This window comes from Dendrobates tinctorius, unplaced genomic scaffold, assembly GCF_039654945.1.
Source record: "Dendrobates tinctorius isolate UK_male_01 unplaced genomic scaffold, ASM3965494v1 ptg000073l, whole genome shotgun sequence".
Lineage (NCBI taxonomy): Eukaryota > Metazoa > Chordata > Amphibia > Anura > Dendrobatidae > Dendrobates > Dendrobates tinctorius.
In genome coordinates, this window is record NW_027361741.1 from 5,930,616 (window position 1) to 6,002,704 (window position 72,089).

The window sequence follows — 72,089 nt, forward strand, 5'->3', positions numbered from 1 at the left end:
GGTCCGGGTCCGGCACCTCCTATCTTCTAGCGATGATGTCCTCCTCCTTGCTTCATGCCACGCTCCTGCACAGGCGTACTGATCTGCCCTGTTGAGGGCAAAGCAGAGAACTGCAGTGCGCAGGCCCCGGGAAGGGTCAGAGAAGTCCGGCGCCTGCGCACTGCAGTACTCTGGTCTGTCCTCAACAGGGCAGATCAGTACGCCTGCGCAGGAGCGCGGCATGAAGCAAGGAGAAGGACGTCATCGCTAGAAGATAGGAGGTGCCGGACCGTGATACCCATCGGACCCGGACCGCATCGGACCGCCCCCCCCTACAGTGAGTATAATCTAACTCGTTTTTCTTATCTTTCAGTTTACATCAGAGGCTTATCTACAGCATTACAGAATGCGCCCGCCGAGATCTGTTTGTATGTTCTTCCCGTGTTTGTGAGGGTTTCCTCCCACATTCCAAAGACATATTGATAGGGGATTTAGATTGTGAGCCCAATCGGGGAAAGTGACAATAATGTCTATAAAGCGCTGTGGATTTAATGGCGCTATTTAAATGAGTAAAATAAATACATACACTGTTTGCTAAACACTCGAACATAGCTTTCCTCCATACACAAAAAACTCATATGCAACACATACAGCTCCTCTATGTACACTCACTCAAATATATATATCAACACAACCACTGTATACATTACCACAATTTGAAATTCCTTTCAAGAATGTGATCACATGCTGTGAAAGGGCCTTCAGCTACACAGGACGTGCAGTGTCCCTGCAGGTCCCAGTTTCATTCTCTCCAGTACAGCACCGATCAGATAGATCAGTGGGGGGAAAGAACAGAGAAAACAGTTCTCTCAGTGATCAGGAAGGATGTTGTCAGCATTCTGCTGATTCAGAATAAGCTGCCTCTGGACTGTAACACACATACACTTTTTAGTAAGATTTTTCTTTGCTAAATATGCGTCTTATTGTCTAGTTGTGATACAGGAGTTAAAAAGTACAATTATTTACAAAGAATCAAAACCTAGAGTTTTAACATCCTGGGTTCTTTTGTGGTGCCTTTACCACTGATATGATGTCACATCCTTGCCTATAATTTTAATATTATTCCAGTAAGCTTTATATGCCTGATAGCCTCTTTATATGGCATACTGAGATGTAATTAAGTACTTGGGACCCGTTAAATGCCATTGATGGTGCCCATTTCAGGAGATGGATGGTGAAGGCCACCTCATTATATACTAATACCTACTGAACAATGAAGTAGTTTAGGTCAGGCATAGAGAAAATGGAAGTTTTGTAAATACATGTTAGGAGTCAGATTTCTGCCCTGGCTATGCAGAGATCTGGACCCTTACATCCTTCAGTCTCCTGCTATCCGTCCACGGCAGGAGAGATTGCAGAAGAGATTGCTTTTTAGCAACTCTCTCCGGAGGCTAAGTCCTTCACTCCATACTCTGAGCATGCTCCTGGGACAACCTCCCATTGGAGCTCAGGAGTCAGGTGCTCAGGTCCTACTCCTGATTCCATTGGTCCAGCTCAGGGTTATGGAGACTTCCGGAAGGTCCCGTACGCCATAAAAAGTGTGCATGGCTGTTCAGCCATGCGCTAGTATTTTCATACTGCTGCTGTGTGTATGTTAATGTATGCTTGGCCTGTTGGATGACTTATTATGAAACCCCTTCCCTCTGATATTACGATTGTGTGAGTGATTGGGCAGTCGCCAGTAGCAGCGCTAGCGCCAGCGCACTCCAGCCATACCTTGTGCAGCAGCTAAGCGTCCTGCATTGCGCCAGCGTCCTTGCAGCGCCTTGCTTGCGGCTCTGTTCACTCCGCGCTGCAGTTGTTACCACGGTAGATGTCGGACGTAGTGACGTTTTAACTACTCCGGTTTTTGCCTACCGCATGTGTGCCGCTGAGTCCTTGTGTTACTAACAGTCTCAGCGTTCCTTTTCTATTTTTCCTGTAGCAGTTCTGTGCACTTAACAGAGACTGCTTGATTGCAACTGGGTGATATAGAACCCCGTGCCCATTACCTCCACAGTGCTCTGTATCTTCTAGCTGCGGTTTTTCCATCTGCCGCACGGTGGACCCCGGGCGGCGAACACGTTTATTTATATTTTTTAAGCGTGTTCCGTCGCCGTAACAATACATATTACAACTAGTGTTTAATAGGCTGACCTCACATGTAGAGTTTCCATGACATAACTTCCAGCTACTTTATCTAAATTAGAAGCAAATTGTTTGAAGATTACTTCTACCTAAATGGCAGAAAGCGCACCTATCTTGGTGATGGATTGGACAGCTTGAGGGGATATGGAGGAGGCTGTTTTTTGATAGGTGTAATGTTAACATTTTGCTATTAATTTATGTAAAGTTTCAAAGTTTTCTAACTATTAGACACACCTTAATTTTAAACACACCCCCAGGTTCACTTAGTAAAAATATAGGATAAAAACTTTTGCAACCAATTAAAATTTCCCTCAGGTGTAAATTTGTAGGGGATTTGATAACACTAACTTTACTGCTGTAGGGAAGAATATAGTGGATAGAGATCTAATGTTACTATTTCTCTGCAGCATGTATATTATACATGTGTACCTTTGCCGCAGACCGTTTATATGCATTCTCTGGAGCACACACGTAACATCACTACTGCATGCACAGTATATGCACACTAAGCTCTGCTATGCATACACACATGTCTGCAACATACATACACACATTTCAGTTACACACAGCTGTCTTACATACACACACCTCTCCAACACACATACAGCTCAGCTACATATAAACACACAGCTCTCCTATGTTCACACACACACCTTTCCTATATAACACTCAGCTCTCACACGTACACATATACAGTTTTGCCACATTCACATACATCTCTTCTACTTACACAAACACAGCTACCCAAAAACAAACACGGCTTTGAAACATGCACACACACATATGTGCTAGTTGTAATATGTATTTACAAAACTTCCATTTTCTCTATGCCTGACCTAAAGTACTTTATTTTTCAGTAGGTATTAGTATATAATGAGGTGGCCTTCACCATCCATCTCCTGAAATGGGAAATATGGCATATTGAGATGTAATTAAGTACTTGGGACCCGTTAAATGCCATTGATGTTGCCCATTTCAGGAGATGGATGGTGAAGGCCACCTCATTATATACTAATACCTACTGAAAAATGAAGTAGTTTAGGTCAGGCATAGAGAAAATGGAAGTTTTGTAAATACATGTTAGGAGTCAGATTTCTGCCCTGGCTATGCAGAGATCTGGACCCTTACATCCTGCAGTCTCCTGCTATCCGTCCACAGCAGGAGAGATTGCAGAAGAGATTGCTTTTCAGCAACGCTCTCCGGAGGCTAAGTCCTTCACTCCATACTCTGAGCATGCTCCTGGGACAACCTCCCATTGGAGCTCAGGAGTCAGGTGCTCAGGTCCTGCTCCTGATTCCATTGGTCCAGCTCAGGGTTATGGAGACTTCCGGAAGGTCCCGTACGCTATAAAAAGTGTGCATGGCTGTTCAGCCATGCGCTAGTATTTTCATACTGCTGCTGTGTGTATGGTAATGTATGCTTGGACTGGTGGATGACTTATTATGAAACCCCTTCCCTCTGATATTACGATTGTGTGAGAGATTGGGCAGCCGCCAGTAGCAGCGCTAGCGCCAGTGCAATCCAGCCATACCTTGTGCAGCATCTAAGCGTCCTGCATTGCGCCAGCGTCCTTGCAGCGCCTTGCTTGCGGCTCTGTTCACGCCACGCTGCAGTTGCAGCATATTTTTGCGGTTGCGACGCCAGCACACTTGTTACCACGTTAGGTGTCGGACGTAGTGACGTTTTAACTACTCCGGTTTTTGCCTACCGCATGTGTGCCGCTGAGTCCCTGTGTTACTAACAGGCTCAGTGTTCCTTTTCTATTTTTCCTGTAGCAGCTCTGTGCACTTAACAGAGACTGCTTGATTGCACCTGTGTGATATAGAACCCCGTGCACATTACCGCCACAGTGCTCTGTGTCTTCTAGCTGCGGTTTTTCCATCTGCCGCACGGTGGACCCCGGGCGGCGAACACGTTTATTTATGTTTTTTTAAGCGTGTTCCGCCGCCGTAACAATACATATTGCAACTAGTGTTTAATAGGCTGACCTCACATGTAGAGTTTCCATGACATACCTTCCAGCTACTTTATCTAAATTAGAAGCAAATTGTTTGAAGATTACTTCTACTTAAATGGCAGAAAGCGCACCTATCTTGGTGATGGATAGGACAGCTTGAGGGGAAATGGAGGAGGCTGTTTTTTGATAGGTGTAATGTAAACATTTTGCTATTAATTTATGTAAAGTTTCAAAGTTTTCTATTAGACACACCTTAATTTTAAACGCACCACCAGGTTTACTTAGTAAAAATATAGAATAAAAACTTTTGCAACTATTTAACATTTCCCACAGGTGTAAATTTGTAGGGGATTTGATAACACTAACTTTACTGCTGTAGGGAAGAATATAGTGGATAGAGATCTAATGTTAGTATTTCTCTGCAGCATGTATATTATACATGTGTACCTTTGCCGCAGGCTGTTTATATGCATTCTCTGGAGCACATACGTAACATCACTACTGCATGCACAGTATATGCACACTAAGCTCTGCTATGCATACACACATGTCTGCATAAACATACACACATTTCAGTTACACACAGCTGTCTTACATACACACACCTCTCCAACACACACACAGCTCAGCTACATATAAACACACAGCTCTCCTATGTTCACACACACACCTTTCCTATATAACACTCAGCTCTCACACGTACACATATACAGTTTTGCCACATTCACATACAGCTCTTCTACTTACACAAACACAGCTACCCAAAAACAAACACGGCTTTGAAACATGCACACACACATATGTGCTACTTACATCGGCACGGTAGCTCAGTGGTTAGTCGTGCAACGATGGGGTCCTTAGTTCAAATCCTACAAAGGGCAACATCTGCAAGAAGTTTGTATATTCTCCCCGTATTTGAGTGAGTTTTCTCTCACATACCAAAGACATAATGATAGGAAATTTAAATTGTAAGCCCCATCGGGGACAGTGCCAATAATGTCTGTAAAACGCAGTGGAATTAATGGCGCTATATAAATGAGTAAGGTGTTTGTATGTTCTCCCCGTGTTTGCGTGGGTTTCCGTCCACATTCCAAAGACATACTGATAGGCAATTTAGATTGTGAGCCCCATCGGGGACAGTGACAATAATGTCTGTAAAGCGTTGTGGGATTAATGGCGCTATATAAATGAGTAAAATAAATACATACACTGTTTGCTAAACACACGCACATTGCTTTCCTCCATACTCAAAAGTCTCATATATGCAACACATACAGCTTCTCTATGTACACTCACACATATATATATATACACACAAACACATATACATCAGCGCAACCCCTGTATACATTACCACATTTTGAAATTCCTTTCAAGAATGTGACTGATCACATGCTTTGAATGGGCCTTCTGCTACACAGGACGTGCAGTGTCCCTGCAGGTCCCAGTTTCATTCTCTCCAGTACAGCACCGATCAGATAGATCAGTGTGGGGCAAGAACAGAGAAAACAGTTCTCTCAGTGATCAGGAAGGATGTTGTCAGCATTCTGCTCATTCAGAATAAGCTGCCTCTGGACTGTAACACACATACACATTTTAGTAAGATTTTTCTTGGCTAAATATGCATCTTATTGTCTAGTTGTGATACAGGAATTAAAAAGTACAATTGTTTACAAAGAGTCAAAACCTAGAGTTTTAACATCCTGGGTTCTTTTGTGGTGCCTTTACCACTGATAAGATGTCACATCCTTGCCTATAATTTTAATATTATTCCAGTAAGCTTTATATGCCTGATAGCCTCTTTATATGGCATATTGAGATGTAATTAAGTATTTGGGACCCGTTAAATGCCATTGATGGTGCCCATTTCAGGAGATGGATGGTGAAGGCCACCTCATTATATACTAATACCTACTGAAAAATGAAGTAGTTTAGGTCAGGAATAGAGAAAATGGAAGTTTTGTAAATACATGTTAGGAGTCAGATTTCTGCCCTGGCTATGCAGAGATCTGGACCGTTACATCCTGCAGTCTCCTGCTATCCGTCCACAGCAGGAGAGATTGCAGAAGAGATTGCTTTTCAGCAACTCTCTCCGGAGGCTAAGTCCTTCACTCCATACTCTGAGCATGCTCCTGGGACAACCTCCCATTGGAGCTCAGGAGTCAGGTGCTCAGGTCCTACTCCTGATTCCATTGGTCCAGCTCAGGGTTATGGAGACTTCCGGAAGGTCCCGTACGCTATAAAAAGTGTGCATGGCTGTTCAGCCATGCGCTAGTATTTTCATACTGCTGCTGTGTGTATGGTAATGTATGCTTGGACTGGTGGATGACTTATTATGAAACCCCTTCCCTCTGATATTACGATTGTGTGAGAGATTGGGCAGCCGCCAGTAGCAGCGCTAGCGCCAGTGCAATCCAGCCATAACTTGTGCAGCATCTAAGCGTCCTGCATTGCGCCAGCGTCCTTGCAGCGCCTTGCTTGCGGCTCTGTTCACGCCGCGCTGCAGTTGCAGCATATTTTTGCGGTTGCGACGCCAGCACACTTGTTACCACGTTAGGTGTCGGACGTAGTGACGTTTTAACTATTCCGGTTTTTGCCTACCGCATGTGTGCCGCTGAGTCCCTGTGTTACTAACAGTCTCAGCGTTCCTTTTCTATTTTTCCTGTAGCAGCTCTGTGCACTTAACAGAGACTGCTTGATTGCACCTGGGTGATATAGAACCCCGTGCACATTACCGCCACAGTGCTCTGTGTCTTCTAGCTGCGGTTTTTCCATCTGCCGCACGGTGGACCCCGGGCAGCGAACACGTTTATTTATATTTTTTAAGCGTGTTCCGTCGCCGTAACAATACATATTACAACTAGTGTTTAATAGGCTGACCTCACATGTAGAGTTTCCATGACATAACTTCCAGCTACTTTATCAAAATTAGAAGCAAATTGTTTGAAGATTACTTCTACCTAAATGGCAGAAAGCGCACCTATCTTGGTGATGGATAGGACAGCTTGAGGGGATATGGAGGAGGCTGTTTTTTGATAGGTGTAATGTAAACATTTTGCTATTAATTTATGTAAAGTTTCAAAGTTTTCTAACTATTAGACACACCTTAATTTTAAACACACTCCCAGGTTCACTTAGTAAAAATATAGGATAAAAACTTTTGCAACCAATTAAAATTTCCCACAGGTGTAAATTTGTAGGGGATTTGATAACACTAACTTTACTGCTGTAGGGAAGAATATAGTGGATAGAGATCTAATGTTACTATTTCTCTGCAGCATGTATATTATACATGTGTACCTTTGCCGCAGACAGTTTATATGCATTCTCTGGAGCACATACGTAACATCACTACTGCATGCACAGTATATGCACACTAAGCTCTGCTATGCATACACATGTCTGCAACATACATACACACATTTCAGTTACACACAGCTGTCTTACATACACACACCTCTCCAACACACACACAGCTCAGCTACATATAAACACACAGCTCTCCTATGTTCACACACACACCTTTCCTATATAACACTCAGCTCTCACACGTACACATATACAGTTTTGCCACATTCACATACATCTCTTCTACTTACACAAACACAGCTACCCAAAAACAAACACGGCTTTGAAACATGCACACACACATATGTGCTAGTTGTAATATGTATTTACAAAACTTCCATTTTCTCTATGCCTGACCTAAAGTACTTTATTTTTCAGTAGGTATTAGTATATAATGAGGTGGCCTTCACCATCCATCTCCTGAAATGGGAAATATGGCATATTGAGACGTAATTAAGTACTTGGGACCCGTTAAATGCCATTGATGTTGCCCATTTCAGGAGATGGATGGTGAAGGCCACCTCATTATATACTAATACCTACTGAAAAATGAAGTAGTTTAGGTCAGGCATAGAGAAAATGGAAGTTTTGTAAATACATGTTAGGAGTCAGATTTCTGCCCTGGCTACGCAGAGATCTGGACCCTTACATCCTGCAGTCTCCTGCTATCCATCCACAGCAGGAGAGATTGCAGAAGAGATTGCTTTTCAGCAACGCTCTCCGGAGGCTAAGTCCTTCACTCCATACTCTGAGCATGCTCCTGGGACAACCTCCCATTGGAGCTCAGGAGTCAGGTGCTCAGGTCCTGCTCCTGATTCCATTGGTCCAGCTCAGGGTTATGGAGACTTCCGGAAGGTCCCGTACGCTATAAAAAGTGTGCATGGCTGTTCAGCCATGCGCTAGTATTTTCATACTGCTGCTGTGTGTATGGTAATGTATGCTTGGACTGGTGGATGACTTATTATGAAACCCCTTCCCTCTGATATTACGATTGTGTGAGAGATTGGGCAGCCGCCAGTAGCAGCGCTAGCGCCAGTGCAATCCAGCCATACCTTGTGCAGCATCTAAGCGTCCTGCATTGCGCCAGCGTCCTTGCAGCACCTTGCTTGCGGCTCTGTTCACGCCGCGCTGCAGTTGCAGCATATTTTCTATTTTTCCTGTAGCAGCTCTGTGCACTTAACAGAGACTGCTTGATTGCACCTGGGTGATATAGAACCCCGTGCACATTACCGCCACAGTGCTCTGTGTCTTCTAGCTGCGGTTTTTCCATCTGCCGCACGGTGGACCCCGGGCAGCGAACACGTTTATTTATATTTTTTAAGCGTGTTCCGTCGCCGTAACAATACATATTACAACTAGTGTTTAATAGGCTGACCTCACATGTAAAGTTTCCATGACATAACTTCCAGCTACTTTATCAAAATTAGAAGCAAATTGTTTGAAGATTACTTCTACCTAAATGGCAGAAAGCGCACCTATCTTGGTGATGGATAGGACAGCTTGAGGGGATATGGAGGAGGCTGTTTTTTGATAGGTGTAATGTAAACATTTTGCTATTAATTTATGTAAAGTTTCAAAGTTTTCTAACTATTAGACACACCTTAATTTTAAACACACCCCCAGGTTCACTTAGTAAAAATATAGGATAAAAACTTTTGCAACCAATTAAAATTTCCCACAGGTGTAAATTTGTAGGGGATTTGATAACACTAACTTTACTGCTGTAGGGAAGACTATAGTGGATAGAGATCTAATGTTACTATTTCTCTGCAGCATGTATATTATACATGTGTACCTTTGCCGCAGACAGTTTATATGCATTCTCTGGAGCACATACGTAACATCACTACTGCATGCACAGTATATGCACACTAAGCTCTGCTATGCATACACACATGTCTGCAACATACATACACACATTTCAGTTACACACAGCTGTCTTACATACACACACCTCTCCAACACACACACAGCTCAGCTACATATAAACACACAGCTCTCCTATGTTCACACACACACCTTTCCTATATAACACTCAGCTCTCACACGTACACATATACAGTTTTGCCACATTCACATACATCTCTTCTACTTACACAAACACAGCTACCCAAAAACAAACACGGCTTGGAAACATGCACACACACATATGTGCTAGTTGTAATATGTATTTACAAAACTTCCATTTTCTCTATGCCTGACCTAAAGTACTTTATTTTTCAGTAGGTATTAGTATATAATGAGGTGGCCTTCACCATCCATCTCCTGAAATGGGAAATATGGCATATTGAGATGTAATTAAGTACTTGGGACCCGTTAAATGCCATTGATGTTGCCCATTTCAGGAGATGGATGGTGAAGGCCACCTCATTATATACTAATACCTACTGAAAAATGAAGTAGTTTAGGTCAGGCATAGAGAAAATGGAAGTTTTGTAAATACATGTTAGGAGTCAGATTTCTGCCCTGGCTATGCAGAGATCTGGACCCTTACATCCTGCAGTCTCCTGCTATCCGTCCACAGCAGGAGAGATTGCAGAAGAGATTGCTTTTCAGCAACGCTCTCCGGAGGCTAAGTCCTTCACTCCATACTCTGAGCATGCTCCTGGGACAACCTCCCATTGGAGCTCAGGAGTCAGGTGCTCAGGTCCTGCTCCTGATTCCATTGGTCCAGCTCAGGGTTATGGAGACTTCCGGAAGGTCCCGTACGCTATAAAAAGTGTGCATGGCTATTCAGCCATGCGCTAGTATTTTCATACTGCTGCTGTGTGTATGGTAATGTATGCTTGGACTGGTGGATGACTTATTATGAAACCCCTTCCCTCTGATATTACGATTGTGTGAGTGATTGGGCAGCCGCCAGTAGCAGCGCTAGCGCCAGCGCGCTCCAGCCATACCTTGTGCAGCAGCTAAGCGTCCTGCATTGCGCCAGCGTCCTTGCAGCGCCTTGCTTGCGGCTCTGTTCACTCCGCGCTGCAGTTGTTACCACGGTAGATGTCGGACGTAGTGACGTTTTAACTACTCCGGTTTTTGCCTACCGCATGTGTGCCGCTGAGTCCTTGTGTTACTAACAGTCTCAGCGTTCCTTTTCTATTTTTCCTGTAGCAGCTCTGTGCACTTAACAGAGACTGCTTGATTGCAACTGGGTGATATAGAACCCCGTGCACATTACCGCCACAGTGCTCTGTATCTTCTAGCTGCGGTTTTTCCATCTGCCGCACGGTGGACCCCGGGCGGCGAACACGTTTATTTATATTTTTTAAGCGTGTTCCGTCGCCGTAACAATACATATTACAACTAGTGTTTAATAGGCTGACCTCACATGTAGAGTTTCCATGACATAACTTCCAGCTACTTTATCTAAATTAGAAGCAAATTGTTTGAAGATTACTTCTACCTAAATGGCAGAAAGCGCACCTATCTTGGTGATGGATAGGACAGCTTGAGGGGATATGGAGGAGGCTGTTTTTTGATAGGTGTAATGTAAACATTTTGCTATTAATTTATGTAAAGTTTCAAAGTTTTCTAACTATTAGACACACCTTAATTTTAAACACACCCCCAGGTTCACTTAGTAAAAATATAGGATAAAAACTTTTGCAACCAATTAAAATTTCCCTCAGGTGTAAATTTGTAGGGGATTTGATAACACTAACTTTACTCCTGTAGGGAAGAATATAGTGGATAGAGATCTAATGTTACTATTTCTCTGCAGCATGTATATTATACATGTGTACCTTTGCCGCAGACAGTTTATATGCATTCTCTGGAGCACATACGTAACATCACTACTGCATGCACAGTATATGCACACTAAGCTCTGCTATGCATACACACATGTCTGCAACATACATACACACATTTCAGTTACACACAGCTGTCTTACATACACACACCTCTCCAACACACACACAGCTCAGCTACATATAAACACACAGCTCTCCTATGTTCACACACACCTTTCCTATATAACACTCAGCTCTCACACGTACACATATACAGTTTTGCCACATTCACATACATCTCTTCTACTTACACAAACACAGCTACCCAAAAACAAACACGGCTTGGAAACATGCACACACACATATGTGCTAGTTGTAATATGTATTTACAAAACTTCCATTTTCTCTATGCCTGACCTAAAGTACTTTATTTTTCAGTAGGTATTAGTATATAATGAGGTGGCCTTCACCATCCATCTCCTGAAATGGGAAATATGGCATATTGAGATGTAATTAAGTACTTGGGACCCGTTAAATGCCATTGATGTTGCCCATTTCAGGAGATGGATGGTGAAGGCCACCTCATTATATACTAATACCTACTGAAAAATGAAGTAGTTTAGGTCAGGCATAGAGAAAATGGAAGTTTTGTAAATACATGTTAGTAGTCAGATTTCTGCCCTGGCTATGCAGAGATCTGGACCCTTACATCCTGCAGTCTCCTGCTATCCGTCCACAGCAGGAGAGATTGCAGAAGAGATTGCTTTTCAGCAACGCTCTCCGGAGGCTAAGTCCTTCACTCCATACTCTGAGCATGCTCCTGGGACAACCTCCCATTGGAGCTCAGGAGTCAGGTGCTCAGGTCCTGCTCCTGATTCCATTGGTCCAGTTCAGGGTTATGGAGACTTCCGGAAGGTCCCGTACGCTATAAAAAGTGTGCATGGCTGTTCAGCCATGCGCTAGTATTTTCATACTGCTGCTGTGTGTATGGTAATGTATGCTTGGACTGGTGGATGACTTATTATGAAACCCCTTCCCTCTGATATTACGATTGTGTGAGTGATTGGGCAGCCGCCAGTAGCAGCGCTAGCGCCAGCGCGCTCCAGCCATACCTTGTGCAGCAGCTAAGCGTCCTGCATTGCGCCAGCGTCCTTGCAGCGCCTTGCTTGCGGCTCTGTTCACTCCGCGCTGCAGTTACCACGGTAGATGTCGGACGTAGTGACGTTTTAACTACTCCGGTTTTTGCCTACCGCATGTGTGCCGCTGAGTCCTTGTGTTACTAACAGTCTCAGCGTTCCTTTTCTATTTTTCCTGTAGCAGCTCTGTGCACTTAACAGAGACTGCTTGATTGCAACTGGGTGATATAGAACCCCGTGCACATTACCGCCACAGTGCTCTGTATCTTCTAGCTGCGGTTTTTCCATCTGCCGCACGGTGGACCCCGGGCGGCGAACACGTTTATTTATATTTTTTAAGCGTGTTCCGTCGCCGTAACAATACATATTACAACTAGTGTTTAATAGGCTGACCTCACATGTAGAGTTTCCATGACATAACTTCCAGCTACTTTATCTAAATTAGAAGCAAATTGTTTGAAGATTACTTCTACCTAAATGGCAGAAAGCGCACCTATCTTGGTGATGGATAGGACAGCTTGAGGGGATATGGAGGAGGCTGTTTTTTGATAGGTGTAATGTAAACATTTTGCTATTAATTTATGTAAAGTTTCAAAGTTTTCTAACTATTAGACACACCTTAATTTTAAACACACCCCCAGGTTCACTTAGTAAAAATATAGGATAAAAACTTTTGCAACCAATTAAAATTTCCCTCAGGTGTAAATTTGTAGGGGATTTGATAACACTAACTTTACTGCTGTAGGGAAGAATATAGTGGATAGAGATCTAATGTTACTATTTCTCTGCAGCATGTATATTATACATGTGTACCTTTGCCGCAGACAGTTTATATGCATTCTCTGGAGCAAATACGTAACATCACTACTGCATGCACAGTATATGCACACTAAGCTCTGCTATGCATACACACATGTCTGCAACATACATACACACATTTCAGTTACACACAGCTGTCTTACATACACACACCTCTCCAACACACACACAGCTCAGCTACATATAAACACACAGCTCTCCTATGTTCACACACACACCTTTCCTATATAACACTCAGCTCTCACACGTACACATATACAGTTTTGCCACATTCACATACATCTCTTCTACTTACACAAACACAGCTACCCAAAAACAAACACGGCTTTGAAACATGCACACACACATATGTGCTAGTTGTAATATGTATTTACAAAACTTCCATTTTCTCTATGCCTGACCTAAAGTACTTTATTTTTCAGTAGGTATTAGTATATAATGAGGTGGCCTTCACCATCCATCTCCTGAAATGGGAAATATGGCATATTGAGATGTAATTAAGTACTTGGGACCCGTTAAATGCCATTGATGTTGCCCATTTCAGGAGATGGATGGTGAAGGCCACCTCATTATATACTAATACCTACTGAAAAATGAAGTAGTTTAGGTCAGGCATAGAGAAAATGGAAGTTTTGTAAATACATGTTAGGAGTCAGATTTCTGCCCTGGCTATGCAGAGATCTGGACCCTTACATCCTGCAGTCTCCTGCTATCCGTCCACAGCAGGAGAGATTGCAGAAGAGATTGCTTTTCAGCAACGCTCTCCGGAGGCTAAGTCCTTCACTCCATACTCTGAGCATGCTCCTGGGACAACCTCCCATTGGAGCTCAGGAGTCAGGTGCTCAGGTCCTGCTCCTGATTCCATTGGTCCAGCTCAGGGTTATGGAGACTTCCGGAAGGTCCCGTACGCTATAAAAAGTGTGCATGGCTGTTCAGCCATGCGCTAGTATTTTCATACTGCTGCTGTGTGTATGGTAATGTATGCTTGGACTGGTGGATGACTTATTATGAAACCCCTTCCCTCTGATATTACGATTGTGTGAGAGATTGGGCAGCCGCCAGTAGCAGCGCTAGCGCCAGTGCAATCCAGCCATACCTTGTGCAGCATCTAAGCGTCCTGCATTGCGCCAGCGTCCTTGCAGCGCCTTGCTTGCGGATCTGTTCACGCCGCGCTGCAGTTGCAGCATATTTTTGCGGTTGCGACGCCAGCACACTTGTTACCACGTTAGGTGTCGGACGTAGTGACGTTTTAACTACTCCGGTTTTTGCCTACCGCATGTGTGCCGCTGAGTCCCTGTGTTACTAACAGGCTCAGCGTTCCTTTCCTATTTTTCCTGTAGCAGCTCTGTGCACTTAACAGAGACTGCTTGATTGCACCTGTGTGATATAGAACCCCGTGCACATTACCGCCACAGTGCTCTGTGTCTTCTAGCTGCGGTTTTTCCATCTGCCGCACGGTGGACCCCGGGCGGCGAACACGTTTATTTATGTTTTTTTAAGCGTGTTCCGCCGCCGTAACAATACATATTGCAACTAGTGTTTAATAGGCTGACCTCACATGTAGAGTTTCCATGACATACCTTCCAGCTACTTTATCTAAATTAGAAGCAAATTGTTTGAAGATTACTTCTACTTAAATGGCAGAAAGCGCACCTATCTTGGTGATGGATAGGACAGCTTGAGGGGAAATGGAGGAGGCTGTTTTTTGATAGGTGTAATGTAAACATTTTGCTATTAATTTATGTAAAGTTTCAAAGTTTTCTATTAGACACACCTTAATTTTAAACGCACCCCCAGGTTTACTTAGTAAAAATATAGAATAAAAACTTTTGCAACTATTTAACATTTCCCACAGGTGTAAATTTGTAGGGGATTTGATAACACTAACTTTACTGCTGTAGGGAAGAATATAGTGGATAGAGATCTAATGTTAGTATTTCTCTGCAGCATGTATATTATACATGTGTACCTTTGCCGCAGGCTGTTTATATGCATTCTCTGGAGCACATACGTAACATCACTACTGCATGCACAGTATATGCACACTAAGCTCTGCTATGCATACACACATGTCTGCAAAAACATACACACATTTCAGTTACACACAGCTGTCTTACATACACACACCTCTCCAACACACACACAGCTCAGCTACATATAAACACACAGCTCTCCTATGTTCACACACACACCTTTCCTATATAACACTCAGCTCTCACACATACACATATACAGTTTTGCCACATTCACATACAGCTCTTCTACTTACACAAACACAGCTACCCAAAAACAAACACGGCTTTGAAACATGCACACACACATATGTGCTACTTACATCGGCACGGTAGCTCAGTGGTTAGTCGTGCAACGATGGGGTCCTTAGTTCAAATCCTACAAAGGGCAACATCTGCAAGAAGTTTGTATATTCTCCCCATATTTGAGTGAGTTTTCTCTCACATACCAAAGACATAATGATAGGAAATTTAAATTGTAAGCCCCATCGGGGACAGTGCCAATAATGTCTGTAAAGCGCAGTGGAATTAATGGCGCTATATAAATGAGTAAGGTGTTTGTATGTTCTCCCCGTGTTTGCGTGGGTTTCCGTCCACATTCCAAAGACATACTGATAGGCAATTTAGATTGTGAGCCCCATCGGGGACAGTGACAATAATGTCTGTAAAGCGTTGTGGGATTAATGGCGCTATATAAATGAGTAAAATAAATACATACACTGTTTGCTAAACACACGCACATTGCTTTCCTCCATACTCAAAAGTCTCATATATGCAACACATACAGCTTCTCTATGTACACTCACACATATATATATATATACACACAAACACATATACATCAGCGCAACCCCTGTATACATTACCACATTTTGAAATTCCTTTCAAGAATGTGACTGATCACATGCTTTGAATGGGCCTTCAGCTACACAGGACGTGCAGTGTCCCTGCAGGTCCCAGTTTCATTCTCTCCAGTACAGCACCGATCAGATAGATCAGTGTGGGGCAAGAACAGAGAAAACAGTTCTCTCAGTGATCAGGAAGGATGTTGTCAGCATTCTGCTCATTCAGAATAAGCTGCCTCTGGACTGTAACACACATACACATTTTAGTAAGATGTTTCTTGGCTAAATATGCATCTTATTGTCTAGTTGTGATACAGGAATTAAAAAGTACAATTGTTTACAAAGAGTCAAAACCTAGAGTTTTAACATCCTGGGTTCTTTTGTGGTGCCTTTACCACTGATAAGATGTCACATCCTTGCCTATAATTTTAATATTATTCCAGTAAGCTTTATATGCCTGATAGCCTCTTTATATGGCATATTGAGATGTAATTAAGTATTTGGGACCCGTTAAATGCCATTGATGGTGACCATTTCAGGAGATGGATGGTGAAGGCCACCTCATTATATACTAATACCTACTGAAAAATGAAGTAGTTTAGGTCAGGCATAGAGAAAATGGAAGTTTTGTAAATACATGTTAGGAGTCAGATTTCTGCCCTGGCTATGCAGAGATCTGGACCCTTACATCCTGCAGTCTCCTGCTATCCGTCCACAGCAGGAGAGATTGCAGAAGAGATTGCTTTTCAGCAACTCTCTCCGGAGGCCAAGTCCTTCACTCCATACTCTGAGCATGCTCCTGGGACAACCTCCCATTGGAGCTCAGGAGTCAGGTGCTCAGGTCCTACTCCTGATTCCATTGGTCCAGCTCAGGGTTATGGAGACTTCCGGAAGGTCCCGTACGCTATAAAAAGTGTGCATGGCTGTTCAGCCATGCGCTAGTATTTTCATACTGCTGCTGTGTGTATGGTAATGTATGCTTGGACTGGTGGATGACTTATTATGAAACCCCTTCCCTCTGATATTACGATTGTGTGAGAGATTGGGCAGCCGCCAGTAGCAGCGCTAGCGCCAGTGCAATACAGCCATACCTTGTGCAGCATCTAAGCGTCCTGCATTGCGCCAGCGTCCTTGCAGCGCCTTGCTTGCGGCTCTGTTCACGCCGCGCTGCAGTTGCAGCATATTTTTGCGGTTGCGACGCCAGCACACTTGTTACCACGTTAGGTGTCGGACGTAGTGACGTTTTAACTACTCCGGTTTTTGCCTACCGCATGTGTGCCGCTGAGGCCCTGTGTTACTAACAGTCTCAGCGTTCCTTTTCTATTTTTCCTGTAGCAGCTCTGTGCACTTAACAGAGACTGCTTGATTGCACCTGGGTGATATAGAACCCAGTGCACATTACCGCCACAGTGCTCTGTGTCTTCTAGCTGCGGTTTTTCCATCTGCCGCACGGTGGACCCCGGGCAGCGAACACGTTTATTTATATTTTTTAAGCGTGTTCCGTCGCCGTAACAATACATATTACAACTAGTGTTTAATAGGCTGACCTCACATGTAGAGTTTCCATGACATAACTTCCAGCTACTTTATCAAAATTAGAAGCAAATTGTTTGAAGATTACTTCTACCTAAATGGCAGAAAGCTCACCTATCTTGGTGATGGATAGGGCAGCTTGAGGGGATATGTAGGAGGCTGTTTTTTGATAGGTGTAATGTAAACATTTTGCTATTAATTTATGTAAAGTTTCAAAGTTTTCTAACTATTAGACACACCTTAATTTTAAACACACCCCCAGGTTAGTAAAAATATAGGATAAAAACTTTTGCAACCAATTAAAATTTCCCACAGGTGTAAATTTGTAGGGGATTTGATAACACTAACTTTACTGCTGTAGGGAAGAATATAGTGGATAGAGATCTAATGTTACTATTTCTCTGCAGCATGTATATTATACATGTGTACCTTTGCCGCAGACAGTTTATATGCATTCTCTGGAGCACATACGTAACATCACTACTGCATGCACAGTATATGCACACTAAGCTCTGCTATGCATACACACATGTCTGCAACATACATACACACATTTCAGTTACACACAGCTGTCTTACATACACACACCTCTCCAACACACACTCAGCTCAGCTACATATAAACACACAGCTCTCCTATGTTCACACACACACCTTTCCTATATAACACTCAGCTCTCACACGTACACATATACAGTTTTGCCACATTCACATACATCTCTTCTACTTACACAAACACAGCTACCCAAAAACAAACACGGCTTTGAAACATGCACACACACATATGTGCTAGTTGTAATATGTATTTACAAAACTTCCATTTTCTCTATGCCTGACCTAAAGTACTTTATTTTTCAGTAGGTATTAGTATATAATGAGGTGGCCTTCACCATCCATCTCCTGAAATGGGAAATATGGCATATTGAGATGTAATTAAGTACTTGGGACCCGTTAAATGCCATTGATGTTGCCCATTTCAGGAGATGGATGGTGAAGGCCACCTCATTATATACTAATACCTACTGAAAAATGAAGTAGTTTAGGTCAGGCATAGAGAAAATGGAAGTTTTGTAAATACATGTTAGGAGTCAGATTTCTGCCCTGGCTATGCAGAGATCTGGACCCTTACATCCTGCAGTCTCCTGCTATCCATCCACAGCAGGAGAGGTTGCAGAAGAGATTGCTTTTCAGCAACGCTCTCCGGAGGCTAAGTCCTTCACTCCATACTCTTAGCATGCTCCTGGGACAACCTCCCATTGGAGCTCAGGAGTCAGGTGCTCAGGTCCTGCTCCTGATTCCATTGGTCCAGCTCAGGGTTATGGAGACTTCCGGAAGGTCCCGTACTCTATAAAAAGTGTGCATGGCTATTCAGCCATGCGCTAGTATTTTCATACTGCTGCTGTGTGTATGGTAATGTATGCTTGGACTGGTGGATGACTTATTATGAAACCCCTTCCCACTGATATTACGATTGTGTGAGAGATTGGGCAGCCGCCAGTAGCAGCGCTAGCGCCAGTGCAATCCAGCCATACCTTGTGCAGCATCTAAGCGTCCTGCATTGCGCCAGCGTCCTTGCAGCGCCTTGCTTGCGGCTCTGTTCACGCCGCGCTGCAGTTGCAGCATATTTTTGCGGTTGCGACGCCAGCACACTTGTTACCACGTTAGGTGTCGGACGTAGTGACGTTTTAACTACTCCGGTTTTTGCCTACCGCATGTGTGCCGCTGAGTCCCTGTGTTACTAACAGTCTCAGCGTTCCTTTTCTATTTTTCCTGTAGCAGCTCTGTGCACTTAACAGAGACTGCTTGATTGCACCTGGGTGATATAGAACCCCGTGCACATTACCGCCACAGTGCTCTGTGTCTTCTAGCTGCGGTTTTTCCATCTGCCGCACGGTGGACCCCGGGCAGCGAACACGTTTATTTATATTTTTTAAGCGTGTTCCGTCGCCGTAACAATACATATTACAACTAGTGTTTAATAGGCTGACCTCACATGTAAAGTTTCCATGACATAACTTCCAGCTACTTTATCAAAATTAGAAGCAAATTGTTTGAAGATTACTTCTACCTAAATGGCAGAAAGCGCACCTATCTTGGTGATGGATAGGACAGCTTGAGGGGATATGGAGGAGGCTGTTTTTTGATAGGTGTAATGTAAACATTTTGCTATTAATTTATGTAAAGTTTCAAAGTTTTCTAACTATTAGACACACCTTAATTTTAAACACACCCCCAGGTTCACTTAGTAAAAATATAGGATAAAAACTTTTGCAACCAATTAAAATTTCCCACAGGTGTAAATTTGTAGGGGATTTGATAACACTAACTTTACTGCTGTAGGGAAGAATATAGTGGATAGAGATCTAATGTTACTATTTCTCTGCAGCATGTATATTATACATGTGTACCTTTGCCGCAGACCGTTTATATGCATTCTCTGGAGCACATACGTAACATCACTACTGCATGCACAGTATATGCACACTAAGCTCTGCTATGCATACACATGTCTGCAACATACATACACACATTTCAGTTACACACAGCTGTCTTACATACACACACCTCTCCAACACACACACAGCTCAGCTACATATAAACACACAGCTCTCCTATATTCACACACACACCTTTCCTATATAACACTCAGCTCTCACACGTACACATATACAGTTTTGCCACATTCACATACATCTCTTCTACTTACACAAACACAGCTACCCAAAAACAAACACGGCTTTGAAACATGCACACACACATATGTGCTAGTTGTAATATGTATTTACAAAACTTCCATTTTCTCTATGCCTGACCTAAAGTACTTTATTTTTCAGTAGGTATTAGTATATAATGAGGTGGCCTTCACCATCCATCTCCTGAAATGGGAAATATGGCATATTGAGATGTAATTAAGTACTTGGGACCCGTTAAATGCCATTGATGTTGCCCATTTCAGGAGATGGATGGTGAAGGCCACCTCATTATATACTAATACCTACTGAAAAATGAAGTAGTTTAGGTCAGGCATAGAGAAAATGGAAGTTTTGTAAATACATGTTAGGAGTCAGATTTCTGCCCTGGCTATGCAGAGATCTGGACCCTTACATCCTGCAGTCTCCTGCTATCCGTCCACAGCAGGAGAGATTGCAGAAGAGATTGCTTTTCAGCAACGCTCTCCGGAGGCTAAGTCCTTCACTCCATACTCTGAGCATGCTCCTGGGACAACCTCCCATTGGAGCTCAGGAGTCAGGTGCTCAGGTCCTGCTCCTGATTCCATTGGTCCAGCTCAGGGTTATGGAGACTTCCGGAAGGTCCCGTATGCTATAAAAAGTGTGCATGGCTGTTCAGCCATGCTCTAGTATTTTCATACTGCTGCTGTGTGTATGGTAATGTATGCTTGGACTGGTGGATGACTTATTATGAAACCCCTTCCCTCTGATATTACGATTGTGTGAGAGATTGGGCAGCCGCCAGTAGCAGCGCTAGCGCCAGTGCAATCCAGCCATACCTTGTGCAGCATCTAAGCGTCCTGCATTGCGCCAGCGTCCTTGCAGCGCCTTGCTTGCGGCTCTGTTCACGCCACGCTGCAGTTGCAGCATATTTTTGCGGTTGCGACGCCAGCACACTTGTTACCACGTTAGGTGTCGGACGTAGTGACGTTTTAACTACTCCGGTTTTTGCCTACCGCATGTGTGCCGCTGAGTCCCTGTGTTACTAACAGGCTCAGCGTTCCTTTTCTATTTTTCCTGTAGCAGCTCTGTGCACTTAACAGAGACTGCTTGATTGCACCTGTGTGATATAGAACCCCGTGCACATTACCGCCACAGTGCTCTGTGTCTTCTAGCTGCGGTTTTTCCATCTGCCGCACGGTGGACCCCGGGCGGCGAACACGTTTATTTATGTTTTTTTAAGCGTGTTCCGCCGCCGTAACAATACATATTGCAACTAGTGTTTAATAGGCTGACCTCACATGTAGAGTTTCCATGACATACCTTCCAGCTACTTTATCTAAATTAGAAGCAAATTGTTTGAAGATTACTTCTACATAAATGGCAGAAAGCGCACCTATCTTGGTGATGGATAGGACAGCTTGAGGGGAAATGGAGGAGGCTGTTTTTTGATAGGTGTAATGTAAACATTTTGCTATTAATTTATGTAAAGTTTCAAAGTTTTCTATTAGACACACCTTAATTTTAAACGCACCCCCAGGTTTACTTAGTAAAAATATAGAATAAAAACTTTTGCAACTATTTAACATTTCCCACAGGTGTAAATTTGTAGGGGATTTGATAACACTAACTTTACTGCTGTAGGGAAGAATATAGTGGATAGAGATCTAATGTTAGTATTTCTCTGCAGCATGTATATTATACATGTGTACCTTTGCCGCAGGCTGTTTATATGCATTCTCTGGAGCACATACGTAACATCACTACTGCATGCACAGTATATGCACACTAAGCTCTGCTATGCATACACACATGTCTGCAACATACATACACACATTTCAGTTACACACAGCTGTCTTACATACACACACCTCTCCAACACACACACAGCTCAGCTACATATAAACACACAGCTCTCCTATGTTCACACACACACCTTTCCTATATAACACTCAGCTCTCACACGTACACATATACAGTTTTGCCACATTCACATACAGCTCTTCTACTTACACAAACACAGCTACCCAAAAACAAACACGGCTTTGAAACATGCACACACACATATGTGCTACTTACATCGGCACGGTAGCTCAGTGGTTAGTCGTGCAACGATGGGGTCCTTAGTTCAAATCCTACAAAGGGCAACATCTGCAAGAAGTTTGTATATTCTCCCCGTATTTGAGTGAGTTTTCTCTCACATACCAAAGACATAATGATAGGAAATTTAAATTGTAAGCCCCATCGGGGACAGTGCCAATAATGTCTGTAAAGCGCAGTGGAATTAATGGCGCTATATAAATGAGTAAGGTGTTTGTATGTTCTCCCCGTGTTTGCGTGGGTTTCCGTCCACATTCCAAAGACATACTGATAGGCAATTTAGATTGTGAGCCCCATCGGGGACAGTGACAATAATGTCTGTAAAGCGTTGTGGGATTAATGGCGCTATATAAATGAGTAAAATAAATACATACACTGTTTGCTAAACACACGCACATTGCTTTCCTCCATACTCAAAAGTCTCATATATGCAACACATACAGCTTCTCTATGTACACTCACACATATATATATATACACACAAACACATATACATCAGCGCAACCCCTGTATACATTACCACATTTTGAAATTCCTTTCAAGAATGTGACTGATCACATGCTTTGAATGGGCCTTCAGCTACACAGGACGTGCAGTGTCCCTGCAGGTCCCAGTTTCATTCTCTCCAGTACAGCACCAATCAGATAGATCAGTGTGGGGCAAGAACAGAGAAAACAGTTCTCTCAGTGATCAGGAAGGATGTTGTCAGCATTCTGCTCATTCAGAATAAGCTGCCTCTGGACTGTAACACACATACACATTTTAGTAAGATTTTTCTTGGCTAAATATGCATCTTATTGTCTAGTTGTGATACAGGAATTAAAAAGTACAATTGTTTACAAAGAGTCAAAACCTAGAGTTTTAACATCCTGGGTTCTTTTGTGGTGCCTTTACCACTGATAAGATGTCACATCCTTGCCTATAATTTTAATATTATTCCAGTAAGCTTTATATGCCTGATAGCCTCTTTATATGGCATATTGAGATGTAATTAAGTATTTGGGACCCGTTAAATGCCATTGATGGTGACCATTTCAGGAGATGGATGGTGAAGGCAACCTCATTATATACTAATACCTACTGAAAAATGAAGTAGTTTAGGTCAGGCATAGAGAAAATGGAAGTTTTGTAAATACATGTTAGGAGTCAGATTTCTGCCCTGGCTATGCAGAGATCTGGACCCTTACATCCTTCAGTCTCCTGCTATCCGTCCACGGCAGGAGAGATTGCAGAAGAGATTGCTTTTTAGCAACTCTCTCCGGAGGCTAAGTCCTTCACTCCATACTCTGAGCATGCTCCTGGGACAACCTCCCATTGGAGCTCAGGAGTCAGGTGCTCAGGTCCTACTCCTGATTCCATTGGTCCAGCTCAGGGTTATGGAGACTTCCGGAAGGTCCCGTACGCTATAAAAAGTGCGCATGGCCGTTCAGCCATGCGCTAGTATTTTCATACTGCTGCTGTGTGTATGGTAATGTATGCTTGGACTGGTGGATGACTTATTATGAAACCCCTTCCCTCTGATATTACGAATGTGTGAGTGATTGGGCAGCCGCCAGTAGCAGCGCTAGCGCCAGCGCGCTCCAGCCATACCTTGTGCAGCAGCTAAGCGTCCTGCATTGCGCCAGCGTCCTTGCAGCGCCTTGCTTGCGGCTCTGTTCACTCCGCGCTGCAGTTGTTACCACGGTAGATGTCGGACGTAGTGACGTTTTAACTACTCCGGTTTTTGCCTACCGCATGTGTGCCGCTGAGTCCTTGTGTTACTAACAGTCTCAGCGTTCCTTTTCTATTTTTCCTGTAGCAGCTCTGTGCACTTAACAGAGACTGCTTGATTGCACCTGGGTGATATAGAACCCCGTGCACATTACCGCCACAGTGCTCTGTATCTTCTAGCTGCGGTTTTTCCATCTGCCGCACGGTGGACCCCGGGCGGCGAACACGTTTATTTATATTTTTTAAGCGTGTTCCGTCGCCGTAACAATACATATTACAACTAGTGTTTAATAGGCTGACCTCACATGTAGAGTTTCCATGACATAACTTCCAGCTACTTTATCTAAATTAGAAGCAAATTGTTTGAAGATTACTTCTACCTAAATGGCAGAAAGAGCACCTATCTTGGTGATGGATAGGACAGCTTGAGGGGATATGGAGGAGGCTGTTTTTTGATAGGTGTAATGTAAACATTATGCTATTCATTTATGTAAAGTTTCAAAGTTTTCTAACTATTAGACACACCTTAATTTTAAACACACCCCCAGGTTCACTTAGTAAAAATATAGGATAAAAACTTTTGCAACCAATAAAAATTTCCCACAGGTGTAAATTTGTAGGGGATTTGATAACACTAACTTTACTGCTGTAGGGAAAAATATAGTGGATAGAGATCTAATGTTACTATTTCTCTGCAGCATGTATATTATACATGTGTACCTTTGCCGCAGACAGTTTATATGCATTCTCTGGAGCACATACGTAACATCACTACTGCATGCACAGTATATGCACACTAAGCTCTGCTATGCATACACACATGTCTGCAACATACATACACACATTTCAGTTACACACAGCTGTCTTACATACACACACCTCCAACACACACACAGCTCAGCTACATATAAACACACAGCTCTCCTATGTTCACACACACACCTTTCCTATATAACACTCAGCTCTCACACGTACACATATACAGTTTTGCCACATTCACATACATCTCTTCTACTTACACAAACACAGCTACCCAAAAACAAACACGGCTTTGAAACATGCACACACACATATGTGCTAGTTGTATTATGTATTTACAAAACTTCCATTTTCTCTATGCCTGACCTAAAGTACTTTATTTTTCAGTAGGTATTAGTATATAATGAGGTGGCCTTCACCATCCATCTCCTGAAATGGGAAATATGGCATATTGAGATGTAATTAAGTACTTGAGACCTGTTAAATGCCATTGATGTTGCCCATTTCAGGAGATGGATGGTGAAGGCCACCTCATTATATCCTAATACCTACTGAAAAATGAAGTAGTTTAGGTCAGGCATAGAGAAAATGGAAGTTTTGTAAATACATGTTAGGAGTCAGATTTCTGCCCTGGCTATGCAGAGATCTGGACCCTTACATCCTGCAGTCTCCTGCTATCCGTCCACAGCAGGAGAGATTGCAGAAGAGATTGCTTTTCAGCAACGCTCTCCGGAGGCTAAGTCCTTCACTCCATACTCTGAGCATGCTCCTGGGACAACCTCCCATTGGAGCTCAGGAGTCAGGTGCTCAGGTCCTGCTCCTGATTCCATTGGTCCAGCTCAGGGTTATGGAGACTTCCGGAAGGTCCCGTACGCTATAAAAAGTGTGCATGGCTGTTCAGCCATGCGCTAGTATTTTCATACTGCTGCTGTGTGTATGGTAATGTATGCTTGGACTGGTGGATGACTTATTATGAAACCCCTTCCCTCTGATATTACGATTGTGTGAGTGATTGGGCAGCCGCCAGTAGCAGCGCTAGCGCCAGCGCGCTCCAGCCATACCTTGTGCAGCAGCTAAGCGTCCTGCATTGCGCCAGCGTCCTTGCAGCGCCTTACTTGCGGCTCTGTTCACTCCGCGCTGCAGTGGTTACCACGGTAGATGTTGGACGTAGTGACGTTTTAACTACTCCGGTTTTTGCCTACCGCATGTGTTCCGCTGAGTCCTTGTGTTACTAACAGTCTCAGCGTTCCTTTTCTATTTTTCCTGTAGCAGCTCTGTGCACTTAACAGAGACTGCTTGATTGCAACTGGGTGATATAGAACCCCGTGCACATTACCGCCACAGTGCTCTGTATCTTCTAGCTGCGGTTTTTCCATCTGCCGCACGGTGGACCCCGGGCGGCGAACACGTTTATTTATATTTTTTAAGCGTGTTCCGTCGCCGTAACAATACATATTACAACTAGTGTTTAATAGGCTGACCTCACATGTAGAGTTTCCATGACATAACTTCCAGCTACTTTATCTAAATTAGAAGCAAATTGTTTGAAGATTACTTCTACCTAAATGGCAGAAAGCGCACCTATCTTGGTGATGGATAGGACAGCTTGAGGGGATATGGAGGAGGCTGTTTTATGATAGGTGTAATGTAAACATTTTGCTATTAATTTATGTAAAGTTTCAAAGTTTTCTAACTATTAGACACACCTTAATTTTAAACACACCCCCAGGTTCACTTAGTAAAAATATAGGATAAAAACTTTTGCAACCAATTAAAATTTCCCTCAGGTGTAAATTTGTAGGGGATTTGATAACACTAACTTTACTGCTGTAGGGAAGAATATAGTGGATAGAGATCTAATGTTACTATTTCTCTGCAGCACGTATATTATACATGTGTACCTTTGCCGCAGACAGTTTATATGCATTCTCTGGAGCACATACGTAACATCACTACTGCATGCACAGTATATGCACACTAAGCTCTGCTATGCATACACACATGTCTGCAACATACATACACACATTTCAGTTACACACAGCTGTCTTACATACACACACCTCTCCAACACACACAGCTCAGCTACATATAAACACACAGCTCTCCTATGTTCACACACACACCTTTCCTATATAACACTCAGCTCTCACACGTACACATATACAGTTTTGCCACATTCACATACATCTCTTCTACTTACACAAACAGCTACCCAAAAACAAACACGGCTTGGAAACATGCACACACACATATGTGCTAGTTGTAATATGTATTTACAAAACTTCCATTTTCTCTATGCCTGACCTAAAGTACTTTATTTTTCAGTAGGTATTAGTATATAATGAGGTGGCCTTCACCATCCATCTCCTGAAATGGGAAATATGGCATATTGAGATGTAATTAAGTACTTGGGACCCGTTAAATGCCATTGATGTTGCCCATTTCAGGAGATGGATGGTGAAGGCCACCTCATTATATACTAATACCTACTGAAAAATGAAGTAGTTTAGGTCAGGCATAGAGAAAATGGAAGTTTTGTAAATACATGTTAGGAGTCAGATTTCTGCCCTGGCTATGCAGAGATCTGGACCCTTACATCCTGCAGTCTCCTGCTATCCGTCCACAGCAGGAGAGATTGCAGAAGAGATTGCTTTTCAGCAACGCTCTCCGGAGGCTAAGTCCTTCACTCCATACTCTGAGCATGCTCCTGGGACAACCTCCCATTGGAGCTCAGGAGTCAGGTGCTCAAGTCCTGCTCCTGATTCCATTGGTCCAGCTCAGGGTTATGGAGACTTCCGGAAGGTCCCGTACGCTATAAAAAGTGTGCATGGCTGTTCAGCCATGCGCTAGTATTTTCATACTGCTGCTGTGTGTATGGTAATGTATGCTTGGACTGGTGGATGACTTATTATGAAACCCCTTCCCTCTGATATTACGATTGTGTGAGAGATTGGGCAGCCGCCAGTAGCAGCGCTAGCGCCAGTGCAATCCAGCCATACCTTGTGCAGCATCTAAGCGTCCTGCATTGCGCCAGCGTCCTTGCAGCGCCTTGCTTGCGGCTCTGTTCACGCCGCGCTGCAGTTGCAGCATATTTTTGCGGTTGCGACGCCAGCACACTTGTTACCACGTTAGGTGTCGGACGTAGTGACGTTTTAACTACTCCGGTTTTTGCCTACCGCATGTGTGCCGCTGAGTCCCTGTGTTACTAACAGGCTCAGCGTTCCTTTTCTATTTTTCCTGTAGCAGCTCTGTGCACTTAACAGAGACTGCTTGATTGCACCTGTGTGATATAGAACCCCGTGCACATTACCGCCACAGTGCTCTGTGTCTTCTAGCTGCGGTTTTTCCATCTGCCGCACGGTGGACCCCGGGCGGCAAACACGTTTATTTATGTTTTTTTAAGCGTGTTCCGCCGCCGTAACAATACATATTGCAACTAGTGTTTAATAGGCTGACCTCACATGTAGAGTTTCCATGACATACCTTCCAGCTACTTTATCTAAATTAGAAGCAAATTGTTTGAAGATTACTTCTACTTAAATGGCAGAAAGCGCACCTATCTTGGTGATGGATAGGACAGCTTGAGGGGAAATGGAGGAGGCTGTTTTTTGATAGGTGTAATGTAAACATTTTGCTATTAATTTATGTAAAGTTTCAAAGTTTTCTATTAGACACACCTTAATTTTAAACGCACCCCCAGGTTTACTTAGTAAAAATATAGAATAAAAACTTTTGCACCTATTTAACATTTCCCACAGGTGTAAATTTGTAGGGGATTTGATAACACTAACTTTACTGCTGTAGGGAAGAATATAGTGGATAGAGATCTAATGTTAGTATTTCTCTGCAGCATGTATATTATACATGTGTACCTTTGCCGCAGGCAGTTTATATGCATTCTCTGGAGCACATACGTAACATCACTACTGCATGCACAGTATATGCACACTAAGCTCTGCTATGCATACACACGTCTGCAACATACATACACACATTTCAGTTACACACAGCTGTCTTACATACACACACCTCTCCAACACACACACAGCTCAGCTACATATAAACACACAGCTCTCCTATGTTCACACACACACCTTTCCTATATAACACTCAGCTCTCACACGTACACATATACAGTTTTGCCACATTCACATACAGCTCTTCTACTTACACAAACACAGCTACCCAAAAACAAACACGGCTTTGAAACATGCACACACACATATGCGCTACTTACATCGGCACGGTAGCTCAGTGTTTAGTCGTGCAACGATGGGGTCCTTAGTTCAAATCCTACAAAGGGCAACATCTGCAAGAAGTTTGTATATTCTCCCCGTATTTGAGTGAGTTTTCTCTCACATACCAAAGACATAATGATAGGAAATTTAAATTGTAAGCCCCATCGGGGACAGTGCCAAAAGTGTCTGTAAAGCGCAGTGGAATTAGTGGCGCTATATAAATGAGTAAGGTGTTTGTATGTTCTCCCCGTGTTTGCGTGGGTTTCCGTCCACATTCCAAAGACATACTGATAGGCAATTTAGATTGTGAGCCCCATCGGGGACAGTGACAATAATGTCTGTAAAGCGTTGTGGGATTAATGGCGCTATATAAATGAGTAAAATAAATACATACACTGTTTGCTAAACACACGCACATTGCTTTCCTCCATACTCAAAAGTCTCATATATGCAACACATACAGCTTCTCTATGTACACTCACACATATATATATATATACACAAACACATATACATCAGCGCAACCCCTGTATACATTACCACATTTTGAAATTCCTTTCAAGAATGTGACTGATCACATGCTTTGAATGGGCCTTCAGCTACACAGGACGTGCAGTGTCCCTGCAGGTCCCAGTTTCATTCTCTCCAGTACAGCACCGATCAGATAGATCAGTGTGGGGCAAGAACAGAGAAAACAGTTCTCTCAGTGATCAGGAAGGATGTTGTCAGCATTCTGCTCATTCAGAATAAGCTGCCTCTGGACTGTAACACACATACACATTTTAGTAAGATTTTTCTTGGCTAAATATGCATCTTATTTTCTAGTTGTGATACAGGAATTAAAAAGTACAATTGTTTACAAAGAGTCAAAACCTAGAGTTTTAACATCCTGGGTTCTTTTGTGGTGCCTTTACCACTGATAAGATGTCACATCCTTGCCTATAATTTTAATATTATTCCAGTAAGCTTTATATGCCTGATAGCCTCTTTATATGGCATATTGAGATGTAATTAAGTATTTGGGACCCGTTAAATGCCATTGATGGTGCCCATTTCAGGAGATGGATGGTGAAGGCCACCTCATTATAAACTAATACCTACTGAAAAATGAAGTAGTTTAGGTCAGGCATAGAGAAAATGGAAGTTTTGTAAATACATGTTAGGAGTCAGATTTCTGCCCTGGCTATGCAGAGATCTGGACCCTTACATCCTTCAGTCTCCTGCTATCCGTCCACGGCAGGAGAGATTGCAGAAGAGATTGCTTTTCAGCAACTCTCTCCGGAGGCTAAGTCCTTCACTCCATACTCTGAGCATGCTCCTGGGACAACCTCCCATTGGAGCTCAGGAGTCAGGTGCTCAGGTCCTACTCCTGATTCCATTGGTCCAGCTCAGGGTTATGGAGACTTCCGGAAGGTCCCGTACGCTATAAAAAGTGCGCATGGCCGTTCAGCCATGCGCTAGTATTTTCATACTGCTGCTGTGTGTATGGTAATGTATGCTTGGACTGGTGGATGACTTATTATGAAACCCCTTCCCTCTGATATTACGATTGTGTGAGTGATTGGGCAGCCGCCAGTAGCAGCGCTAGCGCCAGCGCGCTCCAGCCATACCTTGTGCAGCAGCTAAGCGTCCTACATTGCACCAGCGTCCTTGCAGCGCCTTGCTTGCGGCTCTGTTCACTCCGCGCTGCAGTTGTTACCACGGTAGATGTCGGACGTAGTGACGTTTTAACTACTCCGGTTTTTGCCTACCGCATGTGTGCCGCTGAGTCCCTGTGTTACTAACAGGCTCAGCGTTCCTTTTCTATTTTTCCTGTAGCAGCTCTGTGCACTTAACAGAGACTGCTTGATTGCACCTGTGTGATATAGAACCCCGTGCACATTACCGCCACAGTGCTCTGTGTCTTCTAGCTGCGGTTTTTCCATCTGCCGCACGGTGGACCCCGGGCGGCGAACACGTTTATTTATGTTTTTTTAAGCGTGTTCCGCCGCCGTAACAATACATATTGCAACTAGTGTTTAATAGGCTGACCTCACATGTAGAGTTTCCATGACATACCTTCCAGCTACTTTATCTAAATTAGAAGCAAATTGTTTGAAGATTACTTCTACTTAAATGGCAGAAAGCGCACCTATCTTGGTGATGGATAGGACAGCTTGAGGGGATATGGAGGAGGCTGTTTTTTGATAGGTGTAATGTAAACATTTTGCTATTAATTTATGTAAAGTTTCAAAGTTTTCTAACTATTAGACACACCTTAATTTTAAACACACCCCCAGGTTCACTTAGTAAAAATATAGGATAAAAACTTTTGCAACCAATTAAAATTTCCCACAGGTGTAAATTTGTAGGGGATTTGATAACACTAACTTTACTGCTGTAGGGAAGAATATAGTGTATGGAGATCTAATGTTACTATTTCTCTGCAGCATGTATATTATACATGTGTACCTTTGCCGCAGACCGTTTATATGCATTCTCTGGAGCACATACGTAACATCACTACTGCATGCACAGTATATGCACACTAAGCTCTGCTATGCATACACACATGTCTGCAACATACATACACACATTTCAGTTACACGCAGCTGTCTTACATACACACACCTCTCCAACACACACACAGCTCAGCTACATATAAACACACAGCTCTCCTATGTTCACACACACACCTTTTCTATATAACACTCAGCTCTCACACGTACACATATACAGTTTTGCCACATTCACATACATCTCTTCTACTTACACAAACACAGCTACCCAAAAACAAACACGGCTTTGAAACATGCACACACACATATGTGCTAGTTGTAATATGTATTTACAAAACTTCCATTTTCTCTATGCCTGACCTAAAGTACTTTATTTTTCAGTAGGTATTAGTATATAATGAGGTGGCCTTCACCATCCATCTCCTGAAATGGGAAATATGGCATATTGAGATGTAATTAAGTACTTGGGACCCGTTAAATGCCATTGATGTTGCCCATTTCAGGAGATGGATGGTGAAGGCCACCTCATTATATACTAATACCTACTGAAAAATGAAGTAGTTTAGGTCAGGCATAGAGAAAATGGATGTTTTGTAAATACATGTTAGGAGTCAGATTTCTGCCCTGGCTATGCAGAGATCTGGACCCTTACATCCTGCAGTCTCCTGCTATCCGTCCACAGCAGGAGAGATTGCAGAAGAGATTGCTTTTCAGCAACGCTCTCCGGAGGCTAAGTCCTTCACTCCATACTCTGAGCATGCTCCTGGGACAACCTCCCATTGGAGCTCAGGAGTCAGGTGCTCAGGTCCTGCTCCTGATTCCATTGGTCCAGCTCAGGGTTATGGAGACTTCCGGAAGGTCCCGTACGCTATAAAAAGTGTGCATGGCTGTTCAGCCATGCGCTAGTATTTTCATACTGCTGCTGTGTGTATGGTAATGTATGCTTGGACTGGTGGATGACTTATTATGAAACCCCTTCCCTCTGATATTACGATTGTGTGAGAGATTGGGCAGCCGCCAGTAGCAGCGCTAGCGCCAGTGCAATCCAGCCATACCTTGTGCAGCATCTAAGCGTCCTGCATAGCGCCAGCGTCCTTGCAGCGCCTTGCTTGCGGCTCTGTTCACGCCACGCTGCAGTTGCAGCATATTTTTGCGGTTGCGACGCCAGCACACTTGTTACCACGTTAGGTGTCGGACGTAGTGACGTTTTAACTACTCCGGTTTTTGCCTACCGCATGTGTGCCGCTGAGTCCCTGTGTTACTAACAGGCTCAGCGTTCCTTTTCTATTTTTCCTGTAGCAGCTCTGTGCACTTAACAGAGACTGCTTGATTGCACCTGTGTGATATAGAACCCCGTGCACATTACCGCCACAGTGCTCTGTGTCTTCTAGCTGCGGTTTTTCCATCTGCCGCACGGTGGACCCCGGGCGGCGAACACGTTTATTTATGTTTTTTTAAGCGTGTTCCGCCGCCGTAACAATACATATTGCAACTAGTGTTTAATAGGCTGACCTCACATGTAGAGTTTCCATGACATACCTTCCAGCTACTTTATCTAAATTAGAAGCAAATTGTTTGAAGATTACTTCTACTTAAATGGCAGAAAGCGCACCTATCTTGGTGATGGATAGGACAGCTTGAGGGGAAATGGAGGAGGCTGTTTTTTGATAGGTGTAATGTAAACATTTTGCTATTAATTTATGTAAAGTTTCAAAGTTTTCTATTAGACACACCTTAATTTTAAACGCACCCCCAGGTTTACTTAGTAAAAATATAGAATAAAAACTTTTGCAACTATTTAACATTTCCCACAGGTGTAAATTTGTAGGGGATTTGATAACACTAACTTTACTGCTGTAGGGAAGAATATAGTGGATAGAGATCTAATGTTAGTATTTCTCTGCAGCATGTATATTATACATGTGTACCTTTGCCGCAGGCAGTTTATATGCATTCTCTGGAGCACATACGTAACATCACTACTGCATGCACAGTATATGCACACTAAGCTCTACTATGCATACACACGTCTGCAACATACATACACACATTTCAGTTACACACAGCTGTCTTACATACACACACCTCTCCAACACACACACAGCTCAGCTACATATAAACACACAGCTCTCCTATGTTCACACACACACCTTTCCTATATAACACTCAGCTCTCACACGTACACATATACAGTTTTGCCACATTCACATACAGCTCTTCTACTTACACAAACACAGCTACCCAAAAACAAACACGGCTTTGAAACATGCACACACACATATGCGCTACTTACATCGGCACGGTAGCTCAGTGGTTAGTCGTGCAACGATGGGGTCCTTAGTTCAAATCCTACAAAGGGCAACATCTGCAAGAAGTTTGTATATTCTCCCCGTATTTGAGTGAGTTTTCTCTCACATACCAAAGACATAATGATAGGAAATTTAAATTGTAAGCCCCATCGGGGACAGTGCCAATAATGTCTGTAAAGCGCAGTGGAATTAGTGGCGCTATATAAATGAGTAAGGTGTTTGTATGTTCTCCCCGTGTTTGTGTGGGTTTCTGTCCACATTCCAAAGACATACTGATAGGCAATTTAGATTGTGAGCCCCATCGGGGACAGTGACAATAATGTCTGTAAATCGTTGTGGGATTAATGGCGCTATATAAATGAGTAAAATAAATACATACACTGTTTGCTAAACACACGCACATTGCTTTCCTCCATACTCAAAAGTCTCATTTATGCAACACATACAGCTTCTCTATGTACACTCACACATATATATATACACACAAACACATATACATCAGCGCAACCCCTGTATACATTACCACATTTTGAAATTCCTTTCAAGAATGTGACTGATCACATGCTTTGAATGGGCCTTCAGCTACACAGGACGTGCAGTGTCCCTGCAGGTCCCAGTTTCATTCTCTCCAGTACAGCACCGATCAGATAGATCAGTGTGGGGCAAGAACAGAGAAAACAGTTCTCTCAGTGATCAGGAAGGATGTTGTCAGCATTCTGCTCATTCAGAATAAGCTGCCTCTGGACTGTAACACACATACACATTTTAGTAAGATTTTTCTTGGCTAAATATGCATCTTATTGTCTAGTTGTGATACAGGAATTAAAAAGTACAATTGTTTACAAAGAGTCAAAACCTAGAGTTTTAACATCCTGGGTTCTTTTGTGGTGCCTTTACCACTGATAAGATGTCACATCCTTGCCTATAATTTTAATATTATTCCAGTAAGCTTTATATGCCTGATAGCCTCTTTATATGGCATATTGAGATGTAATTAAGTATTTGGGACCCGTTAAATGCCATTGATGGTGCCCATTTCAGGAGATGGATGGTGAAGGCCACCTCATTATATACTAATACCTACTGAAAAATGAAGTAGTTTAGGTCAGGCATAGAGAAAATGGAAGTTTTGTAAATACATGTTAGGAGTCAGATTTCTGCCCTGGCTATGCAGAGATCTGGACCCTTACATCCTTCAGTCTCCTGCTATCCGTCCACGGCAGGAGAGATTGCAGAAGAGATTGCTTTTCAGCAACTCTCTCCGGAGGCTAAGTCCTTCACTCCATACTCTGAGCATGCTCCTGGGACAACCTCCCATTGGAGCTCAGGAGTCAGGTGCTCAGGTCCTACTCCTGATTCCATTGGTCCAGCTCAGGGTTATGGAGACTTCCGGAAGGTCCCGTACGCTATAAAAAGTGCGCATGGCCGTTCAGCCATGCGCTAGAATTTTCATACTGCTGCTGTGTGTATGGTAATGTATGCTTGGACTGGTGGATGACTTATTATGAAACCCCTTCCCTCTGATATTACGATTGTGTGAGTGATTGGGCAGCCGCCAGTAGCAGCGCTAGCGCCAGCGCGCTCCAGCCATACCTTGTGCAGCAGCTAAGCATCCTACATTGCGCCAGCGTCCTTGCAGCGCCTTGCTTGCGGCTCTGTTCACTCCGCGCTGCAGTTGTTACCACGGTAGATGTCGGACGTAGTGACGTTTTAACTACTCCGGTTTTTGCCTACCGCATGTGTGCCGCTGAGTCCTTGTGTTACTAACAGTCTCAGCGTTCCTTTTCTATTTTTCCTGTAGCAGCTCTGTGCACTTAACAGAGACTGCTTGATTGCACCTGGGTGATATAGAACCCCGTGCACATTACCGCCACAGTGCTCTGTGTCTTCTAGCTGCGGTTTTTCCATCTGCCGCACGGTGGACCCCGGGCAGCGAACACGTTTATTTATATTTTTTAAGCGTGTTCCGTCGCCGTAACAATACATATTACAACTAGTGTTTAATAGGCTGACCTCACATGTAGAGTTTCCATGACATAACTTCCAGCTACTTTATCAAAATTAGAAGCAAATTGTTTGAAGATTACTTCTACCTAAATGGCAGAAAGCGCACCTATCTTGGTGATGGATAGGACAGCTTGAGGGGATATGGAGGAGGCTGTTTTTTGATAGGTGTAATGTAAACATTTTGCTATTAATTTATGTAAAGTTTCAAAGTTTTCTAACTATTAGACACACCTTAATTTTAAACACACCCCCAGGTTCACTTAGTAAAAATATAGGATAAAAACTTTTGCAACCATTTAAAATTTCCCACAGGTGTAAATTTGTAGGGGATTTGATAACACTAACTTTACTGCTGTAGGGAAGAATATAGTGGATAGAGATCTAATGTTACTATTTCTCTGCAGCATGTATATTATACATGTGTACCTTTGCCGCAGACCGTTTATATGCATTCTCTGGAGCACATACGTAACATCACTACTGCATGCACAGTATATGCACACTAAGCTCTGCTATGCATACACACATGTCTGCAACATACATACACACATTTCAGTTACACACAGCTGTCTTACATACACACACCTCTCCAACACACACACAGCTCAGCTACATATAAACACACAGCTCTCCTATGTTCACACACACACCTTTCCTATATAACACTCAGCTCTCACACGTACACATATACAGTTTTGCCACATTCACATACATCTCTTCTACTTACACAAACACAGCTACCCAAAAACAAACACGGCTTTGAAACATGCACACACACATATGTGCTAGTTGTAATATGTATTTACAAAACTTCCATTTTCTCTATGCCTGACCTAAAGTACTTTATTTTTCAGTAGGTATTAGTATATAATGAGGTGGCCTTCACCATCCATCTCCTGAAATGGGAAATATGGCATATTGAGATGTAATTAAGTACTTGGGACCCGTTAAATGCCATTGATGTTGCCCATTTCAGGAGATGGATGGTGAAGGCCACCTCATTATATACTAATACCTACTGAAAAATGAAGTAGTTTAGGTCAGGCATAGAGAAAATGGAAGTTTTGTAAATACATGTTAGGAGTCAGATTTCTGCCCTGGCTATGCAGAGATCTGGACCCTTACATCCTTCAGTCTCCTGCTATCCGTCCACGGCAGGAGAGATTGCAGAAGAGATTGCTTTTCAGCAACTCTCTCCGGAGGCTAAGTCCTTCACTCCATACTGTGAGCATGCTCCTGGGACAACCTCCCATTGGAGCTCAGGAGTCAGGTGCTCAGGTCCTACTCCTGATTCCATTGGTCCAGCTCAGGGTTATGGAGACTTCCGGAAGGTCCCGTACGCTATAAAAAGTGCGCATGGCCGTTCAGCCATGCGCTAGTATTTTCATACTGCTGCTGTGTGTATGGTAATGTATGCTTTCACTGGTGGATGACTTATTATGAAACCCCTTCCCTCTGATATTACGATTGTGTGAGTGATTGGGCAGCCGCCAGTAGCAGCGCTAGCGCCAGCGCGCTCCAGCCATACCTTGTGCAGCAGCTAAGCGTCCTGCATTGCGCCAGCGTCCTTGCAGCGCCTTGCTTGCGGCTCTGTTCACTCCGCGCTGCAGTTGTTACCACGGTAGATGTCGGACGTAGTGACGTTTTAACTACTCCGGTTTTTGCCTACCGCATGTGTGCCGCTGAGTCCTTGTGTTACTAACAGTCTCAGCGTTCCTTTTCTATTTTTCCTGTAGCAGCTCTGTGCACTTAACAGAGACTGCTTGATTGCACCTGGGTGATATAGAACCCCGTGCACATTACCGCCACAGTGCTCTGTGTCTTCTAGCTGCGGTTTTTCCATCTGCCGCACGGTGGACCCCGGGCAGCGAACACGTTTATTTATATTTTTTAAGCGTGTTCCGTCGCCGTAACAATACATATTACAACTAGTGTTTAATAGGCTGACCTCACATGTAGAGTTTCCATGACATAACTTCCAGCTACTTTATCAAAATTAGAAGCAAATTGTTTGAAGATTACTTCTACCTAAATGGCAGAAAGCGCACCTATCTTGGTGATGGATAGGACAGCTTGAGGGGATATGGAGGAGGCTGTTTTTGATAGGTGTAATGTAAACATTTTGCTATTAATTTATGTAAAGTTTCAAAGTTTTCTAACGATTAGACACACCTTAATTTTAAACACACCCCCAGGTTCACTTAGTAAAAATATAGGAAAAAACTTTTGCAACCAATTAAAATTTCCCACAGGTGTAAATTTGTAGGGGATTTGATAACACTAACTTTACTGCTGTAGGGAAGAATATAGTGTATGGAGATCTAATGTTACTATTTCTCTGCAGCATGTATATTATACATGTGTACCTTTGCCGCAGACCGTTTATATGCATTCTCTGGAGCACATACGTAACATCACTACTGCATGCACAGTATATGCACACTAAGCTCTGCTATGCATACACACATGTCTGCAACATACATACACACATTTCAGTTACACGCAGCTGTCTTACATACACACACCTCTCCAACACACACACAGCTCAGCTACATATAAACACACAGCTCTCCTATGTTCACACACACACCTTTTCTATATAACACTCAGCTCTCACACGTACACATATACAGTTTTGCCACATTCACATACATCTCTTCTACTTACACAAACACAGCTACCCAAAAACAAACACGGCTTTGAAACATGCACACACACATATGTGCTAGTTGTAATATGTATTTACAAAACTTCCATTTTCTCTATGCCTGACCTAAAGTACTTTATTTTTCAGTAGGTATTAGTATATAATGAGGTGGCCTTCACCATCCATCTCCTGAAATGGGAAATATGGCATATTGAGATGTAATTAAGTACTTGGGACCCGTTAAATGCCATTGATGTTGCCCATTTCAGGAGATGGATGGTGAAGGCCACCTCATTATATACTAATACCTACTGAAAAATGAAGTAGTTTAGGTCAGGCATAGAGAAAATGGATGTTTTGTAAATACATGTTAGGAGTCAGATTTCTGCCCTGGCTATGCAGAGATCTGGACCCTTACATCCTGCAGTCTCCTGCTATCCGTCCACAGCAGGAGAGATTGCAGAAGAGATTGCTTTTCAGCAACGCTCTCCGGAGGCTAAGTCCTTCACTCCATACTCTGAGCATGCTCCTGGGACAACCTCCCATTGGAGCTCAGGAGTCAGGTGCTCAGGTCCTGCTCCTGATTCCATTGGTCCAGCTCAGGGTTATGGAGACTTCCGGAAGGTCCCGTACGCTATAAAAAGTGTGCATGGCTGTTCAGCCATGCGCTAGTATTTTCATACTGCTGCTGTGTGTATGGTAATGTATGCTTGGACTGGTGGATGACTTATTATGAAACCCCTTCCCTCTGATATTACGATTGTGTGAGAGATTGGGCAGCCGCCAGTAGCAGCGCTAGCGCCAGTGCAATCCAGCCATACCTTGTGCAGCATCTAAGCGTCCTGCATAGCGCCAGCGTCCTTGCAGCGCCTTGCTTGCGGCTCTGTTCACGCCGCGCTGCAGTTGCAGCATATTTTTGCGGTTGCGACGCCAGCACACTTGTTACCACGTTAGGTGTCGGACGTAGTGACGTTTTAACTACTCCGGTTTTTGCCTACCGCATGTGTGCCGCTGAGTCCCTGTGTTTCTAACAGGCTCAGCGTTCCTTTTCTATTTTTCCTGTAGCAGCTCTGTGCACTTAACAGAGACTGCTTGATTGCACCTGTGTGATATAGAACCCCGTGCACATTACCGCCACAGTGCTCTGTGTCTTCTAGCTGCGGTTTTTCCATCTGCCGCACGGTGGACCCCGGGCGGCGAACACGTTTATTTATGTTTTTTTAAGCGTGTTCCGCCGCCGTAACAATACATATTGCAACTAGTGTTTAATAGGCTGACCTCACATGTAGAGTTTCCATGACATACCTTCCAGCTACTTTATCTAAATTAGAAGCAAATTGTTTGAAGATTACTTCTACTTAAATGGCAGAAAGCGCACCTATCTTGGTGATGGATAGGACAGCTTGAGGGGAAATGGAGGAGGCTGTTTTTTGATAGGTGTAATGTAAACATTTTGCTATTAATTTATGTAAAGTTTCAAAGTTTTCTATTAGACACACCTTAATTTTAAACGCACCCCCAGGTTTACTTAGTAAAAATATAGAATAAAAACTTTTGCAACTATTTAACATTTCCCACAGGTGTAAATTTGTAGGGGATTTGATAACACTAACTTTACTGCTGTAGGGAAGAATATAGTGGATAGAGATCTAATGTTAGTATTTCTCTGCAGCATGTATATTATACATGTGTACCTTTGCCGCAGGCAGTTTATATGCATTCTCTGGAGCACATACGTAACATCACTACTGCATGCACAGTATATGCACACTAAGCTCTGCTATGCATACACACGTCTGCAACATACATACACACATTTCAGTTACACACAGCTGTCTTACATACACACACCTCTCCAACACACACACAGCTCAGCTACATATAAACACACAGCTCTCCTATGTTCACACACACACCTTTCCTATATAACACTCAGCTCTCACACGTACACATATACAGTTTTGCCACATTCACATACAGCTCTTCTACTTACACAAACACAGCTACCCAAAAACAAACACGGCTTTGAAACATGCACACACACATATGCGCTACTTACATCGGCACGGTAGCTCAGTGGTTAGTCGTGCAACGATGGGGTCCTTAGTTCAAATCCTACAAAGGGCAACATCTGCAAGAAGTTTGTATATTCTCCCCGTATTTGAGTGAGTTTTCTCTCACATACCAAAGACATAATGATAGAAAATTTAAATTGTAAGCCCCATCGGGGACAGTGCCAATAATGTCTGTAAAGCGCAGTGGAATTAGTGGCGCTATATAAATGAGTAAGGTGTTTGTATGTTCTCCCCGTGTTTGTGTGGGTTTCTGTCCACATTCCAAAGACATACTGATAGGCAATTTAGATTGTGAGCCCCATCGGGGACAGTGACAATAATGTCTGTAAAGCGTTGTGGGATTAATGGCGCTATATAAATGAGTAAAATAAATACATACACTGTTTGCTAAACACACGCACATTGCTTTCCTCCATACTCAAAAGTCTCATTTATGCAACACATACAGCTTCTCTATGTACACTCACACATATATATATACACACAAACACATATACATCAGCGCAACCCCTGTATACATTACCACATTTTGAAATTCCTTTCAAGAATGTGACTGATCACATGCTTTGAATGGGCCTTCAGCTACACAGGACGTGCAGTGTCCCTGCAGGTCCCAGTTTCATTCTCTCCAGTACAGCACCGATCAGATAGATCAGTGTGGGGCAAGAACAGAGAAAACAGTTCTCTCAGTGATCAGGAAGGATGTTGTCAGCATTCTGCTCATTCAGAATAAGCTGCCTCTGGACTGTAACACACATACACATTTTAGTAAGATTTTTCTTGGCTAAATATGCATCTTATTGTCTAGTTGTGATACAGGAATTAAAAAGTACAATTGTTTACAAAGAGTCAAAACCTAGAGTTTTAACATCCTGGGTTCTTTTGTGGTGCCTTTACCACTGATAAGATGTCACATCCTTGCCTATAATTTTAATATTATTCCAGTAAGCTTTATATGCCTGATAGCCTCTTTATATGGCATATTGAGATGTAATTAAGTATTTGGGACCCGTTAAATGCCATTGATGGTGCCCATTTCAGGAGATGGATGGTGAAGGCCACCTCATTATATACTAATACCTACTGAAAAATGAAGTAGTTTAGGTCAGGCATAGAGAAAATGGAAGTTTTGTAAATACATGTTAGGAGTCAGATTTCTGCCCTGGCTATGCAGAGATCTGGACCCTTACATCCTTCAGTCTCCTGCTATCCGTCCACGGCAGGAGAGATTGCAGAAGAGATTGCTTTTCAGCAACTCTCTCCGGAGGCTAAGTCCTTCACTCCATACTCTGAGCATGCTCCTGGGACAACCTCCCATTGGAGCTCAGGAGTCAGGTGCTCAGGTCCTACTCCTGATTCCATTGGTCCAGCTCAGGGTTATGGAGACTTCCGGAAGGTCCCGTACGCTATAAAAAGTGCGCATGGCCGTTCAGCCATGCGCTAGAATTTTCATACTGCTGCTGTGTGTATGGTAATGTATGCTTGGACTGGTGGATGACTTATTATGAAACCCCTTCCCTCTGATATTACGATTGTGTGAGTGATTGGGCAGCCGCCAGTAGCAGCGCTAGCGCCAGCGCGCTCCAGCCATACCTTGTGCAGCAGCTAAGCATCCTACATTGCGCCAGCGTCCTTGCAGCGCCTTGCTTGCGGCTCTGTTCACTCCGCGCTGCAGTTGTTACCACGGTAGATGTCGGACGTAGTGACGTTTTAACTACTCCGGTTTTTGCCTACCGCATGTGTGCCGCTGAGTCCTTGTGTTACTAACAGTCTCAGCGTTCCTTTTCTATTTTTCCTGTAGCAGCTCTGTGCACTTAACAGAGACTGCTTGATTGCACCTGGGTGATATAGAACCCCGTGCACATTACCGCCACAGTGCTCTGTGTCTTCTAGCTGCGGTTTTTCCATCTGCCGCACGGTGGACCCCGGGCAGCGAACACGTTTATTTATATTTTTTAAGCGTGTTCCGTCGCCGTAACAATACATATTACAACTAGTGTTTAATAGGCTGACCTCACATGTAGAGTTTCCATGACATAACTTCCAGCTACTTTATCAAAATTAGAAGCAAATTGTTTGAAGATTACTTCTACCTAAATGGCAGAAAGCGCACCTATCTTGGTGATGGATAGGACAGCTTGAGGGGATATGGAGGAGGCTGTTTTTTGATAGGTGTAATGTAAACATTTTGCTATTAATTTATGTAAAGTTTCAAAGTTTTCTAACTATTAGACACACCTTAATTTTAAACACACCCCCAGGTTCACTTAGTAAAAATATAGGATAAAAACTTTTGCAACCATTTAAAATTTCCCACAGGTGTAAATTTGTAGGGGATTTGATAACACTAACTTTACTGCTGTAGGGAAGAATATAGTGGATAGAGATCTAATGTTACTATTTCTCTGCAGCATGTATATTATACATGTGTACCTTTGCCGCAGACCGTTTATATGCATTCTCTGGAGCACATACGTAACATCACTACTGCATGCACAGTATATGCACACTAAGCTCTGCTATGCATACACACATGTCTGCAACATACATACACACATTTCAGTTACACACAGCTGTCTTACATACACACACCTCTCCAACACACACACAGCTCAGCTACATATAAACACACAGCTCTCCTATGTTCACACACACACCTTTCCTATATAACACTCAGCTCTCACACGTACACATATACAGTTTTGCCACATTCACATACATCTCTTCTACTTACACAAACACAGCTACCCAAAAACAAACACGGCTTTGAAACATGCACACACACATATGTGCTAGTTGTAATATGTATTTACAAAACTTCCATTTTCTCTATGCCTGACCTAAACTACTTCATTTTTCAGTAGGTATTAGTATATAATGAGGTGGCCTTCACCATCCATCTCCTGAAATGGGAAATATGGCATATTGAGATGTAATTAAGTACTTGGGACCCGTTAAATGCCATTGATGTTGCCCATTTCAGGAGATGGATGGTGAAGGCCACCTCATTATATACTAATACCTACTGAAAAATGAAGTAGTTTAGGTCAGGCATAGAGAAAATGGAAGTTTTGTAAATACATGTTAGGAGTCAGATTTCTGCCCTGGCTATGCAGAGATCTGGACCCTTACATCCTTCAGTCTCCTGCTATCCGTCCACGGCAGGAGAGATTGCAGAAGAGATTGCTTTTCAGCAACTCTCTCCGGAGGCTAAGTCCTTCACTCCATACTGTGAGCATGCTCCTGGGACAACCTCCCATTGGAGCTCAGGAGTCAGGTGCTCAGGTCCTACTCCTGATTCCATTGGTCCAGCTCAGGGTTATGGAGACTTCCGGAAGGTCCCGTACGCTATAAAAAGTGCGCATGGCCGTTCAGCCATGCGCTAGTATTTTCATACTGCTGCTGTGTGTATGGTAATGTATGCTTGGACTGGTGGATGACTTATTATGATACCCCTTCCCTCTGATATTACGATTGTGTGAGTGATTGGGCAGCCGCCAGTAGCAGCGCTAGCGCCAGCGCGCTCCAGCCATACCTTGTGCAGCAGCTAAGCGTCCTGCATTGCGCCAGCGTCCTTGCAGCGCCTTGCTTGCGGCTCTGTTCACTCCGCGCTGCAGTTGTTACCACGGTAGATGTCGGACGTAGTGACGTTTTAACTACTCCGGTTTTTGCCTACCGCATGTGTGCCGCTGAGTCCTTGTGTTACTAACAGTCTCAGCGTTCCTTTTCTATTTTTCCTGTAGCAGCTCTGTGCACTTAACAGAGACTGCTTGATTGCACCTGGGTGATATAGAACCCCGTGCACATTACCGCCACAGTGCTCTGTGTCTTCTAGCTGCGGTTTTTCCATCTGCCGCACGGTGGACCCCGGGCAGCGAACACGTTTATTTATATTTTTTAAGCGTGTTCCGTCGCCGTAACAATACATATTACAACTAGTGTTTAATAGGCTGACCTCACATGTAGAGTTTCCATGACATAACTTCCAGCTACTTTATCAAAATTAGAAGCAAATTGTTTGAAGATTACTTCTACCTAAATGGCAGAAAGCGCACCTATCTTGGTGATGGATAGGACAGCTTGAGGGGATATGGAGGAGGCTGTTTTTTTGATAGGTGTAATGTAAACATTTTGCTATTAATTTATGTAAAGTTTCAAAGTTTTCTAACGATTAGACACACCTTAATTTTAAACACACCCCCAGGTTCACTTAGTAAAAATATAGGATAAAAACTTTTGCAACCAATTAAAATTTCCCACAGGTGTAAATTTGTAGGGGATTTGATAACACTAACTTTACTGCTGTAGGGAAGAATATAGTGGATAGAGATCTAATGTTACTATTTCTCTGCAGCATGTATATTATACATGTGTACCTTTGCCGCAGACCGTTTATATGCATTCTCTGGAGCACATACGTAACATCACTACTGCATGCACAGTATATGCACTCTAAGCTTTGCTATGCATACACACATGTCTGCAACATACATACACACATTTCAGTTACACACAGCTGTCTTACATACACACACCTCTCCAACACACACACAGCTCAGCTACATATAAACACACAGCTCTCCTATGTTCACACACACACCTTTCCTATATAACACTCAGCTCTCACACGTACACATATACAGTTTTGCCACATTCACATACATCTCTTCTACTTACACAAACACAGCTACCCAAAAACAAACACGGCTTTGAAACATGCACACACACATATGTGCTAGTTGTAATATGTATTTACAAAACTTCCATTTTCTCTATGCCTGACCTAAAGTACTTTATTTCTCAGTAGGTATTAGTATATAATGAGGTGGCCTTCACCATCCATCTCCTGAAATGGGAAATATGGCATATTGAGATGTAATTAAGTACTTGGGACCCGTTAAATGCCATTGATGTTGCCCATTTCAGGAGATGGATGGTGAAGGCCACCTCATTATATACTAATACCTACTGAAAAATGAAGTAGTTTAGGTCAGGCATAGAGAAAATGGAAGTTTTGTAAATACATGTTAGGAGTCAGATTTCTGCCCTGGCTATGCAGAGATCTGGACCCTTACATCCTTCAGTCTCCTGCTATCTGTCCACGGCAGGAGAGATTGCAGAAGAGATTGCTTTTCAGCAACTCTCTCCGGAGGCTAAGTCCTTCACTCCATACTCTGAGCATGCTCCTGGGACAACCTCCCATTGGAGCTCAGGAGTCAGGTGCTCAGGTCCTACTCCTGATTCCATTGGTCCAGCTCAGGGTTATGGAGACTTCCGGAAGGTCCCGTACGCTATAAAAAGTGCGCATGGCCGTTCAGCCATGCGCTAGTATTTTCATACTGCTGCTGTGTGTATGGTAATGTATGCTTGGACTGGTGGATGACTTATTATGAAACCCCTTCCCTCTGATATTACGATTGTGTGAGTGATTGGGCAGCCGCCAGTAGCAGCGCTAGCGCCAGCGCGCTCCAGCCATACCTTGTGCAGCAGCTAAGCGTCCTACATTACACCAGCGTCCTTGCAGCGCCTTGCTTGCGGCTCTGTTCACTCCGCGCTGCAGTTGTTACCACGGTAGATGTCGGACGTAGTGACGTTTTAACTACTCCGGTTTTTGCCTACCGCATGTGTGCCGCTGAGTCCTTGTGTTACTAACAGTCTCAGCGTTCCTTTTCTATTTTTCCTGTAGCAGCTCTGTGCACTTAACAGAGACTGCTTGATTGCACCTGGGTGATATAGAACCCCGTGCACATTACCGCCACAGTGCTCTGTGTCTTCTAGCTGCGGTTTTTCCATCTGCCGCACGGTGGACCCCGGGCAGCGAACACGTTTATTTATATTTTTTAAGCGTGTTCCGTCACCGTAACAATACATATTACAACTAGTGTTTAATAGGCTGACCTCACATGTAGAGTTTCCATGACATAACTTCCAGCTACTTTATCAAAATTAGAAGCAAATTGTTTGAAGATTACTTCTACCTAAATGGCAGAAAGCGCACCTATCTTGGTGATGGATAGGACAGCTTGAGGGGATATGGAGGAGGCTGTTTTTGATAGGTGTAATGTAAACATTTTGCTATTAATTTATGTAAAGTTTCAAAGTTTTCTAACTATTAGACACACCTTAATTTTAAACACACCCCCAGGTTTGCTTAGTAAAAATATAGGATAAAAACTTTTGCAACCAATTAAAATTTCCCACAGGTAAATTTGTAGGGGATTTGATAACACTAACTTTACTGCTGTAGGGAAGAATATAGTGGATGGAGATCTATTGTTAGTATTTCTCTGCAGCATGTATATTATACATGTGTACCTTTGCCGCAGGCAGTTTATATGCATTCTCTGGAGCACATACGTAACATCACTACTGCATGCACAGTATATGCACACTAAGCTCTGCTATGCATACACACATGTCTGCAACATACATACACACATTTCAGTTACACGCAGCTGTCTTACATACACACACCTCTCCAACACACACACAGCTCGGCTACATATAAACACACAGCTCTTCTATGTTCACACACACACACCTTTCCTATATAACACTCAGCTCTCACACATACACATATACAGTTTTTGCACATTCAATTGCAGCTCTTCTACTTACACAAACACAGCTACCCAAAAACAAACACGGCTTTGAAACATGCACACACACATATGTGCTACTTACATCAGCACGATAGCTCAGTGGTTAGTCCTTCAGCGATGGGGTCCTTAGTTCAAATCCCACCAAGGACAACATCTGCAAGGAGTTTGTATATTCTCCCCGTATTTGCGTGGGTTTCCTCCTACATACCAAAGACATACTGATAGGAAAGTTAAATTGTAAGCCCCATCGGGGACAGTGCCAATAATGTCTGTAAAGCGCTGTGGAATTAATGGCGCTATATAAATGAGTAAGGAGTTTGAAAGTTCTCCCCGTGTTTGCGTGGGTTTCCTCCCACATTCCAAATGCATACTGATAGGGAATTTAGATTGTGAGCCCCATCGGGGACAGTGCCAATAATGTCTGTAAAGCGCTGTGGAATTAATGGCGCTATATAAATGAGTAAAATAAATACATTCACTGTTTGCTAAACACTCGCACATAGCTTTCCTCCATACACAAAAACTCATATAAGCAACACATACAGCTCCTCTATGTACACTCACACAGATATATATTTATATATATATATATATGTAGATATACACACACACATATACATCAACACAACCCCTGTATACATTACCACATTTTGAAATTCCTTTCAAGATTGTGACTGATCACATGCTGTGAAAGGGCCTTCAGCTACACAGGACATGCAGTATCCCTACAGGTGCCAGTTTCATTCTCTCCAGTACAGCACCGATCAGATAGATCAGTGTGGGGCAAGAACAGAGAAAACAGTTCTCTCAGTGATCAGGAAGGATGTTGTCAGCATTCTGCTCATTCTGAATAAGCTGCCTCTGGACTGTAACACACATACAAATTTTAGTAAGATTTTTCTTTGCTAAATATGCGTCTTGTTGTCTAATTGTGATACAGGAGCTAAAAAGTACAATTATTTACAAAGAATCAAAACCCAAAATTTTAGCATCCTGGGTTCTTTTGTCACATCCTTGCCTATAATTTTAATATTATTCCAGTAAACTTTTTTATGCCTGACAGCCTCTTTATATGGCTTATTGAGATGTACAGTTGTGGCCAAAAGTATTGACACCCCTGCAATTCTGTCAGATAATACTCAGTTTCTTCCTGAAAATGATTGCAAACACAAATTCTTTGGTATTATTATCTTCATTTAATTTGTCTTAAATGAAAAAAACACAGAAGAGAATGAAGCAAAATATTGATCATTTCACACAAAACTCCAAAAATGGGCCAGACAAAAGTATTGGCACCCTCAGCCTAATACTTGGTTGCACAACCTTTAGCCAAAATAACTGCGACCAACCGTTTCCGGTAACCATCAATGAGTTTCTTACAATGCTCTGCTGGAATTTTAGACCATTCTTCTTTGGCAAACTGCTCCAGGTCCCTGATATTTGACGGGTGCCTTCTCCAAACTGCCATTTTTAGATCTCTCCACAGTTGTTCTATGGGATTCAGGTCTGGACTCATTGCTGGCCACCTTAGAAGTCTCCAGTGCTTTCTCTCAAACCATTTTCTAGTGCTTTTTGAAGTGTGCTTTGGGTCATTGTCCTGCTGGAAGACCCATGACCTCTGAGGGAGACCCAGCTTTCTCACACTGGACCCTACATTATGCTGCAAAATTTGTTGGTAGTCTTCTGACTTCATAATGCCATGCACACGGTCAAGCAGTCCAGTGCCAGAGGCAGCAAAGCAACCCCAAAACATCAGGGAACCGCCGCTGTTGTGAGTTCATTTTCCCCTTTACCACTGAGGCCCGATGAACTCCCTCTTCTAGTAAAGAAAGATAGTGAGCCTGATTATCAGGCATCTGGGTCTAATGATGATGATTGGCTGAGTGGAGTTTCTGACTGGATATAAGGCTGTCCACGCCCGTCTGCTCTGCGGGTGATTTCTCTGTGGATCCTTGGATACCAGTCTGAATTCCTGCTCTCCAAAAGCTAAGTTTTCTGCTCTTCCGTTTGCATTTGTACGTTGTTTTTGTTTTTGCTGGATTTCTGTCATTCCCTGCTGGGGTGATCTGAATTCCTTTAGCTCTGTCTTCAGAAAATACCTGAGTGCTGATATAGTTTTTGAAGCCTAGCTGCTTCAGGGCCTTTTTCCATATCAGCCTGTTGGCTTTGTCTTTTCAGGGTTTTTGCAGATTGCAGACAGCTCCTATCCTATCCTGTCCTATTTTAGTGAGTTTGGGCCCCATTGTTTGCTCAGCCTATCTTTCTATCTGTGTGTGTGTTTTTTTATCTTGCTTCACCGTCATTATATGTTGGGGGCTGCCTTTTACTTTGGGGTCTGCTCTGGGGCAGTTTAGTTTTCCTTTTCTGTCTTTAGGCTATTTAGTTTCTCCGGCTGTGATCGAGGGGTCTAGGGCACCGTAGGAACCCCCCACGGCTACTGCTAGTTGTGTTGTTAGGTTCAGGGGTCTGCAATCTGATAGTTGCCAACTTCTCTGGTTTTCTGGACTTAGCTGCTATTTTTGTGTCTGCCTCCTACGGTGACTCATTCATAACAGAATCACCCGCCGAACCGCAGATCCTAGGGTACTCAATAGCAGGAAAGAATTGTAAAAAAAAAAAAAAAAAAGTGTGTATATTTTTTCCTCTATATCTCTGAGGCCGTAGGGGGATTTTTTTTTCTCTCAATGGAGATAAAGCAATTGTCTGATCGTGTGGAGCAGCTCGCTGCGGAAGTGCGGGGAATTTCCGCCTACCTTGCTCATTCTCATACTGCTGAACCAAAGATTCCCACACCTGATGTATTTTTTGGGGATCGGTCTAAATTTTTGAATTTCAAAAATAATTGTAAATTATTTTTTGCCTTGAAGCCTAACTCGTCGGGGAGCTCCGCGCAGCAGGTTAAAATTGTCATCTCTTTGCTGCGTGGCGATCCCCAGGATTGGGCGTTTTCTTTGAAACCTGATGATCCTATTCTGACTAGTGTGAACGCATTTTTTCAAGCCTTGGGGTTGTTGTATGACGAACCTAATGCCATTGATCAGGCTGAAAAGACCCTGCTGGCATTGAACCAGGGTCAAGATTCTGCAGAGTCGTACTGTCAAAAATTCCAAAAGTGGGCTGTACTTACTACCTGGAATGATAATGCCTTGGCTGTCTTTCGGAAGGGTTTGTCAGAAGCCGTAAAAGATACTATGGTGGGATTTCCTGTTCCCTCTGGTCTTGACGATTCTATGTCATTAGCCATTCAGATTGATCGGCGTTTGCGCGAACGCAAAACTGCACGAGTGGTGTTGCCACTTGTTGAACGAGTGTCTGAGCCTATGCAATGTGATAGTGTTTTGTCCAGAGAGCAGCGTCAGGAGTTCAGAAGGCGTAATAAGTTGTGTTTTTTCTGTGGAGATGCCTCGCATATTATTTCTGTCTGTCCTAAACGAGAGAAACGCTTTGCACACACGTTTTCTGTTGGTGGTGTTCAACCTAAGTTTCTTCTGGCTATTACTCTGATCTGCTCCCTGTCCACATTTTCCGCCAAGGCTTTTGTGGATTCGGGAGCAGCTCTAAACCTAATGGACTTGGATTTTGCTAAACGTTGTGGATTTCCGATGACACCTCTGCAGACGCCTATTCCTTTGAGGGGGATTGATGCTACTCCTTTGGCAAAAAATAAACCTCAGTTTTGGACCCAGGTGGTAATGCGGGTCGCCCCAGACCATCAAGAAAATTGCAGATTTTTGGTGTTGCATAATCTGCATGATACCATTGTTCTGGGGTTTCCCTGGTTGCAAATTCATAATCCAGTTTTGGATTGGAAATCTGTGTCTGTGGTGAGTTGGGGTTGTCGGTGTGCCTTTAGTGAGGCTCCGGTGTTTTCCACCTCTCCTCAGTCGCATGATGTTCCTGATTATTTGGCGGACTTTTATGATGTATTTAGTGAGAATGAGTCTGCGTCTCTGCCTCCTCATAGAAGTTATGACTGTGCTATTGAACTGAGCCCGGGGTGTAAATTCCCCAAGGGTCGGCTCTTCAATTTATCTGTACCCGAGCACGGGGCTATGCGATCCTATATTAAGGAGGCGTTGGAGAAGGGTCATATTAGACCATCCTCGTCACCCTTAGGTGCCGGTTTTTTTTTTGTAGCCAAAAAAGATGGATCATTAAGACCTTGTATTGATTATCGTGCCCTCAACAAAATTACTGTTAAATATCAGTATCCGTTACCCCTGATTTCGGATCTATTCTCTAGAGTTAAAGGTGCTTGTTGGTTTACCAAGCTTGACCTCAGGGGGGCGTATAATCTTATTCGCATTAAGCATGGGGATGAATGGAAGACGGAGTTTAATACTCCGGAGGGACATTTTGAGTACCTGGTGATGCCTTTTGGGCTCACTAATGCCCCTTCTGTTTTCCAGTGCTTCATGAACGATATTTTCCGAGATTTTGTCGATAAATTTTTGATTATCTATCTGGATGATATTTTGATCTTCTCCAAGGATTGGGATTCTCATGTGGAACATATTCGGACTGTGTTCCGGATCTTGAGGGAGAATTCCCTGTATGTCAAAGGATCTAAATGCCTTTTTGGAGTACAGAGGATTTCTTTTTTGGGATTTATTTTGTCTCCGTCAACTATTGAAATGGACCCGGCCAAGGTACAGGCCATTCACGATTGGGTTCAGCCCACTTCTTTGAAGGCCCTTCAGAAGTTTTTGGGTTTTGCTAATTTTTATCGGAAATTTATAGCAAAATTTTCTAGTATTGCCAAGCCATTGACTGATTTGACTAAGAAGGGTGCTGATGTGTTGAGTTGGTCTCCAGAAGCTGTTTCTTCCTTTCAGGAGCTGAAGCGAAGATTCACCTCCGCCCCGGTTTTGCGGCAACCTGATGTCTCACTTCCGTTCCAGGTAGAGGTGGATGCTTCTGAGATTGGTGCAGGAGCTGTTTTGTCCCAAAAGGATCCTGTAACATCTAAAATGAATCCCTGTGCTTTCTTTTCCCGAAAGTTCTCTCCATCTGAACGTAACTATGATGTGGGGAATCGGGAACTGTTGGCCATGAAATGGGCATTTGAGGAGTGGAGACATTGGTTGGAGGGAGCTAAGCATCAAATCGTGGTCCTCACTGACCACAAGAATTTGATTTACCTAGAGTCGGCTAAGCGCTTGAACCCTAGACAGGCTAGGTGGGCCTTGTTTTTTACACGTTTTGATTTTGTGGTTTCTTTTCTTCCTGGAACTAAGAATGTCAAGGCAGACGCCCTCTCTAGGAGCTTCTTTGCTGATTCTCCTGTGGTGACCAAACCTGCTACCATCTTAGGCGAAGGGATTAGTTCTTTCTGCCATCTCACCCGATTTGAGACGTGCTCTGGAAGAGTTCCAGGAGGACAAACCTGAGCGTCGTCCCAGTGGAAAGTTGTATGTTCCTGACCAGTGGAAGAGGAGAGTGATGTCTGAAGTTCATTGCTCTGCTTTGGCTGGTCATCCAGGTATTTTTGGTACTAGAGATTTGGTGAGTCGGTCTTTTTGGTGGCACTCCTTGTCTCGTGAAGTCAGGAATTTTGTGCAGTCCTGTGGGACTTGCTCCCGGTCTAAATCGTGTTCTCGCTCTAGTGGGTTGTTGATGCCTTTGCCTGTCCCCAAGAGGCCATGGACCCATATTTCAATGGATTTTATCTCTGATATGCCTGTCTCTCAGAGAATGACTGTTATTTGGCTGATTTGTGATAGATTCTCTAAGATGGTCCATCTTGTACCACTCCCTAAGTTGCCATCTTCCTCTGAGTTGGTACCCCTGTTTTTGCAACAGGTGGTTCGCTTGCACGGGATTCCTGAGAACATTGTATCTGACAGAGGGGTTCAGTTTGTGTCTAGATTTTGGAGAACTTTCTGTTCCAAGCTGGGAATTCAGTTGTCCTTCTCCTCTGCTTTTCACCCTCAAACCAATGGGCAGACAGAGAGAACAAACCAGACCTTGGAGTCATATTTGAGATGTTTTATTTCCGCTGATCAGGATGATTGGGTTTCATTTTTGCCCTTGGCCGAATTTGCTTTAAATAATAGAGCTAGTTCTGCCACTTTGATGTCACCTTTTTTTTGTAACTTTGGGTTTCATCCTCGATTTTCTTCTGGGCAGGTGGAGCCCTCTGCCTGCCCAGGTGTTGACACTGTGGTGGAGAGAATGCACCAGATCTGGGACCAAGTGGTGGATAAGTTATCTCTCTCCCAGGAAAAGGCCCAGCGGTTTTCCAACCGACATAGGACCATTGGTCCCCAGTTTAAGGTTGGTGATATGGTGTGGTTATCATCAAAAAATATTGCTATGAAGGTGGCTTCTCCTAAGTTTAAGCCTAGATTTATTGGACCTTACAAGAATTTGGAGATTATTAATCCAGTCTCTTTTCGTTTGGCTCTTCCTGTCACATTTAAAATCCATAATGTGTTCCATAAGTCTTTGTTGAAGAGGTTTGTTGAACCTGTTGTTCCTGGGGTGGCACCTCCAGACCCTGTATTGGTTGAAGGTAACATGGAATATGAGGTAGAGAAGGTACTGGATTCCCGTCTGGCTAGACGGAGACTCCAGTATTTGGTTAAATGGAAGGGTTATGGTCAGGAGGATAATTCCTGGGTCTCTGCCTCTGATATTCATGCCAAAAGATTGGTGCGTGCCTTTCATCGGGCTCACCCTGATCGCCCTGGTGGCGTGGTTGAGGGTTCGGTGACCCCTCCTCAAGGGGGAGGTACTGTTGTGAGTTCATTTTCCCCTTTACCACTGAGGCCCGATGAACTCCCTCTTCTAGTAAAGAAAGATAGTAAGCCTGATTATCAGGCATCTGGGTCTATTGATGATGATTGGCTGAGTGGAGTTTCTGACTGGATATAAGGCTGTCCACGCCCGTCTGCTCTGCGGGTGATTTCTCTGTGGATCCTTGGATACCAGTCTGAATTCCTGCTCTCCAAAAGCTAAGTTTTCTGCTCTTCCGTTTGCATTTGTACGTTGTTTTTGTTTTTGCTGGATTTCTGTCATTCCCTGCTGGGGTGATCTGAATTCCTTTAGCTCTGTCTTCAGAAAATACCTGAGTGCTGATATAGTTTTTGAAGCCTAGCTGCTTCAGGGCCTTTTTCCATATCAGCCTGTTGGCTTTGTCTTTTCAGGGTTTTTGCAGATTGCAGACAGCTCCTATCCTATCCTGTCCTATTTTAGTGAGTTTGGGCCCCATTGTTTGCTCAGCCTATCTTTCTATCTGTGTGTGTGTTTTTTCATCTTGCTTCACCGTCATTATATGTTGGGGGCTGCCTTTTACTTTGGGGTCTGCTCTGGGGCAGTTTAGTTTTCCTTTTCTGTCTTTAGGCTATTTAGTTTCTCCGGCTGTGATCGTGGGGTCTAGGGCACCGTAGGAACCCCCCCACGGCTACTGCTAGTTGTGTTGTTAGGTTCAGGGGTTTGCAATCTGATAGTTGCCAACTTCTCCGGTTTTCTGGACTTAGCTGCTATTTTTGTGTCTGCCTCCTACGGTGACTCATTCATAACACGCCGCCATGTTTGACTGTAGGGACCATGTTCTTTTCTTTGAATGCCTCTTTTTTTCTCCTGTAAACTCTATGTTGATGCCTTTGCCCAAAAAGCACTACTTTTGTCTCATCTGACCAGAGAACATTCTTCCAAAACGTTTTAGGCTTTTTCAGGTAAGTTTTGGCAAACTCCAGCCTGGCTTTTTTATGTCTTGGGGTAAGAAGTGGGGTCTTCCTGGGTGTCCTACCATACAGTCCCTTTTCATTCAGACGCCGATGGATAGCACGGGTTGACACTGTTGTACCCTCGGACTGCAGGGCAGCTTGAACTTGTTTGGATGTTAGTCGAGGTTCTTTATCCAACATCCGCACAATCTTGCGTTGAAATCTCTTGTCAATTTTTCTTTTCCGTCCACATCTATGGAGGTTAGCCACAGTGCCATGGGCTTTAAACTTCTTGACGACACTGCGCACGGTAGACACAGGAACATTCAGGTCTTTGGAGATGGACTTGTAGCCTTGAGATTGCTCATGCTTCCTCACAATTTGGTTTCTCAAGTCCTCAGACAGTTTTTTGGTCTTCTTTCTTTTCTCCATGCTCAATGTGGTACACACAAGGACACAGGACAGAGGTTGAGTCAACTTTAATCCATGTCAACTGGCTGCAAGTGTGATTTAGTTATTGCCAACACCTGTTAGGTGCCACAGGTAAGTTACAGGTGCTGTTAATTACACAAATTAGAGAAGCATCACATGATTTTTCGAACAGTGCCAATACTTTTGTCCACCCTCTTTTTTTATGTTTTGTGTGGAATTATATCCAATTTGGCTTTAGGACAGTTCTTTTTGTGTTTTTCCATTTAAGACAAATTAAATGAAGATGATAATAACAAAGAATTTGTGTTTGCAATCATTTTCAGGAAGAAACTGAGTATTATCTGACAGAATTGCAGGGGTGTCAATACTTTTGGCCACAACTGTAATTAAGTACTTGGGACCCGTTAAATGCCATTGATGGTGCCCATTTCAGGAGATGGATGGTGAAGGCCACCTCATTATATACTAATACCTACTGAAAAATGAAGTAGTATAGGTCAGGCATAGAGAAAATGGAAGTTTTGTGAATCCATATTACAACTAGTGTTTAATAGGCTGACTTCCCATGTAGAGTTTCCATGACATAACTTCCAGCTACTTTATCTAAATTAGAAGCAAATTGTTTGAAGATTACTTCTACCTAAATGGCAGAAAGCGCACCTATCTTGGTGATGGATAGGACAGCTTGAGGGGATATGGAGGAGGCTGTCTTTTGATAGGTGTAATGTAAACATTTTGCTATTAATTTATGTAAAGTTTCAAAGTTTTCTAACTATTAGACACACCTTAATTTTAAACACACCCCCAGGTTCACTTAGTAAAAATATAGGATAAAAACTTTTGCAACCAATTAAAATTTCCCACAGGTGTAAATTTGTAGGGGATTTGATAACACTAACTTTACTGCTGTAGGGAAGAATATAGTGGATAGAGATCTAATGTTACTATTTCTCTGCAGCATGTATATTATACATGTGTACCTTTGCCGCAGACGGTTTATATGCATTCTCTGGAGCACATACGTAACATCACTACTGCATGCACAGTATATGCACACTAAGCTCTGCTATGCATACACACATGTCTGCAACATACATACACACATTTCAGTTACACACAGCTGTCTTACATACACACACCTCTCCAACACACACACAGCTCAGCTACATATAAACACACAGCTCTCCTATGTTCACACACACACCTTTCCTATATAACACTCAGCTCTCACACGTACACATATACAGTTTTGCCACATTCACATACATCTCTTCTACTTACACAAACACAGCTACCCAAAAACAAACACGGCTTTGAAACATGCACACACACATATGTGCTAGTTGTAATATGTATTTACAAAACTTCCATTTTCTCTATGCCTGACCTAAACTATATTTTTCTGTAGGTATTAGTATATAATGAGGTGGCCTTCACCATCCATCTCCTGAAATGGGAAATATGGCATATTGAGATGTAATTAAGTACTTGGGACCCGTTAAATGCCATTGATGTTGCCCATTTCAGGAAATGGATGGTGAAGGCCACCTCATTATATACTAATACGTACTGAAAAATGAAGTAGTTTAGGTCAGGCATAGAGAAAATGGAAGTTTTGTAAATACATGTTAGGAGTCAGATTTCTGCCCTGGCTATGCAGAGATCTGGACCCTTACATCATGCAGTCTCCTGCTATCCATCCACGGCAGGAGAGATTGCAGAAGAGATTGCTTTTCAGCAACTCTCTCCGGAGGTTAAGTCCTTCACTCCATACTCTGAGCATGCTCCTGGGACAACCTCCCATTGGAGCTCAGGAGTCAGGTGCTCAGGTCCTGCTCCTGATTCCATTGGTCCAGCTCAGGGTTATGGAGACTTCCTGAAGGTCCCGTACGCTATAAAAAGTGCGCATGGCTGTTCAGCCATGCGCTAGTATTTTCATACTGCTGCTGTGTGTATGGTAATGTATGCTTGGACTGGTGGATGACTTATTATGAAACCCCTTCCCTCTAATATTACGATTGTGTGAGTGATTGGCCAGCCGCCAGTAGCAGCGCTATCGCCAGCGCGCTCCAGCCATACCTTGTGCAGCAGCTAAGCGTCCTGCATTGCGCCAGCGTCCTTGCAGCGCCTTGCTTGCGGCTCTGTTCACTCCGCGCTGCAGTTGTTACCACGGTAGATGTCGGACGTAGTGACGTTTTAACTACTCCGGTTTTTGCCTACCGCATGTGTGCCGCTGAGTCCCTGTGTTACTAACAGGCTCAGCGTTCCTTTTCTATTTTTCTTGTAGCAGCTCTGTGCACTTAACAGAGACTGCTTGATTGCACCTGGGTGATATAGAACCCCGTGCACATTACCGCCACAGTGCTCTGTATCTTCTAGCTGCGGTTTTTCCATCTGCCGCACGGTGGACCCAGAGCGGCGAACACGTTTATATTTTTTAAGCTTTTTCCGCCGCCGTAACATAATACTAGCGCCAGGGTCTGGCTAGAGATGACAGAACAGCAGCAACTCCTCCAGTGTGTACGACAGCTGGAGACTCACTTGACCACCCTTGAGAGAGCTCTCGCAGCTTCGCAGGCCACGGATGCTGCTGTACAGGCACTTACAGATGCGGTCGGGCAGATGTCCATGTCCACCCTTGCACCGACAGTTACCCGCCTTCCGTTGCCCGATAAATATTCTGGGGATGGCGCCTCCTGCAGGGGGTTTATCAGCCAGTGCTCCATCCACCTGGAGTTGCTGGCTGCGCAATTCCCTACAGAACGGGCCAAGGTGGCCTTTATTATATCCCTACTGTCGGGCAAGGCGCTGGAATGGGCTACGCCTTTATGGGAGCGGGGTGATCCCGAGATTCGGACCTCTGCCCACTTGCTGACAGCCATCAGGTAAGTTTTTATTGGTCCCCGGGTCACCCATGACACCTCTCTACAGCTGCTTGCCTTGTTTCAGGGGTCTCTCTCGGTTAGCCAGTATGCCGTCCGATTTCGGACACTGGCGTCCGAGTTGGAGTGGTCCGACAAGGCACTGATCCCTGTTTTTTGGAGAGTATTAGAGGGGCATGTTAAGGATGCTCTCTCCACTAGAGAAATCCCTACCTCTCTGGACGATCTAATTTCCATCTCCTCCCGTATCGATCTCCGTTTTTCGGAGCGCGGTATGGAGCGAGCTCACTCCAAGCGGAGAGGTACCCCGTCTCCCTACCTTTTTGAGGCTCTGGAGCTGGCCGAGCCAGAGGTTCTACCTCCCGAGCCCATGGAAGTGTCAAGCGCCATTTCAGAGACACCTCCGGCTCACGGGTCCATATGCGGTTGCCACCACCTACATGCTGCTTCCCAGGAAGACAGCCCCCCGCAATGGTCTGACTGTGAGTCGGTAGGCGAGACTTTTGTTCCCCCTCGCCAGCGGTCTAAAATTCTCGCGTGGGCACACGCGCCCAATGCGGACGGCCACCGTGGCTATATGCAGACCACGAAGTCTCTGGCCGGATCGTATTGGTGGCCGCACAGGCCTCAGGACGTAAAAAAATTCATTCGGGCATGCACTTTATGTGCCCGGGATAGTTTTCCCGAGCGGAGTGTGGCGACGGCCGTCGATACACGGCGGCGTCCTCCTAAAACTCCCGCTCCCATTATCTCCTGGGTGTCCCTCCTGAGTCCTGGCGACCTGGCCTCCGCTGATTCCATCCGTATATCCCGGTTTTCGGTTTCACCTACCGGCACATCAGACTCGTCTTTTGACGAGTCTGAGGCCTGTACCACTGTCAAGCACAGGCTGGCGGATCGGAAGGTTCAGAGGAGGGGGGCCCTAGGAGGGGGGTAATGTTAGGAGTCAGATTTCTGCCCTGGCTATGCAGAGTTCTGGACCCTTACATCCTTCAGTCTCCTGCTATCCGTCCACGGCAGGAGAGATTGCAGAAGAGATTGCTTTTCAGCAACTCTCTCCGGAGGCTAAGTCCTTCACTCCATACTCTGAGCATGCTCCTGGGACAACCTCCCATTGGAGCTCAGGAGTCAGGTGCTCAGGTCCTGCTCCTGATTCCATTGGTCCAGCTCAGGGTTATGTAGACTTCCGGAAGGTCCCGTACGCTATAAAAAGTGCGCATGGCTGTTCAGCCATGCGCTAGTATTTTCATACTGCTGCTGTGTGTATGGTAATGTATGCTTGGACTGGTGGCTGACTTATTATGAAACCCCTTCCCTCTGATATTACGATTGTGTGAGTGATTGGGCAGCCGCCAGTAGCAGCGCTAGCGCCAGCGCGCTCCAGCCATACCTTGTGCAGCAGCTAAGCGTCCTGCATTGCGCCAGCGTCCTTGCAGCGCCTTGCTTGCGGCTCTGTTCACGCCGCGCTGCAGTTGCAGCTTATTTCTGTGTCCGCGGTTGCGACGCCAGCACACTTGTTACCACGGTAGGTGTCGGACATAGTGACGTTTTAACTACTTCGGTTTTTGCCTACCGCATGTGTGCCTCTGAGTCCCCGTTTTACTAACAGGCTCAGCGTTCCTTTTGTATTTTTCCTGTAGCAGCTCTGTGCACTTAACAGAGACTGCTTGATTGCACCTGGGTGATATAGAATCCCGTGCACATTACCGCCACAGTGCTCTGTGTCTTGTAGCTGCGGTTTTTCCATCTGCCGCACGTTGGACCCCGGGTGGCGAACACGTTTATTTATATTTTTTTAAGCGTGTTCCGCCGCCGTAACAATACATATTACAACTAGTGTTTAATAGGCTGACCTCACATGTAAAGTTTCCATGACATACCTTCCAGCTACTTTATCTAAATTAGAAGCAAATTGTTTGAAGATTACTTCTACCTAAATGGCAGAAAGCGCACCTATCTTGGTGATGGATAGGACAGCTTGAGGGGATATGGAGGAGGCTTTTTTTTGATAGGTGTAATGTAAACATTTTGCTATTAATTTATGTAAAATTTCAAAGTTTTCTAACTATTAGACACACGTTAATTTTAAACACCCCCCAGGTTTACTTAGTAAAAATATAGGATAAAAACTTTTGCAACTTCCCTAATCCAGGCTCCGGGACCACCACAGCCTCCATCTCCTCGTCTGTCTCTACTCACAGCTGACGCTGGCCAGTGCCATGCAGTGACACCGGCCTGCAATGGCTAGAAGTAGCCTGCGTCCTGCTGAGGTAACAAGGGGAGCTCCTTAGTTTCTGTCCTGGGCGGCGCTGACAGAGCAGGGAGGTATCGATGGCCGGGGTCAGGGAGCAGTGTTAGGGACCGCCTGCGCTGCGGCCATCTCTTGGCTGGTGCCGGATGGAGGATCCTGATGGCGACGCTGGCACATGACAGCCCTTTACTTTTTTTATTTTTTTAAATCGCGCCCTCTACCGCCCGGTAAGTTAATACACAGGACATATAATGTTCGGCTTTCTGCTGCTCGCCCCTGCGCTCCCTCTACTAGTACTAGTGACTGCTGGTAGCCGTCATGTCGCCGTTAGTACCAGGATGTCCATATTTCTAGAGTCTACCCTGTGCACAATTGCAGTGTTTCTGGGGCTCATCCTGTGTTGTGATGTTTGGGGTGGTTCTATCAGAAAGAAGCCTCTAAATAAATATTTATTACAGGTCACAAACAATTAAGATGTTTTCAATGCAGTGAACATAATGTACTTCTGTAGGAGAAATTGCTGTGCTCGTCCTGGAATTCTCTCTTCTCTTATGACATAATCGCCTTCTCTTTATGACATCATCGCCTTCTCTCTTATGACACAGTTCCATCGCCAGTCGCACCAGTTGCAGCCGATCGCTGGAGCAGAGCAGTCGTCTCCCCGGCAGTTGTGTCCAAACAAGACCAGAGGTTTCTCCAGGCCACAGATGGAAGATTGGGATTTACTAAGTGATGGATAAGTATCAGTGATCCGTTTCGGTATTCCTCCCTCCGCTGTCTTCCCGCCATCCTGGGGACACATTCACACACACAGATTATGGCCTGGATTTGTGTTTTGGCATTTGTAAGCCAAAACCAGGAGTGTGTTCAAAACACAACAAAGGTGCTGATTGCTCCAAAATAGGTTCCATCTGTTTAGGTTTCACTCCTGGTTTTCTCTTAAAAATACTGATGTGATACATAGTGTACTTGTGATGGACGTACATGTGTAGTGTAGATGTGCTGTCCTTTTACACACAGTATGTGTAGTGTAAGTGTAGTGTTAGTGTATAGGTATGTGTATATGACGTGTGCAGTTTATAATAAGTGTACAGGTGCTTCTCACAAAATTAGAATAACATCAAAAAGTTATTTCAGTTCTTCAATACACAAAGTGAAACTCGTATATTATATAGAGCCATTACACACCGAGTGATCTATTTCATGGGTTTATTTCTGTTAATGTTGAGGATTTTGGCTTACAGCCAATGAAAACCCAAAAGTCATCTCAGTGAATTAGAATACTTTATAACACCAGCTTGAAAAATGATTTTAAAATCCAAAATGTTGGCCTACTGAAATGTATGTTCAGTAATTGCACCTCTAAATAAATATTCCAAATTATAAAATATATTATTACAATATTTTCAATGCAGTGATCATAATACATTTCTGTAGGAGAAATTGCTGTGCTAGTCCTGGGATTCTTTCTTCTCTTATGACATCATCGCCTTCTCTTTATGACATCATCGCCTTCTGCCTTATGACACAGCTCCATCCACCAGCCGCACCAGTTGCAGCCGATCACTGGAGCAGAGCAGTCGTCTCCCCGGCAGTTGTGTCCAAACAAGACCAGAGGTTTCTCCAGGCCACAGATGGAAGATTTGGATTTACTAAGTGACGGATAAGTACCATTGACCCGTTTTCGTATTCCTCCCTCCACTGTCTTCCCTGACGTATAACTTTATTGGACCCCCGTACATAGGCCGCCGTACTGCAGTATACAAGCATTGCAGCAGGTTTTACCCCTCACCCGGGATCATATCTGTTTACTGTGCGGCTGAAGCTGCAGGGACTGTGGGAGAAATGATAAAAGCACTATCCCATTACGGCTGCCATCCTGGGGCCACTTTCACACATAGAGATTATGGCCTGGTTTTGGAATTTGTAAGCCAAAACCTGGAGTGTGTGCAAAACACCACAGAGGTGCAGATCGCTCCAAAATAGGTTTCATCTGTTTAGGTTTCACTCCTGGTTTTCTCTTAAAACTACTGATGTGATCCATAGTGTACATGTGATGGATGTATGTGTAGTGTAGATGTGCTGTCTACTTAGACACAGTATGCGTGGTGTAAGTATATAGATATGTGTATATAACGTGTGCAGTTTATAATAAGTGTATGCGACTATGGTGCAGTGTATTACTGTATGTGTCATGGATAACCATTCTGTTCAGCATCTATCATCCTATCTACATATATACACATACATATATGAGCTCATTTACCTGATGTTGAGATCTGATTTCTCTCCATGCTGCATACATTGATTAAAGGGAATCTATCACCTATTTTTTGCCCTATGAGATGTGGCCACCACTATCAGGGGCTTATCTAGAGCATTCTGTACTGCTGTAGATAAGCCCCTGATGTAACCTGAAAGATAAGAAAAACGAGTTAGATTATACTCACCGGGGGGGAACAATCCGGGTCCGATGGGTGTCGGGGTCCGGGTCCGGCACCTCCTATCTTCTAGCGATGATGTCCTCCTCCTTGCTTCATGCCACGCTCCTGCACAGGCGTACTGATCTGCCCTGTTGAGGGCAAAGCAGAGAACTGCAGTGCGCAGGCCCCGGGAAGGGTCAGAGAAGTCCGGCGCCTGCGCACTGCAGTACTCTGGTCTGTCCTCAACAGGGCAGATCAGTACGCCTGCGCAGGAGCGCGGCATGAAGCAAGGAGAAGGACGTCATCGCTAGAAGATAGGAGGTGCCGGACCGTGATACCCATCGGACCCGGACCGCATCGGACCGCCCCCCCCTACAGTGAGTATAATCTAACTCGTTTTTCTTATCTTTCAGTTTACATCAGAGGCTTATCTACAGCATTACAGAATGCGCCCGCCGAGATCTGTTTGTATGTTCTTCCCGTGTTTGTGAGGGTTTCCTCCCACATTCCAAAGACATATTGATAGGGGATTTAGATTGTGAGCCCAATCGGGGAAAGTGACAATAATGTCTATAAAGCGCTGTGGATTTAATGGCGCTATTTAAATGAGTAAAATAAATACATACACTGTTTGCTAAACACTCGAACATAGCTTTCCTCCATACACAAAAAACTCATATGCAACACATACAGCTCCTCTATGTACACTCACTCAAATATATATATCAACACAACCACTGTATACATTACCACAATTTGAAATTCCTTTCAAGAATGTGATCACATGCTGTGAAAGGGCCTTCAGCTACACAGGACGTGCAGTGTCCCTGCAGGTCCCAGTTTCATTCTCTCCAGTACAGCACCGATCAGATAGATCAGTGGGGGGAAAGAACAGAGAAAACAGTTCTCTCAGTGATCAGGAAGGATGTTGTCAGCATTCTGCTGATTCAGAATAAGCTGCCTCTGGACTGTAACACACATACACTTTTTAGTAAGATTTTTCTTTGCTAAATATGCGTCTTATTGTCTAGTTGTGATACAGGAGTTAAAAAGTACAATTATTTACAAAGAATCAAAACCTAGAGTTTTAACATCCTGGGTTCTTTTGTGGTGCCTTTACCACTGATATGATGTCACATCCTTGCCTATAATTTTAATATTATTCCAGTAAGCTTTATATGCCTGATAGCCTCTTTATATGGCATACTGAGATGTAATTAAGTACTTGGGACCCGTTAAATGCCATTGATGGTGCCCATTTCAGGAGATGGATGGTGAAGGCCACCTCATTATATACTAATACCTACAGAAAAATGAAGTAGTTTAGGTCTGGCACCTGTGTGATATAGAACCCCGTGCACATTACCGCCACAGTGCTCTGTGTCTTCTAGCTGCGGTTTTTCCATCTGCCGCACGGTGGCCCCCGGGCGGCGAACACGTTTATTTATGTTTTTTTAAGCGTGTTCCGCCGCCGTAACAATACATATTGCAACTAGTGTTTAATAGGCTGACCTCACATGTAGAGTTTCCATGACATACCTTCCAGCTACTTTATCTAAGTTAGAAGCAAATTGTTTGAAGATTACTTCTACTTAAATGGCAGAAAGCGCACCTATCTTGGTGATGGATAGGACAGCTTGAGGGGAAATGGAGGAGGCTGTTTTTTGATAGGTGTAATGTAAACATTTTGCTATTAATTTATGTAAAGTTTCAAAGTTTTCTAACTATTAGACACACCTTAATTTTAAACACACCCCCAGGTTCACTTAGTAAAAATATAGGATAAAAACTTTTGCAACCAATTAAAATTTCCCTCAGGTGTAAATTTGTAGGGGATTTGATAACACTAACTTTACTGCTGTAGGGAAGAATATAGTGGATAGAGATCTAATGTTACTATTTCTCTGCAGCACGTATATTATACATGTGTACCTTTGCCGCAGACAGTTTATATGCATTCTCTGGAGCACATACGTAACATCACTACTGCATGCACAGTATATGCACACTAAGCTCTGCTATGCATACACACATGTCTGCAACATACATACACACATTTCAGTTACACACAGCTGTCTTACATACACACACCTCTCCAACACACACAGCTCAGCTACATATAAACACACAGCTCTCCTATGTTCACACACACACCTTTCCTATATAACACTCAGCTCTCACACGTACACATATACAGTTTTGCCACATTCACATACATCTCTTCTACTTACACAAACAGCTACCCAAAAACAAACACGGCTTGGAAACATGCACACACACATATGTGCTAGTTGTAATATGTATTTACAAAACTTCCATTTTCTCTATGCCTGACCTAAAGTACTTTATTTTTCAGTAGGTATTAGTATATAATGAGGTGGCCTTCACCATCCATCTCCTGAAATGGGAAATATGGCATATTGAGATGTAATTAAGTACTTGGGACCCGTTAAATGCCATTGATGTTGCCCATTTCAGGAGATGGATGGTGAAGGCCACCTCATTATATACTAATACCTACTGAAAAATGAAGTAGTTTAGGTCAGGCATAGAGAAAATGGAAGTTTTGTAAATACATGTTAGGAGTCAGATTTCTGCCCTGGCTATGCAGAGATCTGGACCCTTACATCCTGCAGTCTCCTGCTATCCGTCCACAGCAGGAGAGATTGCAGAAGAGATTGCTTTTCAGCAACGCTCTCCGGAGGCTAAGTCCTTCACTCCATACTCTGAGCATGCTCCTGGGACAACCTCCCATTGGAGCTCAGGAGTCAGGTGCTCAGGTCCTGCTCCTGATTCCATTGGTCCAGCTCAGGGTTATGGAGACTTCCGGAAGGTCCCGTACGCTATAAAAAGTGTGCATGGCTGTTCAGCCATGCGCTAGTATTTTCATACTGCTGCTGTGTGTATGGTAATGTATGCTTGGACTGGTGGATGACTTATTATGAAACCCCTTCCCTCTGATATTACGATTGTGTGAGAGATTGGGCAGCCGCCAGTAGCAGCGCTAGCGCCAGTGCAATCCAGCCATACCTTGTGCAGCATCTAAGCGTCCTGCATTGCGCCAGCGTCCTTGCAGCGCCTTGCTTGCGGCTCTGTTCACGCCGCGCTGCAGTTGCAGCATATTTTTGCGGTTGCGACGCCAGCACACTTGTTACCACGTTAGGTGTCGGACGTAGTGACGTTTTAACTACTCCGGTTTTTGCCTACCGCATGTGTGCCGCTGAGTCCCTGTGTTACTAACAGGCTCAGCGTCCCTTTTCTATTTTTCCTGTAGCAGCTCTGTGCACTTAACAGAGACTGCTTGATTGCACCTGTGTGATATAGAACCCCGTGCACATTACCGCCACAGTGCTCTGTGTCTTCTAGCTGCGGTTTTTCCATCTGCCGCACGGTGGACCCCGGGCGGCGAACACGTTTATTTATGTTTTTTTAAGCGTGTTCCGCCGCCGTAACAATACATATTGCAACTAGTGTTTAATAGGCTGACCTCACATGTAGAGTTTCCATGACATACCTTCCAGCTACTTTATCTAAATTAGAAGCAAATTGTTTGAAGATTACTTCTACTTAAATGGCAGAAAGCGCACCTATCTTGGTGATGGATAGGACAGCTTGAGGGGAAATGGAGGAGGCTGTTTTTTGATAGGTGTAATGTAAACATTTTGCTATTAATTTATGTAAAGTTTCAAAGTTTTCTATTAGACACACCTTAATTTTAAACGCACCCCCAGGTTTACTTAGTAAAAATATAGAATAAAAACTTTTGCAACTATTTAACATTTCCCACAGGTGTAAATTTGTAGGGGATTTGATAACACTAACTTTACTGCTGTAGGGAAGAATATAGTGGATAGAGATCTAATGTTAGTATTTCTCTGCAGCATGTATATTATACATGTGTACCTTTGCCGCAGGCAGTTTATATGCATTCTCTGGAGCACATACGTAACATCACTACTGCATGCACAGTATATGCACACTAAGCTCTGCTATGCATACACACATGTCTGCAAAAACATACACACATTTCAGTTACACACAGCTGTCTTACATACACACACCTCTCCAACACACACACAGCTCAGCTACATATAAACACACAGCTCTCCTATGTTCACACACACACCTTTCCTATATAACACTCAGCTCTCACACGTACACATATACAGTTTTGCCACATTCACATACAGCTCTTCTACTTACACAAACACAGCTACCCAAAAACAAACACGGCTTTGAAACATGCACACACACATATGTGCTACTTACATCGGCACGGTAGCTCAGTGGTTAGTCGTGCAACGATGGGGTCCTTAGTTCAAATCCTACAAAGGGCAACATCTGCAAGAAGTTTGTATATTCTCCCCGTATTTGAGTGAGTTTTCTCTCACATACCAAAGACATAATGATAGGAAATTTAAATTGTAAGCCCCATCGGGGACAGTGCCAATAATGTCTGTAAAGCGCAGTGGAATTAATGGCGCTATATAAATGAGTAAGGTGTTTGTATGTTCTCCCCGTGTTTGCGTGGGTTTCCGTCCACATTCCAAAGACATACTGATAGGCAATTTAGATTGTGAGCCCCATCGGGGACAGTGACAATAATGTCTGTAAAGCGTTGTGGGATTAATGGCGCTATATAAATGAGTAAAATAAATACATACACTGTTTGCTAAACACACGCACATTGCTTTCCTCCATACTCAAAAGTCTCATATATGCAACACATACAGCTTCTCTATGTACACTCACACATATATATATATACACACAAACACATATACATCAGCGCAACCCCTGTATACATTACCACATTTTGAAATTCCTTTCAAGAATGTGACTGATCACATGCTTTGAATGGGCCTTCAGCTACACAGGACGTGCAGTGTCCCTGCAGGTCCCAGTTTCATTCTCTCCAGTACAGCACCAATCAGATAGATCAGTGTGGGGCAAGAACAGAGAAAACAGTTCTCTCAGTGATCAGGAAGGATGTTGTCAGCATTCTGCTCATTCAGAATAAGCTGCCTCTGGACTGTAACACACATACACATTTTAGTAAGATTTTTCTTGGCTAAATATGCATCTTATTGTCTAGTTGTGATACAGGAATTAAAAAGTACAATTGTTTACAAAGAGTCAAAACCTAGAGTTTTAACATCCTGGGTTCTTTTGTGGTGCCTTTACCACTGATAAGATGTCACATCCTTGCCTATAATTTTAATATTATTCCAGTAAGCTTTATATGCCTGATAGCCTCTTTATATGGCATATTGAGATGTAATTAAGTATTTGGGACCCGTTAAATGCCATTGATGGTGCCCATTTCAGGAGATGGATGGTGAAGGCCACCTCATTATATACTAATACCTACTGAAAAATGAAGTAGTTTAGGTCAGGCATAGAGAAAATGGAAGTTTTGTAAATACATGTTAGGAGTCAGATTTCTGCCCTGGCTATGCAGAGATCTGGACCCTTACATCCTTCAGTCTCCTGCTATCCGTCCACGGCAGGAGAGATTGCAGAAGAGATTGCTTTTTAGCAACTCTCTCCGGAGGCTAAGTCCTTCACTCCATACTCTGAGCATGCTCCTGGGACAACCTCCCATTGGAGCTCAGGAGTCAGGTGCTCAGGTCCTACTCCTGATTCCATTGGTCCAGCTCAGGGTTATGGAGACTTCCGGAAGGTCCCGTACGCTATAAAAAGTGCGCATGGCCGTTCAGCCATGCGCTAGTATTTTCATACTGCTGCTGTGTGTATGGTAATGTATGCTTGGACTGGTGGATGACTTATTATGAAACCCCTTCCCTCTGATATTACGATTGTGTGAGTGATTGGGCAGCCGCCAGTAGCAGCGCTAGCGCCAGCGCGCTCCAGCCATACCTTGTGCAGCAGCTAAGCGTCCTGCATTGCGCCAGCGTCCTTGCAGCGCCTTGCTTGCGGCTCTGTTCACTCCGCGCTGCAGTTGTTACCACGGTAGATGTCGGACGTAGTGACGTTTTAACTACTCCGGTTTTTGCCTACCGCATGTGTGCCGCTGAGTCCCTGTGTTACTAACAGTCTCAGCGTTCCTTTTCTATTTTTCCTGTAGCAGCTCTGTGCACTTAACAGAGACTGCTTGATTGCACCTGGGTGATATAGAACCCCGTGCACATTACCGCCACAGTGCTCTGTGTCTTCTAGCTGCGGTTTTTCCATCTGCCGCACGGTGGACCCCAGGCAGCGAACACGTTTATTTATATTTTTTAAGCGTGTTCCGTCGCCGTAACAATACATATTACAACTAGTGTTTAATAGGCTGACCTCACATGTAGAGTTTCCATGACATAACTTCCAGCTACTTTATCAAAATTAGAAGCAAATTGTTTGAAGATTACTTCTACCTAAATGGCAGAAAGCGCACCTATCTTGGTGATGGATAGGACAGCTTGAGGGGATATGGAGGAGGCTGTTTTTTGATAGGTGTAATGTAAACATTTTGCTATTAATTTATGTAAAGTTTCAAAGTTTTCTAACTATTAGACACACCTTAATTTTAAACACACCCCCAGGTTCACTTAGTAAAAATATAGGATAAAAACTTTTGCAACCAATTAAAATTTCCCACAGGTGTAAATTTGTAGGGGATTTGATAACACTAACTTTACTGCTGTAGGGAAGAATATAGTGGATAGAGATCTAATGTTACTATTTCTCTGCAGCATGTATATTATACATGTGTACCTTTGCCGCAGACCGTTTATATGCATTCTCTGGAGCACATACGTAACATCACTACTGCATGCACAGTATATGCACACTAAGCTCTGCTATGCATACACACATGTCTGCAACATACATACACACATTTCAGTTACACACAGCTGTCTTACATACACACACCTCTCCAACACACACACAGCTCAGCTACATATAAACACACAGCTCTCCTATGTTCACACACACACCTTTCCTATATAACACTCAGCTCTCACACGTACACATATACAGTTTTGCCACATTCACATACATCTCTTCTACTTACACAAACACAGCTACCCAAAAACAAACACGGCTTGGAAACATGCACACACACATATGTGCTAGTTGTAATATGTATTTACAAAACTTCCATTTTCTCTATGCCTGACCTAAAGTACTTTATTTTTCAGTAGGTATTAGTATATAATGAGGTGGCCTTCACCATCCATCTCCTGAAATGGGAAATATGGCATATTGAGATGTAATTAAGTACTTGGGACCCGTTAAATGCCATTGATGTTGCCCATTTCAGGAGATGGATGGTGAAGGCCACCTCATTATATACTAATACCTACTGAAAAATGAAGTAGTTTAGGTCAGGCATAGAGAAAATGGAAGTTTTGTAAATACATGTTAGGAGTCAGAATTCTGCCCTGGCTATGCAGAGATCTGGACCCTTACATCCTGCAGTCTCCTGCTATCCGTCCACAGCAGGAGAGATTGCAGAAGAGATTGCTTTTCAGCAACGCTCTCCGGAGGCTAAGTCCTTCACTCCAAACTCTGAGCATGCTCCTGGGACAACCTCCCATTGGAGCTCAGGAGTCAGGTCCTCAGGTCCTGCTCCTGATTCCATTGGTCCAGCTCAGGGTTATGGAGACTTCCGGAAGGTCCCGTACGCCATAAAAAGTGTGCATGGCTGTTCAGCCATGCGCTAGTATTTTCATACTGCTGCTGTGTGTATGGTAATGTATGCTTGGCCTGTTGGATGACTTATTATGAAACCCCTTCCCTCTGATATTACGATTGTGTGAGTGATTGGGCAGCCGCCAGTAGCAGCGCTAGCGCCAGCGCGCTCCAGCCATACCTTGTGCAGCAGCTAAGCGTCCTGCATTGCGCCAGCGTCCTTGCAGCGCCTTGCTTGCGGCTCTGTTCACTCCGCGCTGCAGTTGTTACCACGGTAGATGTCGGACGTAGTGACGTTTTAACTACTCCGGTTTTTGCCTACCGCATGTGTGCCGCTGAGTCCTTGTGTTACTAACAGTCTCAGCGTTCCTTTTCTATTTTTCCTGTAGCAGCTCTGTACACTTAACAGAGACTGCTTGATTGCAACTGGGTGATATAGAACCCCGTGCACATTACCGCCACAGTGCTCTGTATCTTCTAGCTGCGGTTTTTCCATCTGCCGCACGGTGGACCCCGGGCGGCGAACACGTTTATTTATATTTTTTAAGCGTGTTCCGTCGCCGTAACAATACATATTACAACTAGTGTTTAATAGGCTGACCTCACATGTAGAGTTTCCATGACATAACTTCCAGCTACTTTATCTAAATTAGAAGCAAATTGTTTGAAGATTACTTCTACCTAAATGGCAGAAAGCGCACCTATCTTGGTGATGGATAGGACAGCTTGAGGGGATATGGAGGAGGCTGTTTTTTGATAGGTGTAATGTAAACATTTTGCTATTAATTTATGTAAAGTTTCAAAGTTTTCTAACTATTAGACACACCTTAATTTTAAACACACCCCCAGGTTCACTTAGTAAAAATATAGGATAAAAACTTTTGCAACCAATTAAAATTTCCCTCAGGTGTAAATTTGTAGGGGATTTGATAACACTAACTTTACTCCTGTAGGGAAGAATATAGTGGATAGAGATCTAATGTTACTATTTCTCTGCAGCATGTATATTATACATGTGTACCTTTGCCGCAGACAGTTTATATGCATTCTCTGGAGCACATACGTAACATCACTACTGCATGCACAGTATATGCACACTAAGCTCTGCTATGCATACACACATGTCTGCAACATACATACACACATTTCAGTTACACACAGCTGTCTTACATACACACACCTCTCCAACACACACACAGCTCAGCTACATATAAACACACAGCTCTCCTATGTTCACACACACACCTTTCCTATATAACACTCAGCTCTCACACGTACACATATACAGTTTTGCCACATTCACATACATCTCTTCTACTTACACAAACACAGCTACCCAAAAACAAACACGGCTTGGAAACATGCACACACACATATGTGCTAGTTGTAATATGTATTTACAAAACTTCCATTTTCTCTATGCCTGACCTAAAGTACTTTATTTTTCAGTAGGTATTAGTATATAATGAGGTGGCCTTCACCATCCATCTCCTGAAATGGGAAATATGGCATATTGAGATGTAATTAAGTACTTGGGACCCGTTAAATGCCATTGATGTTGCCCATTTCAGGAGATGGATGGTGAAGGCCACCTCATTATATACTAATACCTACTGAAAAATGAAGTAGTTTAGGT